This window comes from Eucalyptus grandis, chromosome 1 (assembly GCF_016545825.1).
Source record: "Eucalyptus grandis isolate ANBG69807.140 chromosome 1, ASM1654582v1, whole genome shotgun sequence".
In the NCBI taxonomy this organism is placed as follows: domain Eukaryota; kingdom Viridiplantae; phylum Streptophyta; class Magnoliopsida; order Myrtales; family Myrtaceae; genus Eucalyptus; species Eucalyptus grandis.
Window position 1 is genome coordinate 52,008,245 of NC_052612.1, and position 54,740 is coordinate 52,062,984.

At 40.4% G+C, this 54,740-nt stretch overlaps 6 protein-coding genes and 1 long non-coding RNA gene across 10 annotated transcripts; 5 read left to right on the plus strand and 2 right to left on the minus strand.

Moving 5' to 3' along the window:
* Positions 1-852: 852 nt before the first annotated feature.
* LOC104449703 (BAG family molecular chaperone regulator 7) lies at positions 853-4,965 on the minus strand. 2 transcript variants are annotated; one of them, XM_039301579.1, is made up of 4 exons: positions 4,054-4,965; positions 2,865-3,155; positions 1,427-1,685; positions 853-1,135 (listed from the first exon to the last, which is right to left on the minus strand). In XM_039301579.1, the coding sequence occupies exons 1-3, from the start codon at positions 4,822-4,824 to the stop codon at positions 1,464-1,466; spliced, it is 1,284 nt and encodes a 427-aa protein (XP_039157513.1). In that variant the 5' UTR covers positions 4,825-4,965; the 3' UTR covers positions 853-1,135; positions 1,427-1,463. The 2 variants fall into 2 exon arrangements, with proteins under 2 accessions (XP_039157513.1, XP_010062248.2); XM_010063946.3 differs by lacking the exon at positions 853-1,135 and having other exon boundaries at positions 1,168-1,685.
* A 3,365-nt stretch (positions 4,966-8,330) lies between these two features.
* LOC104449728 lies at positions 8,331-10,692 on the plus strand. The gene is made up of 2 exons (XR_726617.3): positions 8,331-8,746; positions 10,329-10,692. It is a non-coding gene; the product is annotated as an uncharacterized LOC104449728 (long non-coding RNA).
* A 423-nt stretch (positions 10,693-11,115) lies between these two features.
* LOC104449718 (putative glycerol-3-phosphate transporter 1) lies at positions 11,116-14,341 on the minus strand. Its single transcript, XM_010063963.3, has 3 exons — positions 13,937-14,341; positions 12,303-13,321; positions 11,116-12,059 (listed from the first exon to the last, which is right to left on the minus strand). Exons 2-3 carry the CDS (start codon positions 13,306-13,308, stop codon positions 11,512-11,514), a joined length of 1,554 nt encoding a protein of 517 aa, XP_010062265.1. The 5' UTR covers positions 13,309-13,321; positions 13,937-14,341; the 3' UTR covers positions 11,116-11,511.
* A 5,219-nt stretch (positions 14,342-19,560) lies between these two features.
* Positions 19,561-25,869, plus strand: LOC104449734 (conserved oligomeric Golgi complex subunit 7). 2 transcript variants are annotated; one of them, XM_010063982.3, is made up of 10 exons: positions 19,561-20,028; positions 20,540-20,629; positions 20,743-20,862; positions 21,004-21,105; positions 21,231-21,511; positions 22,079-22,224; positions 22,523-22,721; positions 23,610-24,291; positions 24,515-24,847; positions 25,331-25,869. In XM_010063982.3, the coding sequence occupies exons 1-10, from the start codon at positions 19,744-19,746 to the stop codon at positions 25,607-25,609; spliced, it is 2,517 nt and encodes an 838-aa protein (XP_010062284.2). In that variant the 5' UTR covers positions 19,561-19,743; the 3' UTR covers positions 25,610-25,869. The 2 variants fall into 2 exon arrangements, with proteins under 2 accessions (XP_010062284.2, XP_010062289.2); XM_010063987.3 differs by having other exon boundaries at positions 19,900-20,034.
* Positions 25,870-26,401: 532 nt separating this feature from the next.
* Positions 26,402-32,408, plus strand: LOC104449744 (putative nitric oxide synthase). Its single transcript, XM_010063999.3, has 13 exons — positions 26,402-26,935; positions 27,143-27,328; positions 27,507-27,593; positions 27,681-27,760; positions 27,922-28,003; positions 28,803-28,823; positions 29,700-29,745; positions 30,259-30,377; positions 30,486-30,599; positions 30,685-30,765; positions 30,869-30,958; positions 31,403-31,512; positions 31,735-32,408. Exons 1-13 carry the CDS (start codon positions 26,510-26,512, stop codon positions 31,982-31,984), a joined length of 1,692 nt encoding a protein of 563 aa, XP_010062301.2. The 5' UTR covers positions 26,402-26,509; the 3' UTR covers positions 31,985-32,408.
* Positions 32,409-34,664: 2,256 nt separating this feature from the next.
* LOC104449753 (structural maintenance of chromosomes protein 2-1) lies at positions 34,665-42,716 on the plus strand. Its single transcript, XM_010064012.3, has 20 exons — positions 34,665-35,215; positions 35,773-36,453; positions 36,578-36,721; positions 36,825-37,115; positions 37,212-37,397; positions 37,491-37,655; positions 37,758-37,817; positions 37,945-38,007; positions 38,615-38,706; positions 38,838-38,934; positions 39,328-39,444; positions 39,577-39,795; positions 40,046-40,186; positions 40,255-40,422; positions 40,504-40,688; positions 40,829-40,922; positions 41,001-41,089; positions 41,192-41,417; positions 41,502-41,576; positions 42,320-42,716. Exons 1-20 carry the CDS (start codon positions 34,898-34,900, stop codon positions 42,437-42,439), a joined length of 3,531 nt encoding a protein of 1,176 aa, XP_010062314.2. The 5' UTR covers positions 34,665-34,897; the 3' UTR covers positions 42,440-42,716.
* A 2,338-nt stretch (positions 42,717-45,054) lies between these two features.
* Positions 45,055-50,167, plus strand: LOC104449762 (beta-glucuronosyltransferase GlcAT14C). Of its 2 annotated transcripts, XM_010064023.3 has the most exons (4): positions 45,059-45,665; positions 48,619-48,694; positions 48,801-48,916; positions 49,575-50,167. In XM_010064023.3, exons 1-4 carry the CDS (start codon positions 45,149-45,151, stop codon positions 50,087-50,089), a joined length of 1,224 nt encoding a protein of 407 aa, XP_010062325.2. In that variant the 5' UTR covers positions 45,059-45,148; the 3' UTR covers positions 50,090-50,167. The 2 variants fall into 2 exon arrangements, with proteins under 2 accessions (XP_018716468.2, XP_010062325.2); XM_018860923.2 differs by lacking the exon at positions 48,619-48,694 and having other exon boundaries at positions 45,055-45,665; positions 48,794-48,916.
* The last annotated feature ends 4,573 nt before the right edge of the window (positions 50,168-54,740 follow it).

Here is a 54,740-nt window from a genome sequence, read left to right on the forward strand (position 1 = left end):
TTCTTTTTTTTTTTTTTTACTTTAGCTTATTTTTTAATTAATTTCAATAAAATTTGTATAAAAAATAAGATTTGGACTAAAAAACGAGCATTATGTTTCATATTTAGTCATGTCGTCACCACATAGAAGAGAGAATATTTAAAAAAACCACTCCGGCATTTTCTATAAACCAAGTTGAACAAAATTAATGGAATGACTTGATTACACTAATTTGACAAGATTTAAATGACACTATCACCTCGAAAGAAGTAAATAGATATGATGAAAGAACAAAGTATGATGAGAAACCATGCAGTAACCTCGATTCTCTTGTGTGCAAAACAATAGTCAAATGGGACAAAGTAATTTGCATACAGAAATTATAATGGTTTGGATTATTACAAACTTACGTTCAATCTTCCACACTGATAGCTAAAAAATGAACTAAATAATGAATAAGAGATTGTAGAGTTGAGTATTCTCTCCTCAATTATATGATCTTATCTCAGTTACTCTAACAATTTCCTCTCAAAGATTACAAATACAGCTCACAAAGACTAGTGTGCAATATTAAAGCTCTTTTTGAAGTTTTGAATTTCATATTCAAAATCTTGTCACTTGCTTCAGCACCACAACCTCCTTTTATGCTCCTCTAATTCTAAGGTTACCGTTGGACATTACTCTGAAGATTATTCATCCAAACAACCCTTTGGACACGAATGATGCAAGAAAATTAGATTGCTGTTTGAATTGCTAGTAAAAATCTCGCTTAGATTAAATTGCTCATATAATTAAATTTAAATTTAAAATCCTCAGAGACCCACATATAACCCACCTTTCAAAAAAAATTGTCATTTATGAGTTTAAGACCAATTTTAACAGGCGTTAATAAGATTGAAATGATGTCGCTAGCTTGCTAGTTTCCATGAGCCAAGAGCATCAAGGGCGAGGGGAAACAGAATCAACGATTGACTGGACCAAGTTATGACGCTGTTCTCTTTAACTTGGGCCATATATCGGATGGAACTAAGATGTCCAATTATGACAAACGGGCTTTCAAGTAGGACCGAATTAGAACCTGGAACTCGGCCATTCTCATTCTCCTACCACCTCTAATTGAATGGATCACTGCTTCAACATTATCATTATCTTCAACCTACAAAAGTAGAGTTTAACTGTGACGAGTGATTACAAAGAGGGCAACCCAAAACTCATATTTGAAGCAATAAGAAAGCACCATGGGGTAATTAAAAAAGACCTGGGAAGTTACAGTATATTCAGACGATACTAAGATTAAGATACACCAGAAGCAACCTTCAGCATCACGCGGATATCATGTTCCTCTCACCACAGGTCTCCGACCAAGCTTCAACAAACTCGAAACAATTGACTCACAGAAAGAAAACAAGCCTCTTCCGAATAAAACACGTAATCTAGGAGCAAATACCGCGGTCAAGGACACCCGAAGAGAGATCCGCAGACAATTAAGCCTCTGAAGTGGTGGTGCTGTTCTCCTCCTGGTCAAGCATTTTCACAATTTGTGCCACGCCATCTGCAATTTCCTTCTGGATGACCCCATCAGGCACATCAAAAGTCCTCCTCATGGAAAGTGATTTTCCCGGGGGCTGGGGATCCACCACATCCAGCATTGCTTCCAGCTCGTCTATCATTGATTTCTTTGCGGTCCGCACCATCACATCAGCTCCCTGACACATCAAAAGGGGAAAAATGAAACCGACTTCAGCTTTTGCATAATGTGATCACCTACCTAGAATTCAAGATAAGGAATAGAGCAATGCAAAAACAAGACAAACATTCCCCACTCACATCCCATCTGTGCCAGTGGGCTACGCATTTATCTAACAGGACAACACCCTAAGCATTCGCATTCCACGGATAAATCAACACTAATTTGGAGAAATCTGCTCAAGACTAAATAACAAACCGATGGAAAATAACAGTTAAATTAGATTAAAACAAATGAGTTTTTCTCCGGTTCAGTTCTAAAGTTGCCAATATGCTCAAGATTATATTACTGGTCAGTTTTGTCATTCGGAATTTAAAACCCAGAAACAAAGGGCCAAAATATCTATGTACATACGCAAGCACACTGCCTCCACTTTCTAAATGGGTATTCTCTGCCTGCACCATAACGTCAGCTGGCTGGCCCTTTTCTTCAACAAAGCCTCCACCACCAACTCTGTTTATATCCATTCTCATTTGATATTAAAAAAAAAAAAAAAGTATGCTGCTCCAAGAGATCAAAGGCTCTTCCCACTTCTTACCATACGCTGAGCGAAAGAAAGTCACTCATAGGTGCATCCGTGAAAAGAGAAGATTGATATTTGTTATTTTCTTTTGCAAGACAGAGATAAAAACTAAACTGATAACCCCTATATAAACTTAAAATTTTTTTCAGGACAAAGTATCCAAGCTAATCCATGCTTCAACTGAACCCATAAGCAACCCGGCAAACACAAAAACTTTCACCTCCCTTACCTTGCACCTCTTCTCTACCTCTTCCCTCTTTTCCCCCAGTCAAAGACACCCTAAGGGGGGATAGAGGAAGTTCCACTGGACAAAGGAAGAGGATCAAACATGAAATGTATCATTTGTTGCTTTCAGTAAGACAAGCCCATATCCTTCCACAATTGGAAAAACAGAGCAGAGGCATCCAAGTACTTGCCACAGGTTTATATGCACATATTTACAAGTTAAAATGCAGACTGCAACGTAATAAGAATCAACATGGGCAGAGTGGTGGAGTGGTAATGACACTAAATGCAGGATAAAGACATCTCTCTACAATTATCTGAAAAACTATCAGCATAAGCCGCATACTAGCTGTTGGCCTACAAGTATTGAAGTAATTGAAAATGTATTACCTCAATGGCATCAACGGTTAGGAGCAGAACAATGATCTTCTCAGCGAACCTTTGACGCTCCTCTGCATCATGAGCAACACGACGACGGTAGGAGAAATTATGGAAAAGCCCCCGAATTTCCTTTAACTTAGACTTGGCTACTGCCAGCTCTCTAAGGGCACGAAGAGCCTGGGATCTACGGATTAGATAAGCTCTGAAGCTCATCTGGATCATTACAGCTGCATCTAGAGGAGACAGCTCCTTCTTCTTTCCCCTCACCCTTCGGATAGTCTCAGTTCTCTTGGCAAAAGCCTTAACCACGATACATGCAAAAACACAGAAAACCCATCAATCACGGTGAAAGTGCAACCATAACCCTTGACAACCAGAACTTTTTTTTTTCCACAGAACAAAATTCAACCAGTGGGAGCAAGTCAAGAATACAGAACATAAGTATTAACCGACAAAGTATGACAGATATTTGTAGGTTCGTATGCTCCATGAGGAATAAAAATTCTCCCCTGCTCATGTAAGTATCATAAGGAAAAGTAGTTTCTAATCAACGAAAAATTCTACCTAACTCCCGGATATCACAGTCGGTGTTCTGTTCTTCAACTGCATTGTCCATCTCCATATGCACTATACTCACTCAATGATGCGTTTCTTCCAAAGAGAAAAGTATTTACAATGGAATGACCAGGAAAGAGGTACAGACCAATCAGTCTACAGAGCCTGACCATAGGAAATTCGTGTCAACGGATGGGCAGTCATTTACACCGATCTACTTTTTCTGTGATCTGATCATTAATTAGAGGGGACTGCAAGAAATCATTGAAGTTGATCGTACACACATAAGTCGTTTGAACTCGATGGATCCATTACCACATTCTGAAGAATGATCACAAAGTCAAACCTACTCTTCCAAATTCTAAAACCCCAGAAAGTAGCAGGGGAGATATGCTGGCAAATCGGAGCACAGCAGATAAAATGTGAAGCTCGATGCTTATGACAGCTGAAAATGACGCTCTACTTAAATCATGCGCATGTGCTCAAAAAGCGTTTCAAAATCGGTGAAGAAGTGTCACTATCTGCATCTTCAACATCAAGCCTCCATAAATAATAAGGAAACAAAACAAGATAAGCCACGAAGAAATGAATCTGTGTAATGTGAGCAGCCATAATGAAAGCTTGAAAAATCGACACGACTAACCTGTCTCAAAACAACAGCTCCATGACGGCGGCTGGGCTCTTCGACCTCCACCACACGCGTGGCGCACTTATCCTCCTTCTTCTTCTCCTTCTCCTTCTTCTTCTCCTTCTTGTCCCTGTGCGATTTGGCCTCGCCATCGTGGCCGCCACCTGTCGACGACTTCCACGTGTACGTCCGTGTATACCCCTCCTCGCCCTTCTCCTTGATCTCCGCAGTCCACTTGTAGCTCTTCGCTCCACCGCGGTGATGCGGAAGGTGATGATGAAGCTGATGGTGGTGATGCTTCTCCTTCTCCTTCTGTTTCTCCTTCTCCTTCTCCTTCTTCCCGGACTTGATCTCGGCCGTCCATTTGTACTTCCGGTCCGCCTCCTCCCCCTCGATCTCCGCCGTCCAGGTGTACTTCCGATCGGCGGAGGCCGCGGCGCTGACGAGGCGGTCGAACCTGGACTCGAGAGCCGAGACGCGGTCGCAGAGGGGCTGCAGGTAGTGCGGCTCGGGCCTGACCCGCTGGAGGACCCTCCGGTAGGAGGCGGAGCGCGGGGTCCGCTCGATCCGGACCAGGTCCTCGACGGTGTCGAGGAGGTCGAAGGGGGTAGGGGCAGGGGTAGGGTTAGGGCTCAGGAGGTCGAGCGCGAGGCAGATGTCCTCGGGATCCTCCAGGAACGGGGAGAATGCGAAGGCTCCCGGGGCGAACACGGCGGCCTCGGCGACGAAGGAGGAGGGCCGGCAGAAGAAAGGGTCCCTGACGTCGACTCGCCTGAGTAGACTCATTGCGCTCGACTCGGCGGGATGGAGTCGAGCTGGGCTACCGGAAAGGCGAGTTATAAAGGCGAATCTCGCGGCGATGACGATCGGGATTGAGAGAGAAGAAGACAAAGTCTTGCAGGGAACGAGGCGGAGCCGAAAGGCGAGCTCCGCGAGGGGTAGAAATGGGAATTCGAGCTGACCAAGCTAGACTGCAGATGGAAAATCGGGGGGTGTCGCCGCGTAAAGAAGGGGGCGAAAGGACGGGAATGCCCGGGCGGGGGAGGCGAAATTACCGGGGGACAGTGAGAATCTGTGTACTCAGCTGAGTGCGATCTGGGGTCAGCTGGACGGGAGATCGGGACCACGTGAAATTGTCTGACGCGGTGGGCCCCACCCCACCCCAATCCCCACGACCAAATCACCGTAAAATTGAGATCGCGATCGGTGTAGGTGTGGGGCTGGGCTGGGCTCTCCTGTGTGGAATCCGAGGGTGGGATCGTTGCGTCCTTTTCTTCGCACCGCATGATCACTCCCGTTTGAAAATTGCTCCAGGTATGATGATGATCGAGAGGTTTAAAATTATGCGCCGGTCTCCAAAAAAAAAAAAAAGTTATGGATCGAGACTAAGGAAAAGAGTATTTAGATATTGGCCAATAACGTGAAGATGGGATGCGAATGTCTTCCTCTTTGACAAAGCAAAACTTGTCTATGAAGGCATTGACTCGATTTAACTTAATGAGTATGATTTTTAAATTCAAATGCATCGTGCTTGCCATGGCTAAAGGAATGGTCCATGCCTCTTCCGTTGCTCATCCAGCCATACCTTCTATAAAGAAGCTCAGATCGCGTGCCGTGTGCAAATTTATTGATGAATTATAATGAGATAATCTATATAGTTATATTTGATTTGTGATTCCCGCAAGCTTTCTTATTCGATTTGTCAATCGGCACTTTGATATAGAACAACATGCAAATATCTTTATAGAAATATTGGAACATTATAAGAGCAGGCGGTCCCACAAAATAAAGAGAATTGCGTGATTTTCGATATCATAAATGAATTACAATATATGATTCATGTGTTTCTTTTTATTTCCGAGATGTCACAAATTTTACACACATTTTGTAGATTTTATAGTTATGTTTTGATAATTTTCCCTTTTATCAATATCTTTTATTTATTTTTTATTAAATTTCAGCTATTTTGTTATTTTTTAAATAGCGACTTCCTTATAAATAAGCGTCTAAGATATTGTAATATGCATTCGTTTATTCAAAATAAACATCATCTTTTGAAATCGTTTCCAAGCATAACTTCCTCAGCCTCGCACCTATATATTAACTCCTCTTAGAGGGATTAGAAAAAGGGCAAATGCTGAATGTCGCCAGCTAAAGCTGGCCTTTTTCCGACTTTGCTTTATAATTTAAAATGCGACGAGTGGTTTAACCCCCCAGAAAAGAAAAGTTGAGTTGACCGATACTTCGGTGATGTCCATGTGCGTGCACGTTCGTTAGAGGAAAAAAAAAGATAGATTTTTTACATGTTCTTTAACAGTGAAATAAAATTGATAAAAACTCGCAACGCCGGCACAAAAACCAGAGATTAAATATATATAAAATAAAATAAAAAAGTGGTAGCAGAAAATTTCTCAACATGTCTCGAGATCAATAGATTGCTTCTATGTGATCTAATTGTTAGTCTCTTTTTTTGTTTTTGACTCAAGATCTAAAGTAAATTTAGTATAATTGTGCGTTTTCTTGAAATCTTGCATTATGAATGAGCATTAATGATGAGGGCAATAAAAGTCTTGAAATATTTTAAAGAGCCTAGTTGAGCTACAAAGTCTTATGCCAATTGATTCTAACATGCGTAATTAAGTCCGCTCATTTACATAATAAAAAATACGGCAATCCACTATTAAGAAATTGTCATTGTAGCAATTAGAAATAATAATTGTTAGAATGTGATTGTCAACTATATATTTAGATACCACCGCATGCGGTGACCCAGTTGAATAAGTGCTCCAATGATTATTTGCTAGAGGAGAGGAGTTCGAATTTTGCTGGCCGCACGGAATCTTAAGTGCAACGTCAAGGTTACGGTGCGCGGGTTCCCTGGGTCGTAAAAAAAAAACTATATATTTAGATAAATTTTAACAAATTGATTGTGGATAAAAAGGTCCACTTCATTTTTAGCATGGTTTTAATGACACGGATTAATAACTCATAAATCAATTGCCTTCTTAAATATAGTTGAGAATTTGGGTGCAATGTTCTTGCTTTCTTTTACTCTTTTTTTCTCATGACCGTTTGGTTGGACTTTTCAAAAATTAAAAGTAATAGGTCATTGTATTGTCTCGAGCTATGAAAATATTAAAACATAAGTTTACATATCAAAATATTTATATTATAAGATATTAACGTGCTTAGCATTTAAAAAGTCAAAGAAATATACCCTTTTTTTTTTGTAAGGACAGAAATATACCCTTTATATCTCTAAAAATAAAAAGTAAGAAAAAAAAAGACAGCCCAGACAAATTAACCTTTTTGCTTTTCCACAAACTTTTATAATATGATATATATTTTAAAATGTATTAGAATATCATACCATAACTTATGTCTCAGTATATATGAATACGAAAATTATAGTTGATTATAATAAGAAAAAGATAAAAAAAAAAAAAAAAGAAAATATGACAACGCCGTTTACAACCAAGGGAACAGAGTTAACCTGTGGTTATAAACAGTGCTATAAGGCATGTTAGCTCTATTATGAACTTTTCATTCACTTCTATATATTCTAAGCGCGAGTGATTACTATACCAATCTATTCGACGTTAGTCAGAATGTACAAAAATACCTTGACATGGAGTCTACCCTCCCTACCGTAGCATTCCCCAATTCCCCGTCTAGAGAGGGACAGCACAGGTCTCTCGCTCTAGCACTAATCTCTCCATATTTTCTTTTTAAGTCTTTTAAGGACTTACTCATAGTAATAAGAGCCGAATAATAGATAAAAAGGAAATAGTTAATACCCTGAAAAACTCAAAATTAGTACACTTATGACAAATTTACCAAAAACTATTTTTTTTACCATGAAAAACCCCAAACTGGTATACCCATGACAAATTTACCCCGATTGATTATAAAAAACCATAAAACCAAGTACATTTATACAAATTTACCCCAAACTAATTTATTCGACTCGCAAAAAACTCCAAAATGGTAAATTTGTGACAAATATACCATTTGCTAAATTAGATTAATACCACAAAAAAAATCACAAAAATTGTAAATTGCTCCATAAATTTGTATATTGATCAACTGTCACGTGTCATTTAACTTAATAATTTGAGAATAAAATTTAATAAAAGCTAACATAGGGTAAAGTTGTCCAAAGTGTACCGATTTTGGGGTAAATTTGTCAAATGTATATTAGTTTAGGATTTTTTGTGGTCAAAAAAATAATTTGAAGTGCATTAATTTGGGTTTTTCATGGTATTAACCCAAAAGGAAAATAGATTAAGGCATAAATCCCACGAGAAGATTCTCGATTGTCGAAGTTAGCTGGATTTCTGCAAAATCCAGTATGACACCCCTCCCGAGATGAATCCGATCACTGTCGAAACCCTAGAGCTCGAATCCTGAATTGCTATGGGCATATTGAAGAGCAGCTTCTCGTTCCTGACCGGGATCGTCTGCGGGATATACGTCGCCCAGAACTACAACGTCCCCAACGTGAAGAAGCTCGCGAGCACCGCCATTTTCATGGCCAATCTCTACGAGGAGAAGTACCGCAAGCCCAAGAAGCCCGGCCACGACGATTGACGACGGGCGTCGGTTTTAGGGTATAAAGTCGACGCCTTTGCCGGATTTCTTTATCGGAGGCTCGACAATTGGAATGGCAGTCGATCTGATGGTTTGAGCCAGCATTGAACTGAGAAAGGTTCGCACTTTTGGCAGATTTTGGTCACTTCGTTCTGCATTGGATGGCTTTGTTTTGGATAATTCGTCATATCAAGGATGTTATAGCTTTCTTTTTCTATTTTCTTGAATTTCCTCTGCGAGGTAACCTTTCCGGTGGAATGATGAATTTAAATATCTAACTAGCGTTATCGCCCGTTGTAAGTAAGTGTGTAGAAGAAGTGGCATATTGATAAAGATCGTTTTTTTTTTCCCAAATCAAAAGAGGGACTGGGTTGAAGTGAAAAATAAAGGATTTCGAACCCATTTTTAACCTATAAGGAATATAAACTAATTCGATTGAAAAGGAGAGGATAGAGAGTCCGGTGGAGATTGCTAATTTCAATTTGTTGATTATTTGTGTGACCCTCTGATGATCGAGACATGTGGTGTCGATGATTGTATATCCTGCCAATCCGTGCTTTGAAAGGCCTTGTTTCTACAAATCTTGTCTGAATAGATCATCATGGACATCTCAATGATGCCATCTTGATTTGCTCTATATGATCAATGTTGTCCAGATGATGAAAGGTTTTTTTTATGCTATGTCCTCACGGTCTTGGAGATGGAGTGAATAGAGGATTCATACTTAAAAAATAGGAAATCATGTATGGCCTTTAGATTAATTACATAGATTGGCTCTTCAAAATAGTTCTTTGGTGGGTTTTTTTTATTAAATAGCTAGATGAACTGATCCTATCGTCATGTCCACTTTATCCTGATGCCAAATGCTAAAGAAGAGCGGTGACTTTTACTTTGAAGTGTTCCGATGCAGAGTGGGAGATGTTAGCATGGGAAGAGGTCATTGGTGATGTTAGGCATGGAAGATGTCTTGCCATGGAATGGTCATGGGACAGCTATTATCTGTTTTTTGAGGTCGTGTCTCTATTGGTATACAAAGAAAAAGCTGGGTTTACAGGGGATTGAATTCCATCATTTAACTAAAGAGATTGCAGGAGGAAGATGGAAATGGTGGGCATTGATCTTTGGAGGATTCAGGATGTTGGTCTCTTGATGACTTAATGAGAGGGCAAACCAGTCAGTGAATAAATGTCAATAATTATTCAAGAAATGTCCAGGGAGTTGATAAGGAGTTTTTCCGGTATTAGGATCTGTAAGTCAGGTACACACATTTGTTGGTCTTGACTTTATTCAGAAGGTGCTATATAGATTGTAGGATGTCATCTTTTTCTGCTTTTAAGTTGGAACAAGCAGTCAGCGTTTTGAGAAACACTTCACTTCTTGGCTAGCAGATTTAATGGGAACATTCTCTAGATTCTTCCCATGGAAAGAGGGATCCATTTTCTCTTTCTCGTTTTCTTGACATGAATGATGGTCATGAGGTTTTCCATTTTGCCAGTATAATCGATAGGTACATTTTTTGGTTTTAATTGCTCTCCTAGATAGATGATTACTTTCCTGTGGACCTTAAGTGGTGGAAACAAGAGTTCTACTTGTACTTAGGCTATTCTACATACTTAATCCTCTTTTCATTCACTCTCTTCGTCACTTTCAACATTTAAGCATGTATTGAAGTCTGACTTCTTACATCCCCTCCTATACAGTTGGATTTGGAAGAGGGACATCTACTTATATTAGGAGCTTGTGGGAGATTGCAGGTCATTGAATGCAAACCATGATGCCTCAATTGCTGCTAGATGATTTAACTGGTCGAGGATGAAAAAAGACGTGGAAAAGTGGTTCAGGATGGCAAAAGTGCAATTCCTTTTAGATTCAATCAAGCCCATTCTTAGCTGATTAGCCATGATACATGTTTGTTTTGTACTATAGGATTATCTTGGCCTCCATGGCATGATTCATGTTATATATGCTACTGTCAAGAAAATGGCTTGCCATGCTACTAGTAAGTGGCTATTCATATATCAATAGTCGCATTCACATCTATACAAGCACGGGGTATTGCTGAGATCCAAAAGCTCTGATGGAATGTCCCACTCTTCCTTCACGTGATGCACGAGTTGTGCTGACTGAACTATGTGTCAATCTTTGCCAGCGCAATTCCAACCTGTCCAATCGTCGGCCAAAAGGAAGAGCCTGTTCAACCGCACGGCTTTTAATGATGTCTTACTGACCATGCAAAAGAGGTTGTGTTCGTTATGGTCTTATATTCAGGCAACTCTAAATTACTCGACTAACTTTGCTCTTGCTTTTTGAGAGGAAACCTTTGAAAAACTCTTTAAACCGAGACCGTTATATGCTTCCTTCAATTCATGCCTCACAGTCTTAAGCTGCATGAGGCAGATTTTCCGTTTTTCAGGTGTATTCTGGATAATTTTAGTGTGATTTTGTGTTCCCAAGCATAAGAAATTCTTCCTTTTTAGAATCTAACAAGACACAAGGGCCACTTCCATCAATTTCTGCCATAAAAACATGAACTTGGAGACAAAGTGGTCCATCAAGCTTCATTGGAGATTTTCCTCCTTCCTATTCGTAGATAATACTGCTACATATGTTACATGCAAGCAAACAGAGCAACATCAACTGAGTTGTTCCATTTCTCGCCAGCTTCCAAATCTTGGAGAAGGCCTTGAAAGACCATCTTCTCGACTTTTCCAACTGCTTCTTTCTTCGGGGTTTCTCCGCCAAAGAGAGACAAGAGGAGCCTTCCCCCCCATCCCTCCTACTATTGTTGGATGAAGTAGGAGAGCACCGGACCAATTTGCAAGAATCAAACGCGGGATTAAAATTTCCCATCATATTCTTAATTACATCATGTTTTAAGTGCTTTCAAGCGAGATCTTCATGAACTCTCTCCTTGTGCCTCGACTGTTCGAACTTTGCAGCGACTTCAGCCACCACTAGTTTTGTGAGGAACAAACCCGCGACTAAAGCTGCAGACATCAGCATTGTGAAAACAGCACTCCAGCTCCTGGCGGATATATAACCTGTCAACAGAGGTCCAATTGCCGCTCCAACAGAGCCTGTCCCATCTATGATGGCGGTAACAGTGGCCAGCGCCCTTGAGTTCCCTTTTAAAGAGCTGTGGGTTCCCAAGTCGGCCGAGACTGCTGTTGTTATGAGAGCGTAGGGTCCGTTCACAAACATACCAGTGATGAAAAGCAGAGCCATGTTTATGGTCAATGAGAGGTGGCCGTAGCTTCTAAAGAAGAAGAGAGCGGGGATGGCACAGTACATGAAACTTGCAGCTGTTATTGCCCTGGCATTGAGGTGGTCAGAAATGTGGCCAGCTAGAATTCCGCCCAAAATCCCTCCGATGTCGAACAATGTAGACAGATTTCCAGCAGCCCCACTGGATAAATACTGGCCGTCTATAGCTGCATGGAGGAAGGATTGTGTAAGCAGCAAGCCCAGATAGCAATGAACTTATTGATAGATCTTTAACTAACCAAATAGGGGTAAAGAACATAACAATGCAGTCTCTCTACAGGCAAAATGTAGTGCTGTGTATTTGATGATGCTCATGGTAATTGAATTGACACGCAAGTATACACTAAATGATTGTTGCCGTAGTGGAAAAGACTGTAGAAACAGAGATAGCGAGGTATGAGTAAGTGTACCTGTATGGCTAATGTAGAAAGGAAGCCAATAAAGGAAAGTGTAAGCAACCAATTTGGCGAAGAAGAGGCAAAATGCAAAAGGCGCCACTCCTGGAATCCTCCATGCTTCCATGAACCCTACAGCCTTTTCCTCTTCATCTGACTCTGATTTCAGCAGAGGTTCCTTCACACTCTCGCCATTTTTCTTAGGCGAATCCAACTCGTCTATGTCTCTCTCAGCTCCAACAGATTCAGGACTGACCGGTAGAAACAAGAAAACGACCAAACCGATAAATGCAATTACAAAACCAGGCACAACAAATGACCAGCCCCATCCATAGCTCAACAAAGCAGAAGCGATCAGAGAACCCAAAATGTTGCCGAGAGAAGTGTGAGCATTCCATATGCCCATGATCAGCCCTCTCTTGCTCTTGCTACACCAGTTGCCAACCACAGCAACAACCGAAGGCCATCCTGTTGACTGGAACAGACCAGCAAGCACTTGAATGATAAAGAAAAAATAAATGCTATGAATATTAGCCCAGTATCCTGCACCGAATAGCGATGTGAACACACCGGTTCCGATCATTCCAACTGTTAGGAATATTCTCAAATTCATTCGATCGCCCAAGTGCCCTGAGAAGTACATTCCGATAGCATACACTGCGAGGAAAGCAACATCGAGCTCACCAAGCAATGTAGTGCCGTCCAACCCGTTAAACGGAGCCCAACCATTTCCTTGCATCGACGTTGATGTCGTGCTTACAGGTGGGTTAAAGAAGTAACTGGCCTTCCATGGGACAAATTTCAGTCCCACATCAGGCGACTGGGGATCGAGGGCGCTCTTCACAATACTGGTGGTTTTCCGAGCGGCATGGTAGCTCGCGTAGGCGAGAAACGTCACGACCAAGACGATGGCTTGGTGACTCCGATAGGAAAGACCACCCTTCTTTACGTGCTCGACAAAACGAATCCCAAGCGGCTTGGCACGATTGCAATCAGGGACGGGCTCTGGAAGTGATCCCATGTGGATTCACGCTCTGAGAAAGAGGAAGGGCAAGGTTTCAATGGACAAGAAAACAAGCACTACAAGATCAAAGCAATCCACCATATACAGCGGGATTCAAGCAAAAGTCGTTCGATTTTCTGCAAACATTCACCATCCGAACCATCAAGTTTTAATTTTATCGAGTTCATTCGATTTCATAATCCTCGTAGATCTTAGTTCAGGATAAAAATGATCGAATCTCAAAAGCTATCTTCGAATTCTAATTTTGTCAGCAAGAGTTGACCGAATGAGGAAAGTGCAAAACTCAACTAACCCAGATTTTTGCCAGGAAGGTAATAGCACGATCTAACAAAGAAATCGCGGCATTTATTACCGATAGAACAAATCATCCCCCCTCGATTCCAGGAATACACAGACCGGTCGTCAATTGAACATGCTCAAACGCCCCCACGACTCCAAACGTGAGCTTCGGACCGAATTCCTCGAACACAAGGTCGACAATACCACGCCCAGAAAAACACGCTAACGTGTCCAGACAGGAAATTGGAAGTAGAACGCGCAAAACACGGCCAAGAAGAAAACGCGAAGAGAAAGTAGAGAACGGCAGATTGACTGAAAAGTAGAGAATGGCAGATGGACTGGGTACCTGCTCTTCCTCGGCCGCGCGCAGTGGATCACCGTCCCTCGCACGAAGAAGCAATCGAATCCGCGCCGAGCCTTGGAGCTGCCTCGCGGTTGCTTGAACTGGACGGAAGGGGAGAGCTGAGAAAGCTTGAACCTTTGGAGGAGCAGCGGGAGCGAGTCCTTTTAAGCTGGTGCGCGAACGCCGGACGACAACGACGACGTCCCCTTTTTTTCTTCTTCCTCCTCCAATGGCGCCCCAGCGAACTTCCCGTTTTGTCCCTGGCTCAGCCTCTCTTCTCCTTCTTTTCCCTCTCGGCAGAAATCGGGTGAGATTACGGAGATGCCCTTCGTCGGAGAGGGCGATGTGGATTGGCGGTTCCGGCGGGAATTGCGTGCCTTTTGGATCGCTTCCTGAAGGGCACACGGAGGCGTGCACACCAAACAATGATCTGGTGATTCGGTCAGTTTTTCATAGGGTCTGAGAAAAGTACCATCCTTCATTAAGGTATATTCCCTATGTCTAAGAAATATTCCTTTCTCTTGACGGTGTTAGCATATTAAGATATTTACATAATTCTCCATATTGTTTTATTGTGCGTGTCCCCGGTTGATTGTTTATGTTATTGCCTTAATTTGTTAGCCAATAAAGTCTGTAGATAGACTTAATTTCTTTTCTATAAAGACACTGAATATACATAAATTTCCCTAATTTTGTTTTTCGCATCACTCGTCTAATTCAATCGCATCGAGAATCCAAAAATGAGCATGATTCCACTCATAGCTTGTCTTAGCATTCGACTCAATTTATTTTCAAATATACAAAGTATCTCAAACTTCATCTTATCGACCTATACAAAAAAAATAGAAATAGGATAAGTCGACGAAACAATGTCACATCGATTGAATATACAATTCTTAATCGAGAAATTTATATACTCTCTTGCATGAGCAACAAGGAATGTATTTCATAGTTACGATCGAGCGGAAGTGTCCATTGGGCACATGGCGCTCGATGGTAGACACAAATTATCGTTAATATTATTGATGATGCCAATTTTCCGCTCCTTTAGAAAAGGGTAATTTATGCAACATGATAAATACAATATTTATAGCAAACACACTTTAAAAAATCATAAATTATGGCCTTAAATTATCACATGATTTACTTTTCTCCAGTGAACTTAATTTATGAAAACTCGTCATAATCTATCGGCAACCACCAAATCATGAGGCGACTACACCATACGGTGCTCTATTTATTATTGCAGACCTTGGCTGCGAATTCTTAACAAATGCAAAAGATTGATTTTCCTTTTCCTAATTTTATTTTTTTCGGAAACAACGAAACACTATGTTCATCTCATCGGAATGTACGCATCTCATCGTAATCCACATCCACCTGCTACAAGGACAGACCTTGCCGTGAAGTGTGGGACTTCGTAGAAACCCAAAGCGAAATTTCTTTTTTAAACGGGATTCTTAAGATAACTTCTTCTTTTTTCCGTTTTAATAAGACGTTCGCGTGTATTCTAATATTTGGATGACGATGACTTCAAAATTCGAGGCCAGTTCGACTAAAAATGGAGCGGACAAGAGGGGCAATTTCGACCCAAAATCTCCCAAAACTTTGAGCAAGCAATAATGGACCTCCCGATTTCCGCAATACCTCATGGGCTCATGGGTAATTTCGCCGGGCCGGCCCCCACTCGGGAGATCCAGTATCAAAGCATATTCGAATATCCACTGAAAACGATTCCCATTCGCCCAAAGCCCGTGGGCCCCGCCGCCCGCCACCGTCCCGCCTCGGCGCCCGAGGATTCGATTCGAAGACCGCCAGTGGCGCACCGACGAACCGTCTCGCGACACGTGGAGACGCCCGTTCTTGGCTCCGTGCAACTTGCGGGTCGGCATCAGCGGTTCCACTGCGAATTATAACGGTTCCTTTTGGCTTTGCAGTCTTTAATGATTGACGGAGACCATCTATCGAGGAGAGAAGTTCGTGCATTGGGCGTCGAAATTTTATTTTTTTCTTCGTTTGGTCCAGATTTAAAGACACGTAATTGTACGGGGGTTCGGTCCTTTTTGGAGCGGAAAAGCCTTTTTGGGAAGGCAGATTTGCCCACTTGGAAACATCCACTTTTAGTACGTGCGGTGAAACTGTGCACGACAGCGAGCCTATCCATGCCGACATCTCGTGTCCCGAGAAGGTTAGACTTTTTACAAAGCAAGCGATTGATACGTGCGAACAAAGCGCGACCACAATTTTGTTAGGCAGATGTAAAGGATATGGGGAGAACCCAATAATATATTTTTGACTATGTATGAACGGAACTCCAGACCCTATACGGAATTGCTGAACGATGAGGATTAAGACTCGACAATGCGTGCGTATGTATTTAACTCTATTCTAATCTTCAGCGCTAGAATTATGCGGAGACTCGAGATTTCAATGGCGTAATTATGTTTCCATGCGATGGATTGGGCGCGTCCTTGTCAGCATTTATTACGATACGCACAAAAGGGGGAGTGGATTACATGTCAGCCAGCAAACCGGCGGCCACAAAAATTGCCACCTATGGGCTGTGCCAAGTGGTGAGATGAAGAATTTGACCTCTTTTTAATTCTTTGGGTTCATCAAATAAAGCCTTGGTTGAGCGGAGGCGAGGCCACTGCTTTTAGGGTAGATTAGGGTAGGTTAGATTTCGCCTTGAAACAGAAAACCGAAACAAACAAATCAATTAGTGAGGTTAGCCTTAATTCATTGGTATTCGCTTGAGAGGTAACCTTTCCTCTTACAAAGACCTCTTCCATTGGTCCGTTTAATTTATAGGGATCGCAAACTGATGGGATATACTCCTTATTTTAATATATTAGTACCTGCACATCTTGCACTCCTTGATTCCTTCCATATCTTTCTCTTTCCCTGTGTGTTCAACGTCTAGGGATGTGGATGAAACTTAGATGATGACAATTTAATGACTTGCCCAGGCCAAACACGATGTGATAAATATAATTGACTTCTTTTGTTTTGGTTCATCAAACAACACATTGGCTAAGTAGAGAGATGATTGCTTTTAGGGATGGTTAGTTTTCGCCTTGGAATAGAAAATCAAATCAAACAAGATTGACTCCTAATAAGTGAAATCATAAATCAACCTTGTCTACACTAGAACCAACATCATTAATTTTGTTCTTGAGTTTTTATCTTTCTCGGAAGTTCCTAAATATAGTGTTGGGATAAATTACTAATTACAAGGAAACTAATAGTAAAAAAAAAAGATTCCTACAAATAATCTGTGTACTTTTTGCTCTTAATAAAAAAAAATATACGTGAGCCAATTTTGCTGTTCGGTCTAGTCTGTAGGAACTAGACCAATTATTTTCAGTCCTAAAGATTTAAAACTAGGAATCAGACCAATTTTTTTGGTAACCACCTAAAAACAACCATTTCGGTTCGATCCGATCCAATCCCTGTATTGAGGCCGTTTGGTTCGGCATTTAGAAGGGGCTTTTGGCCTCTAAAGGGGTTTAGGCAAGCGGGTGGTGTTTGGTTGATATTTTGGGAACTTTGGGGAGATGCGGTGCATCTCCAAGAGGCTTGAAGGTGCTTTAGGGAATGGAGGGGGAGAGGTCCATTGGGAAGTTGCATTTCGGAATGCTGACTTCTATTGTTCATCTTCACCGAAGAGAAGCCGATCGGAGCGCCGACAAGCTGAGCCAAGGGTCCCAGGACCCGGCGGCAATCGGCATTGGACCTCGGGCGCGCGCTGGTCGCGCTTGAACCCAGCGAGCATGTCACTGAATCGCGCGACCGGGCGGCCGCGCGAGTCGCGCGACCCGGCGACGGCCGCCGGGGTCGGCGACCAGTCATCACCTGGGTTCGCGCGATCCAAGCGGCCGTCGCTGGGTTGCGCGACCCAGGCGGCGAGATCAAACCATCCGTGGTCCAGGTGGCGAACACAAAAAAAATAAGACAAATGTTTTTTGTTTTTTTAATTTAATAAAAGTCCTTTACAAATGCAAATTTTACCAAATGGTATTTTGGCCAAAGTTGTATCTGTCTGAAATTTTCCAAAGCGATATTTGCGTTTCGGGAAAACCCTCGTTCAAAAGGTATTTGCGTTTTAGCAAATGCGTTGAATTGGAACCACTGAGGACCCCTAGCCAAACGCAACACGATATCCAAGGGTAACCGAACCCCTCACTAACCCAAAATCATTTCCCTAACCAGGGTTTCACATATTTCCACGAAAACAAACCTGGTTGCACTTAGGACCACAATGTTAAGCTTCGCCAGATGGGCCTAATCCACCCAAAGGTTTCACGGGCCCAGCACGAACTGACTTAGTCCAACTCTACTTTGTTTTTGGTCGTTAGCCCAACTCTACTTGACATGCATGTCGAGCCAATTTCAGGCGGATTGTTGCAAGGTAAATCGCAATTGCATGTCGAGCGAATTTCTGGCGGAGCCCTTCGTCGGTCTCGCCGGCGTCCTATCGGTAAGTCTGCATCTGACCCAAAAAAAAAAAGAAAAATCGGTAAGTCTGCATTCACCATCATGACTAATGATAGTGCCTTAAAGTTGATGTAGAGTTTGTAACTTATGTTGTACGTCAATTCTATCTTGATTAGGGATTATTTAGGACGAGTCTATGGTCCCTCGTGGCTACCATGCTTTCATAGAATTACACCATTTGATTGAAAAGTTAAAAAGCATGACCGATCAAACTGAAATTGATTACATTAAAAATCAATCCAGATTAGAATTGAAATAACAGGATAAAGTTAAGTGTAAAATTATAAATATCTTAAAATCAATAATAAAATTGGGAAAAAAATAAGGACCTCAACTATCAATTCTATTGGCTTGCGTCATTTACCGAAAAATCAATAGTCGGCTTGTGATTTAGATTTGATCATATGTCTGACAACTCGTGTATCCATTTAAATCCGACGTGAGCTAGTAGGATCAAAGGCATTTTGCGATGGATAAGGATAAGGGCTTATACCTGGTCTCGGAAACAATTCCTAAAATAAATTTTTTTTTTTCTTTTAGTATCTTTTCTCTTCTTCTCTTCCCCTTTCTTCTTATTCCTTTTGATCGGTTGCCGGCCCTTGGTGAGACTTATCGGCTCGAGCCTCACCATGGCTAGGTGACACGAGGCTTGGCTTCGTGCCGCTCGAGCGAGGTCGAGTCTCACCCAAATCTAGCGAGGCAGAGGCTTGCCTTGGCCAGGTGAGCCTTCGACGAGCTCGTAGTACCTCACCTTGACTTAGCGAGACTTCGACGAACTCTCCAGACCTCGTTATCATGTCTAGTGACCGGCTACAAAAAAGGAGGAAGAAGAAGAGAAAAAAAAAAGAGAAAAATACAATAAAAATATTAAAAAATTAAAAGAAATAAAAAATTTAAAAATTCTACTAAACTTATTTATATTTAGGATATAAATTTTTTGATTCTTAAATGTATTCCTTTGCTCATAAATTGATCTCGATAATAGAAGAAAAAACTATTTATGATAAAAATGATTTTCGGGAATAAAAATCATTATCAAACGTACCATAATTTACATAATCTAATTTGCATAGAAATGTGTAAGGATGCAATTGTAAAAATTTCTCAACAGAGGACTAGATTGGTTGGACATGACCCCCAAAAATGTCAGTTCGCTTGCTGCGAGAACAACGAGCCTCTTCAATTACCAGCAATCCCGTTAAATCACAGAAGAAAATCCCTCAGATCAGGAGCTCCACTGTCGTCGTCCTCTTGATCCGAGCTCCAGAAATCGAAGCAGTCGCGCTCGCCGCTCGCATCGGCGCGCCGCCGAGATGATGCTGGATCTCGGCCCCTTCTCGGACGAGAAGTTCGATCCGAAGCGATGGATCAACTCGGCGTGCCAGGCGCGGCACCCGCAGGACTCGCTGGAGAAGCACCTGGTGGATCTGGAGATGAAGCTCCAGATGACGTTGGAGGAGATCGCGGCGTCGCTCGAGGAGCAGAGCGCCGCCGCCCTCCTCCGCGTCCCCCGTGCCACCCGCGACATCGTCCGCCTCCGCGACGACGCCGTCTCGCTCCGCCACTCCGTCTCCGGGATCCTCCAGAAGCTCAAGAAGGTATAGGTCAGCGTTTCTCCCTCCTCTTCCTTTATCCGTTCGAGTGCAATGCAGTTCCTTTGCTAGGCAGTTGAAAACTAATATCGATACAGCGAGTCAACTATATTCCATTTAGAATTCGAGAATTATCGGAAAGAAAGTAAGTGAATTTATGGATTCAAGGTTCTCCATGGTGCCTGTTTGCTATCTTCAGCGGGTAGTAATTACCCCATGAATTTGCTGTTCTCCTGATTTTTGTTGATATCCCCTTGCTTATCTGTCGTGTCATAATTTTCCTTGTTCTTTAGTTTGTTTTCCGATTTCACTTTTTATGAATCACGGAAATTGTTATGAATACAATCGCGTTATGTGGTGGCCAATGTTAGCAGGCTATGGCAATGACTCGTAGGATCTCAATTGCTATGATGAAACCGGAGTGCCTTTGCACATATTTGATATCTATAGTTGTTCATCAACACTTCCAACAGTATCTGAATTGGCTGAACACTTTTTCCATGCTTTTGGTCCATAGGCAGAAGGATCTTCAGCCGAATCCATTTCTGCACTTGCTAAAGTTGACACCGTCAAGCAGAGAATGGAAGCTGCATACGAAACATTGCAGGTAGAGACGTACGATGATTCTGAAATAGCAAGCTTTCTTGGGACGTTACTGTTTTTGTTACTCACTTTTTTTTTTTTTTTTTTTTTTTGTTCGTTTCATCCTTTTATTATCAGGATGCTGCTGGTTTAACTCAGTTGAGTTCTACAGTCGAGGATGTGTTTGCCAGTGGTGATTTACCTCGAGCTGCAGACACTCTGGCCAACATGAGACATTGCTTGTCTGCTGTTGGTGAGGTAGGATCATTTCCAACAATGTTAATTCTTTAGTTTTAGATTGAGAGAGATAGGACCATTTCTGACAATGCCAATAGATCTGAATCTAGAGGAAACTGAAACCGCGTTGATAGCATGCCTGGCTCCATTTGTTTTTTTCAGGTGGCTGAATTTGCTAATGTCAGGAAACAACTTGAGGTGTTAGAAGATAGGCTGGACAATATGGTGCAGCCTCGTCTGACAGACGCGTTGTCAAATCGCAAGGTCAGATTTCTCATGCACTAATCTTCTTTCAAGCTGTTTTAGATAACTTCAACTTCACGCAACTCTTTGGGTTTTAAATACACATAGGTACCTACCCTAAAGAGTTTGCTCACATTTATTAATAGGTCGAGGTTGCTCAAGATTTGCGAGGTATCCTCATTCGCATTGGGAGATTTAAGTCCTTAGAACTTCAATACACAAAAGTTCATATGAAGCCCATAAAGAAGCTTTGGGAAGACTTTGACTCCAAACAAAGGGCCAGTAAGATGGCAAATGATAAGAATGAGACAGAAAGGCTGTCCAGCAGTACCAACTTCCAACAAAATGTTCGAACAGTTTCGTTCTCCAGCTGGTTGCCAAGCTTTTATGATGAATTGCTTCTTTATCTCGAGCAAGAATGGAAGTGGTATGATTTATATCCAACATTTATACTTTACAATTACCTTGTTTAGGAACTGTTTGGGAGAACTGAAATGTTATCTATAAATTGTTCTGGTGGCACAACATTTACTCTATATCTTTTGCAAACATATCTGCTACACAATGAATTATCAAAGTAAAGCCGTTTCTTTTTCCTCCCAAGATACTTTATTTGTACAGGAGGCTACCCTGTAAGATTCTTCTCTCCTCTGCTCAAGAATGTGAGGCAAATTTTTGCTACTCGATTGAGTCTTACTTACAGTATCCGATATAGCTCTTTCTCCTGCTTTGGGGCTCAAACAGGATTACTTGTGGAGTACATGTTGTTCTAGTCGGTTGCTTATTTGTGTGGTTGGATTGTTCTTCATCTCGAATAATCTGGTTAATACTCCAAAGCGGCATGGATTGAAATAAAAAAGGAAAGATAAAACTCCAAGTGGCTCTACCAGTCACTAGTCAACTGGTGGTTTAGTCTTTTCTGTTTATTGCAACTGAAAAAATACTAATTTTCAATATTTGGATATTAAGCAACTAGTTTCGCTCTGATGTGCAGGTGTATGCTTGCTTTCCCTGGTGATTACAAGAGCCTCGTTCCCAAGCTGCTAATGGAAACAATGGCAGCCGTGGGGGCAACCTTCGTTTCTCGAATCAACTTTGCAACTGGAGATGTTGTCCCTGAGACAAAAGCTTTCTCCAAGGGTAACCTCTTTGTGCTTATTCACAGCAGAGCTATTCATGTCTATGTCTTCATTATGTGATAAAGATACGTCCAGTTTGAGACCAGACAAGAAAAGAAAAGTATGACTCTCCAAAAGACTTTTTTTATTAGTCTTGTACAAAACTTCGAGTGTTTGGGCCATTGGTTTGTTCTTTCAAACTTCCAGTCTGTCCCATGGATGGTCCCACCTACTCTCTACTGACAATTCTGATTCCTTTATTTCTGCCCCAGGTTCTTTTTCTACTCATTGTATTTAAAATATCCTTTTTCTGACCACAGGTTTGTTAGATATTTTGTCTGGAGATATGCCGAAGGCTATAAAGATTCAACCAAAGCATCTTGAGGCCCTGATTGAGTTACACAATATAACAGGGATTTTTGCCAGAAATATTCAGCACCTGTTTTCGGAGTCGGATCTCCGTGTACTGATGGATACATTGAAGGCAGTTTACCTTCCTTACGAGACATTTAAACAAAAGTAAGCAATCGAATTGAAGGCTGTTGTATTTTGTGAACTTTCTGAGAGTACATATCTGCAGTGTAGAAGCTTTAACCATGGGTTTTAGGAAATTCCCTTGTAGTATTGAATTTGACCAATACTAATATAATGGAATCACCAGAAGAAGTTGAGTTCAGCTCTAAAGTATGGTTTCTAGGCAGTCATTTCGTAAAACTCATGTTGAGGATCACTCATGTCAGTATTCTACTTGAGAATTTATTTTCGACTTTTCAAACTTAGAAACAGGGTTTTAAAAGGTACGGGGACAGTTTTTCACCATTTTTGAAGAATAACTTCCACATAACACTGTCCACGCCACGCCTTGACTTGTGCAAGGAATATGACAAGTGGCTTTAAGATTTTAAGGATCCTTTATCATCATCAGTGAACGAACAGCCCAATGCGACACCATCCACTCCAAGATGAGCTTCATCTCTGCATTTACCTGCATAGCTCAATAACTTCCTGTCTTTGTATTCCATGACTAACTTATGTTAAATCTTACTTTACCCCTCTAGTGACGGGAGTTGTGAAATGTATGGATCTAGTGATCATTCTACTTTTGGAGCCAGCTCTACATGGTCATATTTGGTAGTCTAATCTTGCTGTCAGAATTTTGTCCATGTTGTTTAGTGATGATTGTTTTAATTTAGGCTATCCAATATTTTGCATCTGGGGTCATTATTGTTCAAATCATGAGTCAATATGCAAGATGCATTAAAATCAATAACTGAAGAAAGAGAAGGATTCCAAGCCTCTTCATGTTTCGTCACATATGCCTCCTCTCTCAGATGAAGCTTTTCTTTCAGCGAATTGCTTATTGGTTAGGCTATATATATTTTTCACCTTGATGTTGTTGTATTTCAGATATGGACAGCTAGAACGTGCTATACTTACCAATGAGATATCTGGGGTGGATTTAAGAGGAGCTGTTACTCGTGGTGTGGGAGCCCAGGGAGTTGAACTCAGTGAGACAGTTAGGAGGATGGAGGAATCCATTCCCCAAGTTATTGTAGTTCTTGAAGCAGCTGTAGAAAGGTGCATCAGCTTTACTGGTGGTTCTGAGGCAGATGAGCTAATTCTTGCACTTGATGACATCATGTTACAATACATTTCTTCTCTGCAAGAGACACTGAAATCATTAAGAGCTGTCTGCGGTGTGGATCTTGCTGGTGAGGGTGGCTTAAAGAAAGAAACGGGGTTGGACAAAAAAGAGGCAACTCAAAGTGCAAGGAAGGTAGAAACAAGCTCTAATGAGGAGGAGTGGTCCATTGTCCAGGGAGCTTTGCAGATCCTTACTGTAGAAGATTGTTTGACAAGCAGATCTTCTGTATTTGAAGCTTCCTTGAGAGCTACTTTGGCTAGGCTGGGCACTAGCTTGTCTGTTGCGGTATTTGGTTCAAGTTTGGACCAAAACCAGTCACATTTGGTTAATGATGGGGGGAATGAGGAACGATCTTTGGTTGGTAGGGCTGCCTTTGATGTTGCAGCCATTCGACTCATTGATTTTCCTGAAAAAGCACGGAAACTTTTCAACCTTTTAGATCAGGTAAATAAGCCTAGTCTGTGGCTTAACATTTCTTTCCTTCACCCACTAAAATTTTCTATTTAACCTTTAGACCATCAATTAGCGTTTGCTTCCATAAACCTGTGCTCTCTTTTGCTTGTTTTTGGTGTAGCAACTTTTGATGTCTTTTATATTTTGGTTTCGCCTTATAAACTTGTGTCTCGCTCTAGAGGGTTTACTGATTTAATTATTTTCTTCATTTTAGTTGAAAGATCCTCGGTTCCATGCACTTCCACGTGCATCTCAGAGAGTTGCGGCATTTGCTGACACAGTCAATGAACTTGTCTATGACGTTCTTATATCTAAAGTGAGACAACGGCTCTATGATGTGTCTCGGCTGCCAGTATGGTCCTCAGTTGAAGAACCAAGTGCTTTTCATCTACCAACATTCAGTTCGTATCCACAGCCCTATGTGACAAGTATTGGCGAATATCTTCTTACTTTACCCCAACAGTTGGAGCCACTTGCAGAGGGCATCTCCAGTGGTGATGCAAGCAATGATGAAGCGCAGTTCTTCGCAACTGAATGGATGTTCAAGGTGATTCTTGCAAAGTCTTTTCAGTTTTATTCTGGATAGGAATAATCCTTGGCTAGTTAAATAAAACAAGGAAAAAAAAATAAAAATAAAACAAAGAGCTGGGTCTTGGACATTAACAAGGGATTGATACCTAAGTGCCTGTTGGGACATCAGATAGGCCATTTGATTGGTGACAAAATAAGGAAGTAGGAGATTTTTTATGCTTCCCTTTTTTTAGGTGATAAATCCTAGGCAACTTGAAGTGTGGTTCGGCATTTTACTATAACTTGGTCGTCACTTGGTTATAAAGCAAATGAAAAGTCTGTCCAGGCTTCTTTACTAGGAATCGAAAGGCCTGACTTAGGTAATTCTTATTGAGAACCCTGACTTGGACTCACTTTTCTCTCCAATACTCTCATTATTTGTCCCCTAGTAGAAATAACTAAGCCTAACAGTTAGCTATGAATCCACCCTTTCTGAACCCTTGTTGTTTGTTGTTGGAAGGTTGCTGAAGGCGCCACAGCCCTTTTCATGGAGCAATTGCGAGGAATACAGTATATGACAGATCGTGGAGCTCAACAGCTGTCAGTTGACATCGAGTACTTAAGTAATGTGCTTTCTGCCTTATCAATGCCAGTACCTGCCGTGCTCGCTACTTTCCAGACGTGTTTTTCAACCCCAAGAGATCAGTTGAAAGACCTTGTGAAATCGGATGCAGCAAACCAGCTAGATCTTCCAACAGCAAATCTTGTATGTAAAATGCGGCGCGTGAGTTTGGACTAGTTTGAAAATAAATTTTTGATACAGAAGTGCGGCATTTGTATAACAGGGTTACAGTCTGCAGCTAAGATTTCCGTCTTCCTTTTCAATTTTGTTTTTCATACGAAGACCTTGCTGTAAACCAAAACATTTCTTAGTAGATTTGCTTAATTACTGAGGACACATCGAGATTTGTATCTAGAATGCAGCTTATTCAGTCACAGGAAGTCCTAAACTCTACGATTAGCGGCCTGGAATTCTTAATTGGTACTCTTTAGTCTTTCCGTCTGAATTCTTTAGTTTTCCTTCTTAAAGCTATTTTCATTCGTTACCCGCGTTGTCTTCACTGTCCGCAGTCTTGGTTGGATGAATTGCGCTCTTAAGGGTTGTTTGACAGTTCTTGCTATTGTGCACCAAATTTCTAGCATTGCCGTGCCCACTAAAACGGGTTTGAATCCCTGAGCCAATTTGCCGGCAACAGCGGATTTTTATACGTACCGATTCGGAGAAGTGAGAAGCGTAATTGCCAAGCTCGACCCCATGGGCTAATATCATAAGCTGAACACAATGAAGGAAGAATTACCAAAATTTTGGGGCAACTTATCCAACCCTGATTTCCTTTCGCTTAATTAATGACACTTTCCCCTAATTAGGATAGCTACTGTAAGCAGTCAATGAAAATCCAATGAACACAACGTCCAAAGATTCCAAGAGTTTCCACGGTAGCATAGCATCCTTCCTTAAAGTTCGCAAAGTTTCCTCTATTGGTAAGATCTTGGTCGCTATGGTGTCCTTATTGGACACCCGTCCTAGAAGAGAAAGCTAAAAGCCTAAAACCCCTTCCTTTTTCTTTTTTAATTTCTGCCGATAAGCCCCCCTGACGCTTTGCGGAACCCAGAGAAACCTCCCGACTCTCGTCAATCAATGGCGCCCAAAATCCTCTCCGCATTCATCTCTCCTCTCCCTCTCCCTCTCCCTCACCATCTTACCAACCTCCATTCCAGAGCCTTCACCATTCACAGGTCGCCCCCTCGTCCTATCCTCTGCAAATCCACGCCGCCGCACAGGCCCCTCGTCTCCCCGCTCGAGCTCGCCGGACCCGAACCCGAAGGCACCGGGGCCGCATCCCCGACCCGCGGCGATACCTTCCTCCTCCGCCAGCGGTCCATCGAGGCCGCGAGGCTCGCGATGGAGGAGGTTAAGCCGAAGTACGCGGAGAAGAAGAAGGAGAAGAGGGAGAAGCTCCCGAAGGCTAGCTCCGCAGTCGCTTCCTGCTACGGCTGCGGAGCGCCGCTCCAGACCTCGGAAATGGATGCTCCGGGTTACGTCGACCCCGACACTTACCAATTGGTACGTGCTCCGAAATCGTACGGACGCAGCCGCTTTGTTTAATGCATGAGCGAATTCTCCGGTTCATTTCAGCTCGAGAAGTGAGAGTAGTATTTGAGCTTTTCGGAGCATAGGACGAGTTGTCCGGCTTGCCTTTAGTGTGCTCATACTTGGGCGCCGAGGTCTTTTGGTTTGGTTGGAATGAACTTCTTGTACATGATTATGCAGAAGAAGAAACACCACCAGCTTAGGACGGTGCTCTGCCGGAGGTGCCGGCTCCTGTCTCATGGCCACATGATAACCGCTGTTGGTGGAAATGGTGGTTATTCTGGCGGTAAGCAGTTTGTTACTGCTGAAGAGCTGAGAGACAAGTTATCTCACTTGCGTCGCGAGAAAGCTCTCATCATCAAATTGGTAAGTGCTGGCATTTTGCACAGAATTTAACCAAGAGCTCCACAAATATTCCTGGTTCCAATTGGGATTTTCCTGCTCGATTTGTTTGGTCAGTCTTGAGCCAATCAAGTGAGACAAAAGTATTGCTTATTGTTGGTGGGTGGGTAACTCCATTTTTTTCTTCTGATGATCGCCCCAGGTTGACATTGTTGATTTCAATGGCAGTTTTCTGTCTCGTGTACGTGATCTTGTTGGTGCAAATCCCATCATATTGGTTGTAACAAAGGTAATAAAACAATAATTTATCTCTTGCAATGTTATACATGATTAATCCAGTTAAGTTGCTCATGTCAACAGTTTTTGACCCTGCTAGGTGGATCTACTTCCTAAAGGGTCTGATCTTAACTGTATTGGCGATTGGGTTGTTGAAGCTACTACAAAGAAAAAGCTCAAGTAAGTTCTTAGCTACTCTTTAGTTTCCATGAAAGAGGATGTGCCAGTCCAATATGGAACCGAACTTTTTTGGTTGAGTTTCTGAGAATTTAAGTGCTGTTAATATGTATGCTGAAATCACTGTTGTGAATAGTTTTCTCATGAGTGTTTTTGCCTTGCAGCGTTCTCAGTGTCCATCTTACTAGTTCGAAGTCATTGACTGGCATTGCTGGAGTCATTTCAGAAATCCAGAGGGAGAAAAAGGTGCTTATCTATCTGATAACGAATTTTCCCTCAAGTAGGTTATGCATCCAGAGCATGACAGTATTGCTAAGGTTTGGACGTGGCATAGACTTGGCACCCAAATCTTACTAATTTACTGTGTCCCTGGAATTAAGTCCCTTATATATGTGGCCCATATGAGAAGAGTTTTCCCTCTAGGTTGGCTCGAGTACATAGATTCTTTCACATGATTGCATTATATGTTCAAGTTCCAAATCCACTGCAGTATCCTTAAGCTTACAAGAACAATATTTGTTGAAAATTGAATCGGCTTCTTGTTTACACCCTGCTGTCAGCCACCTAGTAATGCCAATTCTTTGCTCTCTCTCTCTCTCTCTCTCTCTCTAGAGCATAGGAAATTGGCTCAAAACTTGTATAGTGTTTAAGATAGGCTGTTGCATTTGATAGTCAAAGTTATATTATTAGCTAGATTTTAGAATAACAGGGTCAATGTTCTCTTTGCCTTTCGAAATATGCCGTTGACATTCAGATTCGAGCTGAACTTAAATGAACTCTAATGACTTGGTTAACTGAAATTCATTATTAACATTGGGGAAAAACAGCCAAGTCTTAATCTGTTCTTCTAATTTACCTCTACCAAGCACTTCTCTGGATGATGTAGTCATTGTTCTTATTGGAATTTTTATCCTTTGATACTAGATCTCTTGATATTATTTGTCAGGGACTACTATTTTAACCCAAATGTCCGAAGTGAAGCTTATGCAACACGGCATATCTGTATAATAGATTCTCACTCCTTTATGTTGATTCTCAATTGCAGGGACGGGACGTTTACATCCTGGTCAGTAAATTTCTGGATTCAAAGTTCATAGTAATGAAACCATTTTTCCAGATAACTATGTCTTTACTATTAGTAGGTACAGAAAATATACCATGTGTGTCAACAACATTTTCTCTAGTGACAGCAGCAATTCCCACGCAATGCCATTTCAATAAAATTCTATTGTGGGCTTCCAATGTAATTTGATTTCTCACTATATAGCTGTTGAGAATGTTACAAAGGAGTCTAAGAATGAACGCCAAGAAAGGTGAGACACCCTTTGTAATGGGTCAATTTCACTGGTTGTGGACCTTCCATTCCAGGTGGTAATATGGTGAAAAAAATAGTGCTTGAAGCTTAAGCTCTAGAAGCAACATCATGGTTACAGCAAGGATCACCTCTTTGTATCCGTTCATATAGGCTTTGATCACCATACCTATAAAACTCAAGAAAGAATTCTATGCTTCTATGAAAATAGGAGTTAAAGAAAAAGAGTCCTTATAAAAAGTTAATTATGCCATCTGCAGTCTGAAGAAAAAAAACCAAATGATGTAAGCAACTGCAAAGATATCAGATCTCGAGAGTCTAGACGAGAAAATTGTTATACCTGGCTTTAAGTGTGGCGAAAATAAATTTTACGGGAAACTTCAACATTTACACTCAACTTTATGATGCTTTAATTTTTTTCTTATTTTGGTGATTTGGTTCATGTTGTTGCTTGATTTTTGATATCCTACCCAACTCTCAAGTTCAATAAGAAAACTTGGGGGTGAAAAATCAATCCATCTAAATTGACATGTCATGAACATTTAGCCCATAGGTCTTTAATTTTCTTTAACAGGAGATCTAGTCTTTGGAGGTACTTATTTGGCAGTTTAATTTTTGTTGTTAATACAGGGTTCAGCCAACGTAGGTAAATCTGCATTTATCAGTGCTTTACTGAGTAAGTACTTTCTCTGCTGATCAGAATAGGTCTTCCAAATAATATATCATCTCCAAAGTAATTTAACTGTTAAAGATGATAATAATCTTTGGTGGCTTCGATGGCATTTTTCCGTTGCATTTACAATTGCTTTTGACATTTAGCAATTGTTAAAGATGATAATAATCTTTGGTGGCTTCGATGGCAATTTTCCGTTGCATTTACAATTGCTTTTGACATTTAGCAAATTGATATAGGATTTGATGTTGCAAAATGTGAGGTGTATTGCTGGTGCCTCTGATAATACACAAGGATTGTACTGCTAGATGGCTGTCCTTTTTTGTTGCTGGCATTTTCAGTCCTGTAAGGATCCTGATATGTCTTTCAATGATATGATACCCTTTTGCACATCATACTTTGTGCATGGACTTATAATTCAGTCCTTTTTCATGATATTTATGTTTGTTCTTTTTTCTTTTCATTTTTTGCTTTGTTCTTCTCTTACTGCCACCCGTTTATTCATGTTTACTTCAGGGCTGATGGCAGAGAAAGACCCTATTGCTGCAGCAGCTACGAGATATAAACCTCTGGAATCTGCTGTCCCTGGAACAACCTTAGGGCCAATTCAAATTGAGGCTTTCCCAGGGGGAGCGGTATGCAAGATTTGTTAGTGTGCTATCTATAGATTCTCTCTCTCTCTGCATGCATGGATGCATGTGTGGCTGTGTCTAAGACCCTGCTAAAAAATTTTCTTTCCACAGAAGCTGTATGACACACCTGGAGTACATCTCCACCATAGGCAAGCGGCAATTGTTCATGCTGAAGACCTACCTGCTCTTGCTCCTCAAAATCGGCTTAGAGGTCAAAAATTTCCGGTAAATGCTCTTTTTCCTTGTTGAATTTGTAATAGCAGACTATATCTGTTGTTATATGTCTGATTTGCTCCCCAACGTATCTCAGGTGACTAGCAGTGTTGAACCCAGTTGCTTAAATGGGTTCTCAGTATTTTGGGGAGGCCTCGTTAGGATTGACATTATAAAGGTTTTGACCATCTACTTTATTCTTATTTGATTTTACCCCAACCCCCATTGTTTCGATGCAATAATATCTGGATATAGCTCATATCTGGTCTTGTTCGGTTTAGGTTCTTCCAGAAACAAATCTAACATTTTATGGGCCCAGAGGTTTACAGATTCATATGGTACCCACTGCCAAAGCAGACAGTTTTTACCAGGTAATTCTTTGTGCGACTTTTCTTCTGGTTGTCCTTCTCTTTCTTCATTGAATTTATTATGGAGGTATTTTACTTATTTTAGTTGCTATTGTGTCTTCACTACAATTGTTTTTCTTCCTGACTGCAGAGGTAGTGCAGTCTGTCTGGGATGCTTTGTTGAATTAGTGCAGCATAACTGACTGTAAAAGTTCTGTAGTAAATGGTAGTCTGTGGTAGTGAATTATAGCAGTTCATTCAATTTTCTCATTGATGTTGCATACAAGCTGCAGAGTTTAGCTGTATGTTGAGATAAAATGACAATCTGTTTTTAGCAGTTGGAACTACTGTTTTGGTAGAGAAGTCCTGGATGATAGAATTCTTTTGTTCTCTGTCTTGGGCATTCATTTACCAATTTTCTCATATGTCGTGCAATCTCAACAAGGATGATTTTACTGATTACTGCAGGAAAATGTTGGAGTACTCTTGACTCCTCCAACTGGTAAAGACAGAGCACGCGACTGGAAAGGCCTCGAAATAGAGCGTCAGTTGCTAATTAAGTTCGAAGATATAGACAGGTGTGTGTTCTTTAGATTTAGTGGAGCTCAAGCAGGGACTAAATACCTGTGTAGGACTAAGAATGGTTATATCGAACATATGACTATTTTTTCTTTAGAATCTTTTTTGGCAAGTACGGGATACTATTATCGCGAGAGAGATCCCTCAGTGAGAAGTCACCGAAATTTTTTGCTTTTGTTTTTAAACTTAGGAATATTGAAATTTACCTTCTTGCTTGTCAGGCCTGCTTGTGATGTGGCTATATCAGGTCTTGGGTGGATACGTGTTGAACTGGTGAAAAAGTCACTTGCAAATGCTGAGTTAGCTTTGCAGGAAACACCCAAAGAACTACATCTTTTAGTCCATGTTCCCCGGCCAGTCGAGATATTTGTTAGACCTCCTATGCCAGTGGGCAAGGCTGGAGCAGAGTGGTATCAATACCAAGAACTGACGGAGAAGGAAGAGGAAGTGAGACCGAAATGGAACTTTTGATGCTTGAGTTTCTGTGACTACTTGTACATAATTGATGGTAGACACATTCCCAATGGAACGGGAACTTTTTACCTGAACACATTCTTGCAACGTGGATAGCTGACTCAGGTTACAGTAGGTATCTTGGAGTTTCTGGGCTGTGGTGCGGAGAAGCTGAGAGTTGATGTTACATTCAGTGATGGAGCTGGAGAATTTTCAGCATGGGTTCTCTCAATACCACACGGACAAAGGGGTGAACAAATCGGAAGGCCTTCCCCTAAGCTGAGCTCTTATGATACCTCCGGATATGGAAGTGCATCGTTTGTTTTGCAAGTTCATACCTCAATGTGTAAATTAGTAAATTGCGTCCTCTAATAAATGTCAGATGACATGTAATGCCAAATTTTGATTTTTGATTGAAATCAGTGTTTGATTCTTATCGACAGACACGCCTTCTTCGCGGACTTAGATTAGGAGCTTGGGCTTAAAAATAAGTTTTATTATGTCATGCGAAAGTGGTTTATATGATGGCTTTCTAATGCTGTTTCCAAATTGGAGTGTTCCAAATCTATAATAAGACTCACTTAAGAAAATGCAATCATCACTTGCACAAGAAAATGGCCAGGTAAATAAACCCTACTCTGGAAGCCAGTGGCAATAAGCATGCGTGGTGATTGCATATTTTCACTTGCATATCTTCTCTTGAGCTTCTAATGCCGGAAGAGCGAGCATTGTGGATTAGTTAATTTGTTTCACTGAGTCGTAGATAGCTGGAATGGTTTCGTATCTTCTTATTTCTTTTCATACAATACAAGAGAAACGAGGTAGAAGAAAAATAGGTTATTGCCAACAACAATGAAACTGTTTATTTTAATCCTGTTATTTAGCAACTGATAGTGTCTGATTAATTTCAATCACACTGTGGAGAGCATCAAGGGCTTTACATAGTAATTTATATAGGTTTGCTTTTAACATTGTGAATAAAATGTAGTGAATGGATAAAATTTGCATCAAATGCTTTTATGCTAGGTTACTCTTGTTGTCCTAAATAATTTGATAATTGCATGACCCCATTATGTATAGACCTCCCGAGATAATAATTGGAACTCATGAAATGACGATGTATTAGAAAATGCACTTTTATCATGCTAATTTACAAATTTCGATTCACATTTGTAGGTCAACCATATGGCGCATGAACTAAAATTGAGTTTGATAATTTAATCTTAACTAGCGTTGCTCAAATATCTGATAGAGCCACAAATGCAAATAATTAAATCAAAATATATTCCACCATATGTGTTTGGACCATGAAGTGATTAAATTGGGAAAAGTGCTAAACAAGTTCTAAACCTTTTGCATTTGTACCAATTTAGTTTTAAATTTTTTTTAGTGCTAATTTAGTTCTAAATTTTTTTACTTGGTGTCAATTCAATTATTTCGGTTAATTTTGGCTAGATTTTGTTGACTGGGCACCGGTTGATTGATGTAGCATGATTGGAGTTTTTCTTTTTTTGGTCGGCCCTACTATAATTTTATGCTAACTCTCACTCTCAGACTTTTGCCCTGCCTTTGGCGTGAGAGTCAAAATCCACTTTTGAAACTAATTTGTCTCCACCCCCAACCCTCCTAAGAAGGTGGGGGATTCGAACCCCCACCTCCCCTTCCATGTTGGAAGAAAGGCCACTGGGGCAAATCCTAGTGGTTGCACAATTAGAGTTGACGTTGGCAACTTTTAATAATATTTTAATATTTTAATATTTTAGATTTTTTTTTCTCTTTTTTTCTTCTCCTCTTCCTTCCTCCCGATGATCGGCTAGAGGTAATGGCTGACGAGGCTTGAGCCCTTACCAATGGGTGCGAGGGTGGCCTCACGTCAAGCTAGTGAGGGTCAAGCCTCGCTCGCCATGGGCAAGGCTAGTTGACCTTGTTAGCCATTGGTGAGGCTCGCCCTTGTTGGATCTTGGCGCAAGGCCAGTTAGAGGTAGCTTAGGTCGTGAGGGTGGCCTCACATTGGGCTATCGAGGCTCAACCTCGCGAGATCCAACAAGGGCAAGCCTTGCGGTAGAGCTTTGCTAGTGGCCGGCGAGGTCGACATTAATCTCATCGCTCGTTGCCTCTGGTCGATTGCCGAGGTTCGGTGACTGGTTGGAGGAAGAAGGAGGAGAAGGAAAAGGAAAAAGAAAAAAAAATTCAATAATATTGAAATATCATAAAAAAATATCTACGTCAGTGTCGATCATGCCACGTCAGTCGGCTGGCGTTTAGTCACCAAAATTTACCCAAAATTAGCTAAAAAGGACTGAATTGGTACAAAGTAAAAATATTTAGGATTAAATTAGTACAAATACAAAAGATTTATGACTTTTTTAACACTTTTCCCCGGTTAAATCAAAGGCATTGGATTCTAGTCCATATCTTCCCCGAACTTGAAAATATCTGTTCAACCGCAGCAAAAACACAAAAAAGAAAAAGGTTTGAAGTAGTAGCATTAGATTGGGCTATATTGAAAGCAACTTTAATTGATTCAGGGGTTAAATTAAGACAGACTTAAATTTAAGGCACAAATTCAGAAGTTCCGTCCATTCCGAGGGCGTATTGGCAATATTCCCGCCCCCAACGGAAAAAAAAATTAAATAAAATAGAAGAAGAAAGACACGTAGACAGCCCGCTCCGCCCCCTTTCAAAAAGACTCAAAACGCCAAAAGGGGTGGCAACTTCCCGCCCTTTTGCCGCTCCCCGTTCTCCTCTCGCAATCTCCCCGGAGTTCCTCCGATTCTCTCCGACCTCCTCAAATCCCGGTGGGAAAAATCCGATCAATCCTTCCGAAATCGCTCTTCCGTTGTCCCTCTCGTTCCGATCGTTCCCGGCCGTAAGGGCTTTCGTTCTGTTCCTTTCTTCCCCGTAGAATCGAATCGAATCAAATCGAGCGCGATGCACATCAAGGAGATCTGCCTGGAGGGCTTCAAATCCTACGCCACCCGGACCATCGTCCCGGGGTTCGACCCCTTCTTCAACGCCATCACCGGCCTCAACGGCTCCGGCAAGTCCAACATCCTCGACTCCATCTGCTTCGTGCTGGGCATCACCAACCTGCAGCAGGTCCGGGCCGCGAACCTGCAGGAGCTCGTCTACAAGCAAGGCCAGGCCGGGATTACGAAAGCCACCGTCTCCATCGTGTTCGATAATTCGGACCGGAGCCGGAGCCCGCTGGGATACGAGGACCACTCCGAGATGACTGTGACGAGGCAGGTGCGTGGTGGTCGTGGAAATTCGCTTTTTTGTTCAGAAAGCGCTTACTACTCCTTGCCTTAGGCGGATTGGCAGTGGCTTTCACATAATTATGCAGTGTATAAGACTGTTTGTAGATGAAATTCAGGAATGGGATGCCTTGTTACATTGAAACTGGGCTACCAGAGGTTTAGCTGAAGACTTGAGCCATTGTCTCAAAATGGAGGAAAACTAGACTGTGAGTTGCAGTGGGTAGTTTAGAGGTGAATTTGATGGTGTTAGGTCTTGTGTGGGTAGTTTAGAGCCGAATTTGATGGTGTTAAGTCTTGTGTGGGTAGCGAATTTGATGGTGTTAAGTCTTGTTTTCTCTATTATCTGGTTGTTCTTTCAATTTGGAGTGAGCTATTTTGATCAAGAAAACAAAATAAAAGCATCAGTCAATCACATCATGCTGACCCATGCTTTTATTGACAATCTTTCAGAAATTTGATATTGAAGTGTGCCCCATCCTCTACATATAATTAAGATGAGTGAGTATCTATAGGATGTTTGAGCGTATAAGTTATCCTGTTCTGCAGATTGTTGTCGGCGGAAGGAATAAGTATTTGATAAATGGAAAGCTTGCCCAACCTAGTCAGGTCCAGAACCTCTTTCACTCGGTACAGCTCAATGTCAACAACCCACACTTCCTCATCATGCAAGGGCGCATCACTAAGGTACTAAATATGAAGCCTCCTGAGATTTTGTCCATGCTTGAGGAGGCAGCAGGTACAAGAATGTATGAGACTAAGAAGGAGGCTGCATTAAAAACGCTGGAGAAGAAGCAGATCAAGGTTGATGAGATAAATAAGCTTCTTGACCAAGAAATTTTGCCTGCCTTGGAGAAGTTGAGGAAAGAACGTATGCAGTACATGCAATGGGCAAACGGGAATGCAGAGTTAGATCGACTTAAAAGGTTCTGCATCGCTTATGATTATGTTCAAGCTGAGAAGATAAAGGAAAATGCGGTCTCTGGTGTGGAACAGATACAGGCCAAAATCTCTGAGCTAGACGAAAATAAAGTGAAGACGCAAGCAGAAGCACAAGAATTGGAGAAGAAGATTTCTGATTTAACTGCACAGAAGGAAGCCAGTATGGGTGGGGAGGTAAAGACGTTGTCTGACAAAGTAGATGCTCTTGCTCGAGATCTCGTGAGGGAAGTGTCCATTCTTAATAACAAAAATGACAACCTTGAGACTGAGAAAAAGAATTCTGATAAGGTATATGGTTGCTGATGCATAGTCTTTGTTTTTTCTACTTGCAAAAATGAGCTTTTTCTCATATTATTGGCGGGTGGATTTTTTTCCTTTTGTGATCTTTACAATTTACTTCCTGATGTACTAGATTCTTAGCAACATAGAAGATCTAAAGCGTTCTGTGGAAGAGAGTGCCTCTGCTGTCAAAAGAGCTGAAGAAGGGACAGTAGGTCTTAGGAGCAAATACGAGGAACTCTTGAAGACTTTGAATGAGAAAGAAAGTGATTACCAGGTAATTAGTTGGTAATTTTTATATTTGGATGCCTACATGCATGTGGATGTCCACTCTCTGCAGTCATAAATTATGATTTACCAAGTGTAATTACCATGAATAGGGCATCCTTGCTGGAAAGAGCAGTGGAAATGAGGAAAAGTGCCTTGAGGACCAGCTAGGTGATGCTAAAATAGCAGTTGGAAGGGCTGATACAGAACTGAAGCAGTTGAAAACAAAGATAGCCCATTGGGAAAGAGAGCTGAAGGAGAAAAGGAAGCAACTGTTGTCAATGCATGAGGAAGCTGTTGCTGTAGAGAATGAACTTAATAGTAGAATAAGAGATGTTGAAAATGTTCAAAAAGCATTAGAATCTGTTCCTTTTAAGGAGGGGGAGATGGAAGCTCTTCAAAAGGTCTGTGAATTCTTCTTACTAGTTCTGTGTTTTCCTTCAACATCATCTTGAAATGTGTCTCCTCCATTTCTTCTTTTGACTGTCAATGACTTCCAGGATCGTGCGCTAGAGTTGGAGATGGTGCAAAAGTTGAAAGAAGACATACGGATTCTTTCAGCACAGTTAGCAAATGTTAATTTTACTTATCGCGATCCCAACAAGAATTTCGATCGATCAAAAGTGAAAGGTGTGGTTTCAAGACTATTCAAAGTGAAGGATAGCTCAACAATGACTGCCTTAGAGGTGGGAACTGTATAATAGTATAGTGGTGTCTTTTTCTGAAGTTCCCACATTTACATAACGTGCAAATAAATTCACATGTTGGAATGTTTGCAGGCCGCAGCTGGTGGAAAGTTGTATAATGTTGTCATTGATACGGAAAATACAGGAAAACAACTGCTACAAAATGGAAATCTTCAAAGAAGAGTAACTTTCATACCTTTAAATAAAATCCAGCCCAATGTGGTGTCTCCTAGTGTTCGGCATGCTGCTGCCAGAGTGGTCAGTCACTGTTTGAAGATAACTTATGCAGTACAAGCTTATCTGTCAAGGTATTTATGTATGTCTTTAGGTCATTAACAAAGATAAATTCTGCATTTTCAGGTTGGCAAGGAGAATGCAGAACTGGCACTTTCATTAGTTGATTATGACAAGGAATTGAAGGTGCTTATGCACATGCTTGTTATAGACTGTCAATTTCTTTAATGAGTTTGATCTGTCAATTGTTATCAAGAGGGTTTTATTTATGGCAATTCATCAGTTGCCTTAAGGTCGTTGATTTTTATTGCAGAGCGCAATGGAATATGTTTTTGGATCAAGTTTTGTATGCAAAACAATGGATGCTGCAAAAGAGGTATATTATGGCAACCCAATTTGTAAGGCACAATGAACTTGATTATTTTTTGAAGCCTCATTGAGTTGTCATTGTCCTTTTGTGTAAGTTTCTAGAACATAATGTGTGAAGGCAGGCATCATTCCTTTCAAATATGTTTTCTAGATGTATTCTGACCATGGTTCAAGTAGAAGAGATATAATTTAGGCGTTGTTAGTTTTTCTGTGGTTTCATAAAATGGACCCCCAATTTGTTCATCAAATATATGACTGCTAACTCTAATGAATATAGAAAGCTGGTGCCTTAAATTCATTTTTGACTTTTCCTTTATTGGGCTTTGCTTTAAGTGTAAGTGACTTGAGGTGCTCATTAGTCTGTGATACAGCATCACATATCCTACCTGAATAGGCATAAGTGAACTATGAGAATGTTGTCCTGGTAGAGTTTCCTCTTCTTTACTTGGTAGTCAGTAAACTGTACTTCCCTGCAAGAAACATTGGTTTAGGTTCTTAGCCTGATGTAATTCCTGAAACATTTTACGATGTGACAATTGTCATTGGTAATACTGTTAATGTTGTCTATTGTAGGATATTCAGAATATGATCTTTACATGTTGCGTGCTTCACAGGTCGCTTTCCATAGGGAGATTCATACTCCAAGTGTCACTCTTGAAGGTGATATATTTCAGCCAAGCGGTCTTTTAACCGGTGGAAGCCGCAAGTAACTTCCTCGTCTCCTTTTTTTCGTTATTTATTGTGCATGGATGCTGTTTCTGTTACAATGGTCAAACATGCGGTGTTATTCTTTTTGGAAGAGAGCTGCTGCATGCTAAATATCATTGCATGGTGCAGGGGTGGAGGTGACCTGTTGAGGCAACTTCGTGATTTGGCAGAGGCCGAGTCAAAACTTGCTATACATCAGAATAGACTATCGGCAATTGAAGCCAAGGTAGACATTGCATACCTCTTTTGCATTTCTACATAAAGATAGCAGACAATTACTATGTGTAACATTTTTAATTGTTAAGGGTTTGTAATGTTAGGGCAAAACTGATGTTTGAATAATTGGAAGAGATTATTTTTTGGGATTCTGAAACCTCATAATGGTCCAACTTGTCCTTGAACTGGGGAAATCCAGTAAAAATGTGAGAAATGTCATAAAATCTGCAGTAATAATGGAATTTCAATTAGATATCACTATTTTATGGGAGCAGATATTGTATTGATGATTCAATACGTACCATTCTGCTTTCTTCTTTCCATGGCTTTTAGCTGTGCTTATAACCCAATTATCTGATGGTTGCACATTTTAGCTTTTCTCATTATCTAACATTAACCACAGATTGCTGAGCTGTCGCCCCTTCAAAAGAAGTTCCTGGATCTCAAATCACAGTTAGAGCTGAAGTCCTATGACCTTTCTTTATTTAAGAGCAGGGCTGAGCAGAATCAGCATCATAAGGTTCTTTCCTCTGCTTTCCGTGGAAATAATATTGTTATTTGTAATACGAAACCTATATTTCCGATCAAAGCAAAGGAAGGATGAAACCTATATTTCTAATGTTGTAAACTGTGATTCTTATGAGCATTGTAGCTTGGTGAATTAGTGAAGAAGATTGAGCAGGACCTTGAAGAATCAAAGTCTGCAGCCAAAGAAAAGCAAATTTTGTATGAGGACTGTGTTGCTACAGTGTCATCGCTTGAGAAATCTATTAAAGAGCATTCAAATAATCGGGAAGGCAGACTCAAGGACTTGCAAAATAGTATCAAAGCAATAAAAACCCAGATGCAACTGGTGTCAAAGGATTTAAAGGTGGGCTAGATTCTTTTGACCCTCACACTATGGATTCATGAAATTCCAGGCATGAGCTTACCTGTGATGGCTCGGTATTCTATTATTGATTGTTTCTAGATTGCATAGGATTTTGTATGCAATTGCAGTGTTAATTGGATGAGATAATGCGACAATGAAGCTATCAACATTTTGATCAATAATATGGACTCTTCTTGTTCCTCCTAGTTTGGGGATTGAATGCTTCCTCTTTGACCATGCCTGTTAATAGGGGCATGAAAATGAAAAGGAGAGGCTCATCATGAAAATGGAAGCAGTCGTACAGGAAATTGCTTCTTTGGAAGGTGAACTAGCTTCTTTACAAAGTCAAATCAATGCTATAGCTTCTGATGTAGAGGAACAGAAATCCAAGGTAACAAAAGAATACTTTCTGGAAATTCTATAGCTGTTTAGAATGGCAACTTATATCTTCTTCTGCAGGTTGCTTCTATAAGGAAGACTCATGAACAGGCCCAGGCAGAGCTCAATCAAATCCGACAGAAGCTGAAGGAATGCGATACTCAGATAAGTTGCTTTGTTAAGGAGCAGCAAAAGCTTCAAGCTGCACTTAGTGAGACAAATCTTGAGAAGAAGAAGATGGAAAATGAGGTAAACTGCAAATGGCTTCTCTTGGACTAAAAATCAACCATTGTGGATACTAAAGAGTTTGTCTTTCACTCTCTTTATCAGGTAAAACGTATGGAAACAGAACAGAAAGATTGTTCTTTGAAGGTGGAAAAAATGATTGAGAAGCACGCCTGGATTGCTTCTGAGAGGCAGCTTTTTGGAAGAAGTGGAACTGATTATGATTTTGCTTCTCGTGATCCATACAAAGCAAGCGAGGAACTGGAAAAATTACAAGCTGAACAGTCTGGGTGAGTTATTCACTTTGTACTCTTAATCAAGCTTTTCTATTATTTGCAATTGTGTTTCTTTTCTTTATTAGAAACGTAAGTTTTTCTCATATGCTATGAGTTCAAAAATTGATTGCATATGCATCTTTCGGTTGCTGAAGGCTTGAGAAAAGAGTAAACAAGAAAGTTATGGCAATGTTTGAGAAAGCAGAAGATGAATATAATGGGTTGATGTCCAAGAAGAACATTATTGAGGTCAGTTGCTTTCTATCTGCCAGATTAGGCTTCTGTTTTGGACTTCTTACTCTAATATGTTGTAGCTGGCCTTGGCAGAATGATAAATCAAAGATAAAGAAGGTTATTGAAGAACTAGATGAGAAGAAGAAGGAAACACTAAAAGTTACTTGGGTTAAGGTTAACAAGTAAGTTCTTTCATGCTACTTGTGTGCTTTCCATAGTTTTTTGTTTCAGATATATCTAATTCTTTTAATGTTCCTGATTTTTTGTCAACATTTCCTTCTCAGTGACTTTGGATCAATATTTTCTACCCTGTTACCTGGCACATCAGCAAAACTTGAGCCTCCAGAAGGATGCAACTTCTTAGATGGGCTTGAGGTTCGTGTTGCATTTGGAGGTGTCTGGAAGCAGTCACTATCGGAACTGAGTGGAGGGCAGCGATCTTTACTCGCTCTTTCTCTAATCCTTGCACTGCTTCTCTTCAAACCAGCTCCGTTGTATATACTAGATGAGGTATGGTTTTTTGTTAGAAGATGCGATTCATATGCATTAGGTCTCTTTTTCTGTTGATGATCGGCAAATGATGATACCTGACAGGTTGATGCGGCACTTGATTTAAGTCACACGCAGAACATAGGAAGGATGATTAAAACTCACTTTCCTCATTCCCAGGTACATAAACTTCTTGGTGAAAGACATGCATACTGTGCATGAGAATCATGAGGATAACCTGAATGCTCATTATAGGTGGCTTAGATGATATGGGGAATTGCAGGTTCAGTCTGGTGTCTTGGTGAAAATCTGAAGAGAATCGCATTGACAAATTTTATCTGCATTTATTATACATGAAAATAGCCACAAGCGTTGATATTTATAGCATAACACCACAGGTTTCACTTACTATGCCATTACTCCTCTAAGTGAAACTTAAGTATTTGCTGGTAGATTCAGATTTTGTCGTAGGAAGGGGTGCGAGGCGTGCATATTAAATTTGTTTGTCAAGATCAATGATTGAACTCGGGCCACCTGTATTATTTTGATATGGTAAATAATTCAGAGGGAATAATGGAGATTACAGACAAAAAGTTTAGATTGCCAATAGGAACCGATTGTCAATAGGAACTGAGTTTTGGATCAAGCGTGAAAACAACAGAACACTTTGCAGAATTGTATGGCATTGTTAATAGTGTTTATATATAAAAATCAGGCCTCTTTCTCTCGAATCAGGTCCACTACATGGGCTCTGCAAAGAAGCCTTCTGTCCAGTAAGACAAATAAATAGAAAGAAAACTTGTTCACAGAGCATAATGTACTTTTGACAATTAATGCAGCTCCTATTGCAGCAGATTTCATTGCCATCGCTGTTTACTCTAATCTCTGCAACCTGTCTTGATTTTGGTGTTTCTATATTGCAGTTTATCGTTGTTTCTTTGAAGGAAGGGATGTTCAATAATGCTAACGTTCTTTTCCGTACAAAGTTTGTCGACGGTGTTTCCACTGTCCAGCGCACGGTTGCATCCAAGCAGAGCAAGTGATCTCAATTCTCACGGAAGTAGCAAGCCGCAGAATTGTATGTTGTCACGACACAAGTTAACAGTCAGTAAATTATAGCATTCGATCAACGGGATATTTCAACTTGAAAGTGTCCTTTTGTCTAACAGTAACACCCGGAATCATGAGCTGAGTCAATGTTTCTTTGACACAGATGACTTTAATGTAGTTTAAAACGTCCTTTTCCCCAACCCTCGGTGATCAAGAGTTAGTAAACCATATTGCCTTTATCTTCAACATCGGGGCGATATTTACAAAAAATTGTTATGTTCGCCTTGGAGTCTAGATCTTCTGGAATGGAGATGTCAGTCAAAGAAAGCTTACGTGAATCTATTTGAACTTGGTATTGAGTGGCTGAACTTAGGGCAGATGATCATCAGGATCAAAGGCACAGGAATTTTATGATCTGTACACATATTCGGGTGTACTTAGAAAAAAGAAAAAGAAAAAAGGAGGCGCATTGTACTGCCCTCCGCAAGCTTCCAATGGCAATTTCTGATTTAATAATGTGCTTAGTGATCGCTTGGTTATCTTGTTAATCTCGCTTCCATGATTTCCATCATGATCTTGATGATTCGCTAAGTGGATTGTGTGCGTTTCATTGTCAAAATGCTTTTCTGTTGATCTGTTTGATTTATCGTTTTGGATTTACCCATTTTGCCTTTTTTTTTTCTTCTTGTTCTAATCAAGCTACACCATCAACAAATCATGAAAAATTAGTCATTAAGTTTCAATTTGCTTCTATATCCAACATGAAAACGTGGGAAGCAACGTACATTTTGTTGTCTTTGGCTTTCTTTATTTGTAAGAAAATTTATAAACGAGAAAGTCTACTGAATGTGTTTTTTCTTTGGGTCAATGAAACAAAAGTTCTCTCATCTAAAGGTCGAATGGTTTCAATTCCTATCGATTTGTGTATTCATTTTAACATTTTTTTTTCTTAGTGAACATTGAGTTTTTCAATTCAATCGTTATTATTATGAGTAACTTGATCTAATAGAAGGGATTATAATTTAGAAGTAAATTTATCCATTATCCTCTCCCGAGATATTTGGTAGAGGTTATTTTCATAACAATAAACATTTCCTCCATCACTAAAATCTTCTTCGGTAGTAAACACTCACCTACTTTCCTCTTCTTCTCACTGCTTCTCTGAAATTGATCTAAATTTCGAGAAGTGTTCGATATAATGTTTGCGTGTGGAGGGACTCCCCTCTTTTGAGTTAGATTAAATCGTCGTACATCAGTAGAGGGCATGCTTTAGGAGTTTAATTATCCTTCGGAAGACAAATCCATCAAACGGCTAGTAAGGAGCTGTTTGTTTGTGTTCCCGGTGTCTGTTCATTAACACAATTTCTGTTATTTTGTTTCGGGGGAAAAAAAAAAAACGAGTTTATTTGAGTTTTTGTTCCAAATCTATTTTTTTGTTCATGGGAACAAATTTGGAATAGAAACAATAAATAAGAAAAACTTGTTTCTTATTGTTGGAACACTTCTGAAAAATAAACTTTTCTCTATCCTATTTTTTTTTTTCTTTCTTTCTTCTTTTTCTTTAGCTAGTTGCTGGCCTGGCCATGACCGGCGATCGGTTGTTGAGGGCCAGCGACCTCGCAGGAGTGTCGCCGGCCCCGGCGAGGCCGAGTGTTGCCACCCTCGTCGGCCGATCGCCGACCATGGCCGAGAGACCGGTGGCAAACCAAAAGGAAGAAAAAGAAAAAAAAAAGAAAAAAAGGAAAATAAAAATATTAAAAATATTAGAAAATTAAAATAAAAAGGAAAATAAATTAAAAATATTAAAAATAAAAGAAATAAAAAATTATACGTGTTTTAACTTTTTTAATTTTAAAAAATAAATTATACAAGAAAAAAGAAATTATATAAAAATATTAATAAATTAAAAAAATTAAAAAATTATACGAAATAATTTTTGAATAAAAAGTTAGGGCGCAAACGTTTGGTAATTGTGTAGTGTTCATTAATTGTTCCAAATCAATTTCTTTTAATTTTTAAATAATTTTTTTACTTTTTCCTTTTTTTCTTTTCTTTTTTATTTTCATTTTTTTCTTTTCATTTTCCTTTTTTTCTTTTCTTTTTCCTTTTTTTCTTTTCTTTTTCTCATCTTCTTCTTCTTCTTCGCCGGCGACCTAAATTATACGGGCCCTCGTTTACCAAAAAGCCGGATCTGGCGAGGCGAGGCCGAGCCCCAAATTATATAAGTTTACAAAAGCTCGTTGGGCTTGCCTCCGGCGAGCTCGCCGGGCCGTGGCCGGCGCGGCGGCGGCGGAGGTGCGGATGGTGGCCGGTGGGCGGGCGGTAAAAAATTATTTAGTCGAAGGGAAGAAGAAAATAAAATAATCAACTTTTTTTGATTTTTTTATTTCTATTTCTCGAAATAATTTTTGAATAAAAAGTTACTAAATACACTTAAATGACCGAAGGATTTGTCTGATGTAACCGGGCTTCAGCAGGCAATTTATGACTTTAATGCAGGTTCCTCGGCTGGTCCCGGCCTCTTCCTAATTCCAGCCTCCTGAGCGCACTTCGACAACGACACATCACCGCACGCCCGACGCACGTTCCCCACCAAACCGAAAAAGCTGAACACGACGACAATAACATAAAACCGCTCTTCAGTCGACAGTTTTCGAAGCGTCGAACCCTCATGTCCCAGCCCTGATCTCACTGAATCCGCCATGAAAAGGAGCCACATTCCTCCCTTGCTCGACCGCAAATGGCTCGCCCCGCTGCTCATCACCTCCTCTCTCTCCCTCCTCCTCTTCCTCTCCTTCTCCCTCATCAACGCCAAGTTCCCGCCGCCCGCCTCCGGCTTCTCCGGCGGGGGCTCGTCCTCGGAGCTCCCGCGGCTGCCGAGGCTCGCGTACTTGATAACCGGCACGAAGGACGACGGCGCCCGCGTGAAGCGCCTCCTGCAGGCGGTGTACCACCCGAGGAACTATTACCTGATCCACCTGGATCTCGAGGCGCCTGAGGGCGAGCGGCTCGAGCTCGCGAGGTATGTGAAGTCGGAGGGTGTGGTGAGGGAGTTCGGGAACGTGATGGTGATCGGGGATGCGGACTTGGTCACGGCGCAGGGCCCGACGATGATCGCTTCCACGCTGCACGCGATCGCGGTCCTGTTGAAGCGGGCCAAGGATTGGGACTGGTTCATCAATCTCAGCGCTTCGGATTATCCTCTCGTGCCGCAAGATGGTTGGTTTGTTATTTTCCCTTACGCGAGCCGATCCTTTACTGAGATTTCTCGTTCACGATGACTGCTTTGACGCAATCCTGTTTTATGTGGATTACATTCTGTTGCAGTATTCTTTTGTTGGTTGAACTTTTAAATCCAAGTGAAATTGAGCTCACTAAACATCTGTAGTAGTGAATTTTAATCCATCATTTCTGCAATGTGAAGACTTAAGGGGTGGAGTTTTTCAGTGTCTGTTATGTGTGCGGAGGAATGAGGAGAAGTAGAGACTGAAAACAGGTCTAATCCAATCCTAGTCTTGTTTTGAACTTCAAAAACATCAAATTTCACTATCGATTCAGCCACGGGAATGAAGTTTGAAGTGACTAGCTAATTGCAAGGTATGGACTTTATGGCATCGTTAGGTTTGTTTTACCAACCAATCTAAATAATTTTAAGGTGTGAGTTGTCAGCTTGCCATTATTATGAGGATTCATTTATATTATTCATGTCCTAGATTATGCATACAGCCAACATTTTATTTTCTTGGCCCGCTATGGAGTTAGATTGTCCAAGCAACCATTCTATGAAGGAGTGAAAATTGAAACCCGTGTACATTAGAGGCCTTACAAGGGCCATTGATGGTGGGAATGCAATGGCGTGGAAGACAGGGGAGGGGGTTGGGTTTTTTATTCCTTTTCTTTATTGGGGGAGTGGGGAAGAGATAATGGGGGAGTTGGAGCTATCAACTACCTAATATACACTCTTGAATTGCCTGCTTTAACATGTGAATTGTCTAAACAGTGTGTAAATTGAAAAATCAAAATAAAAGCTCAAAAGAAGTAGCTGGTGCTGGGCCTCTGCAAGTTGTTCAGCATATCTTCTATTTGTGCAAAGGATTGCCCGTTTGGTAATGCTTGATTTAGAGATGGCTGAATGGAGGTGTGCCTCTTGAATGTGGGTGCAAGTTGGAGTATTCATCATTAAGTTTTTATGGTAGATGTTGGAATAATTTCCAAACAGTCTTGACTCTTTTATTTGTCGTCACTTCTGTGTGTGGATCTCTATTTTTATGGGCATGGACTGGAGAAGGGGTGATAGAGATGAACCATTATATCTCTACTTAATCAGATGTATAGTGGCAACTTTTATCACTCACATGTGGAACCATTCTGTCTTCTATTGCATGAAGTGTGCTAGTTATCACGAGGTCGATTTTGACTGGCAGCCCTGTGATGCTGTCAAGCGCACCACGCCTTGGCCAGGCCACATCACAAACACAATCCCACAAGTCAGGCCACGCGTAGCATGATCCAATGCAAGCATACATGGTCACGGCTTCCCCTCTGTCATGTTCACAGCACCTGTGCCTGCAAACCAGGCCAGGATGTCCTGGTCACATTGCACACCTGATCAAGCTGGTGACCAAGTCACAAACACTTTCTCATGCTTGTGAAAACCTGGTCACTCCCAAGGGTTGTTCACGTTCCAAACACATAGAAACACTCATTGGACAAGTCAGAATTGAGCACAAGGTTCGGAATAGCCCAGATGCTCGCACACACTGAGGGATTGAAATGCACAATAGATGCTGAAACCTTCCAACAATCTTATTGATTCAAACTCACACAACACAACATGTCTGAGCCTCTCAGACTCATTACAAACTCACGGAAATTACAGTTTCTGATCTGGATACACCCAGACAGACTCAAGATATACACAAGGGACAAGTGGTTGCAACATGCTACTCGGATTATTACAAGTGTCCTTTGGTTACCAACTTTGCTTTAGACCAATCCCCCTGGATTTTCCAGGCCTTATCTGCAATTAACTGCCCCGGAACCTGTCCAGCAGACCTTTGCAACATTCAGCAACTGCCTTTGGCACTCATGGACACACATCTGACTGAGTTGCAACTTTGGGCACACTAGCACACTCAGGCACACTGCTTGTTCACTGGCTCACACACATGCTCATTGGTCATCTCCTAGATTGCCTCCTCATATAGCCTGATCACATGACCCACTGACTCGCACTTGCACCACATGTCTGGTCACATGACCAGTCCACCTGTTGGCATAACTCATGCATGAACACTAGACAGAGCATGAGCATGCAATCCATATAGTGTGTTGCCCATGTCAATCCTCCAAGTCGGTCCATCCATGCTCAAGACTTGATCATCATGAACCCCTAGCCAATGCAAGTCTATATAATGCTAATTCCTTTTGCCTATATTATGCACTAGCACTGTGCTTGTGCATTTTGATCCTGAACCGGTCCCCTTTGCATTTGGATCATCTAAGAACAGCAGCCTGTGCTTTGATGAAGCTCTGTGATTCCAATTTGCATGGATCAATCCCTCCGAAATGCCATTGATTTATTACTGATCATCCATTGCCCTGCCCAAGCACAGCCACCCCATGCTCATGATTGACACTCGGCATGAACTCAAGGCTGCAGCCCATGCCAAGCTTGATGCACCTATTCAAGGACCTCACACTAGTCATGGTGGCTAATTTGAATCTTGACTTCTAATAAGTTACCAGTGATGAGTATTACCTAACTTAGTCCTTTCTCAGTATGATTTATGTGGTATTAAATCATGCCCGTAATGTTCTATGAGATTAGTAAGTTACATGGAGATGGCACCAGATATCATAGAACTCTTAGTTCACTTTCCAGCAGATTTATGGTAACAAGAAGAGCTTGCTTTCTAGATCGAGTGTTTTTAAATCCATAGTCACATGGCCAAACCTTTTGTAAGGACACAAAATATCACTCTGCAAAAGCTTCAGTCCCATAATATTCTACAGTAGTCCTTATTATTATTAACTCTCTGCTAGGGTGCAGTCCGTGGTAATCATGATTTATCATTTGTCTAATATTGCTTCTGTACAAAATAGGGTTGGAGTAAGTATGAAATTTGGATGGAAGCTTGACTATTTTCTTTTTATATGTTTTTAATTCCAGATCTCTTGCACATTTTCTCATACTTGCCTAGGGATCTAAATTTCCTTGAGCACAGTGGTGACCTCGGCTATAAAGAGTGAGAAAGTCATGCCAGTAGTATTGTTCCTTTTTGTGTTGTACGTTTTTGAATTTGGACATCTTCAGTCACTTTTCCTGATGAAAATTCTTGTACAAGCTTGCAGGGTTGAACGAGCAAGACCTATCATTATAGATCCGGGCTTGTATCATTTGAAGAAATCTGGTGTATTCTATGCAAAAGAGAGAAGATCTTTACCAGCTTCTTTCAAACTATTTATGGGTAAAACACCAGTTTAATTTCAGAGTCTCATTGCACCAAATTGATCAGAAACTTTTCTGAAATATTTTTAGTACAACTGCTCACAATTATTTAGTATTTGAAAAAGAAGTTTTCCCTCTAATTGAATTTTCAAAGTTCTTTGGACGGGTGAAGTGCAACTTAGTCTTTTACTGGTTGGTAACTGTTATTAGGGATATCAATTATAAAAAAAATTGTTGTCAGGGACCTTTGACTTTTTATGTTACTCAAGCATTAAAAGTTGCAAAATTGCATGCATAGGTTGTTATCTAGGGCATATTTGATACGCTTAAAGTCTATTGGTTGTTGATGCCTATCTATATCAAAATCTTATTTTGACTGCGACTGTTGGGCTGAGTAGGGGAAATCCTATGTGTGCTACTGGCGCATATGTCTGTTTGCATGCATGCTGAATCTTTACTTCTCAGTGATATTGATTGTGCTGCATTTTGTGTTCTCTGCAATACTTGCAATATTTGTGCTAATAGAGGAGCAGCACCCTATTATTGGGGAAATGGTGCAAACCATTAAATGCTGTAATTCTGCAATAGAAAGTGTGACATTATTTTCTTACTCGAGTTCATCATAAATGTTTGGCCGATGTGCCCTTCTGTCTTTAATAATTCATCTCCATCACCAGGATCTGCATGGGTTGTCCTCACGAAGCCATTCCTGGAATTCTGTGTCTGGGGATGGGACAATCTCCCTCGCACACTTCTCATGTACTACACAAATTTCCTGTCGTCACCTGAGGGTTATTTTCACACAGTTGTCTGTAACCATAAGGATTACCAGAATACGACCATCAATCACGACTTGCGTTACAGTAGGTGGGATAATCCTCCTAAGCAGCATCCCATAACGTTGACGATGGAACATTTAGACGACATGGTCCGGAGTGGAGCTCCATTTGCTCGTAAGTTTGAGAAGGACGATCCTGTTCTTAATAGGATTGATAAGGAGCTTCTGATGAGGTTGGATGGCCGATTCACACCTGGTGCTTGGTGTATGGGAAGCAGCAGGGCAGGTAAGGATCCTTGTTTGGTTTCTGGGAGTCCTATTGTTGTTAAACCAACTTTGAGTTCAAGAAGGCTTGAAAAGCTAATTGCAAACCTCCTTGATCCTGAAACTTTTAGAGGTAAACAGTGCAAATAAATAACTACGTGATATTTCTTTCTTTTTCTGATTAATCCTACTGTGCTTCTATATTAAGAAAGCCGCTAAATCGCTCAATCTCTAAATTCTGTACATTTTATTGCTTGAACCGGCTAATCTGCTATGAATAGTAGTAAATGTTGCTTTTAGTCTCTACCACTTGGCGAGATGCTGTCGTATTCACAAAGCTCTCATTGTGCTGCTATTATGGTGACCATATGATCAAGATGCAAATTGTTTAGAGTATAACTCCACTTTTGGTGTCCTATTATAGTTTGGCTGAAAATGAAATATCTAGGATACTCATCGGGCTGCATTTCAACTGGGAAAATGGTTTCGTTTCATGGAATGTATACATTCGTCTCCATGTATGGAGGTTAATAAAGTAAGTAGACTTGATGTGGGTCTATCCCATTCTTGCGGATAAAGTGTATACATGGCATGGCTAGATTGAGAGGACGGGACTTAATATGCATCTGAGGATGGTAAGCACTAGAGTGTGGGGCCATGTCCATCCCAATACAACTAAATCCACCTTATTTTCACTAAAGAGACGAAATCTCTTTCGATAAAATCCCAATTTGCATAGCTTCCTTCTATTTATAAATTTTCCTATTATGGATTTCCTTCAGAGTTTATATGCTATAGAAATTCGTCAGAATTTAGTTTATGTATTGGTTTAGTTAAGTTTGATTTTGTATTAAACTTTCATAACAATGGTATTGACTTGTCTTTGGAAACAAATTATTATGGTTCCAGATTTTTTTTTTTCATTATAATTGAAATAACTACATTTATGTTGATGTTTATTATACCTTATTTTCATCTTCAAAATTTTATGATAATGATGTGAATATATGACATACCAAATTTGGTCATATTGGCTAACAACGAATAAATACATTAGTTAAAGAGATCTTATTGGGCAATATTGAAAGAGTTGATTTGCCTATTTGCTAGCATTACCTATTGGGAAAAACAACTTGAAAACAATTTGGGGGAAATAAAAATACAAGATTTGAGTTTCCTTTGCAATACCCATTCGGACACCTGTGATCTAATGAATGTAAGAGCAATACATTTGCATCACATTTATAGATGATTATACTTGATTTAGCTATGTCAATTTGATTTCTCATAAATCTAAGGCATTAAGTTGCTTTAGAAAATTCATGAGCTTGGTATTTGATCAAGTTCGAGAATATTTATGAAATAGAAAGACAATTGATTATTTTAGCAACTCATCAACAAAATGATATTACAGAGAGAAAAAATAGAACCATAATTGAAATGGTTAGATTTATGATGGTACAAACTAATTTCCCAAAATTTTAGAGTGATGTTTTGTTAACTGTTACTCATATATTTAATTATTTGCCTTCTAAATCAGTGATTTCCACTTGATATGAGTTATGGACAAGTTAAAAACTTGATTTAAGTTTTTGTAAACCTTGGGAATGGATTACTTATACTCATGAACTTTCTCACAAATATGAAAATTAGGTCTTAGAGGCAAAAGTTTCATAATATACTCAGCACTCAAAAGGGTGTATATATAATAAAAGTGTAATTGAATTTGAATCACGAGAAGTTACATTATTAGAAAATGAATTTTTGAAAAATAGCGAAATTGGTGAATATTATTATCTATTTGAAACTTTGGATTGTGATTATGAAAATGTTGGTTAACATACTATTATTTCATTAAAGTGGAAGATGCATCGCCACGGTCATCTCGTCTTTTTAGGTGGATATTGTAATTCTGATGCTCTCAGAATTTTAGTATATGAGTTCATCCTAAATAGCATGCTGGACTCCCATTTGCATAATGAGTATCAATCCCCTAATGATTAGAGATCTCTGTTGCGATAGGCATGCATAACATAGTATGCTTAGGCCAAGGCATGATAGGGCTATCAATACTTGTAATGACATTTGGGGAATTATAATCAATTGAATTTTAGGCTTTGAAATAACTAAGCATACCACGTTACTTATGCATGCCTATCATAATATAGATCAAGTCAGCCGATCATTTCCAAATGAGAGTCTAGCGTGTTGTTTAGGACAAAGTGTCAAAAATACAATATCCAACTAGAGAGACGAGGTGACTGTGGTGGATGCGGCTTTCACTCGAATGAAATGATGGTATGTTAACTCCAATATTTTCATAATCATGATCTAAAGTTTCAAACATAGAATAATATTCACCAATTTTGCTCTTTTTAGGGAATACATTATTTAAAAATGTGATATTTCGTGATTCAAATCTAATTACACTTTCACTAAAGATATCCTTTTGAGTGCTTTTAGTATATTAAGAAAATATTTTTTTTTTGCCTTTAAGCATTGTGTGATTCTTTCTTTTCCCATGTTGGTTAAACCTTGGTTTTTTTCCTTAAAAATTTGCTCCTTACCACTCCACTTTTTGAACCCATCATGATTCTTATGCTTGAGTCCAAAGCCCTTGAGAAAATATTGACTGCAATTCGGATTTCACTGTTATAATCCAAGTCCACTCATTGGGCGACACGTGTCGTTTGGGCCCCACCGCATTAGAACCTTGACACCCATACTCTATGGCCTTGTTTGGTTTAGCATTTCCGAAGGGCTTTCAGTCTCGAAAGCCCATTGAGAAAAAAAATTTGATGTTTGGTTCAGCATTTGGAGGTGTCATTGTCCAAATGCTGATCTTTGAAATGTTGAAAGCCCACCTGCTTTGGGCATTCAACATTTGTGGAATTTCAGTTTTCTTATTAATGAATTTTTTTTTCCAAACATATATGACCATATTTACTATCATGAAATGATTCTTTCTAGTCAAATTTGTATGAGAGGAACTTGGTTTTATTTTTTTTAATGAGGACCTCCCTTTTTATATGCGATGCTTACTCAAAAAAATTAACACCACAATTGGTCACTTCATCATCCAGCGAATAAGTTCACATTTTTTTTTTGTCATTTTTATCTTTTAACAATCAATAGCCTAACTTTTAATCAATATACTAAAATGATCATTAATTAATGAAAATGATTAATACTATAATAATTAAAAAAATATTCAAAGTTGAAAACAAATCTAAAAAAACCTTAAGCCAAAAGTTGAGCTTTGCATTTAATTTATAATCAAATTTTTTAAAATAATTTTTAAATAAATTTATTAATATATATTTTTACATTACTCTCAACATGAAAATGTAAAATGTTATATAGTCATTGTTTCTTTTTTGCAATTTTAAAAATACAAAAACTAAAAAACTTAATTTGATCACACTAAATGGCCTTTCAAATATATGTTTACCAAATAGTCTTACATTTTCTTAAAACACTTTTTAGTTATAATTTACCAAACAGTCTAGTATTTCGAAAAACCCATTTACCTCAAAGGTATTTATATTCTCCCAACGACATTTCCCCAAAGCCGAACCAAACGGATTTTATCTCCTCTCTCTCTCTTCTCTCTCTTCTTTTTCCTTTATTTCTTCTTCTTCCCTCTGGTCTTCCCTTTCCCTTCAATGGGGACAACAACAGAGTTTGTCCATCATGGTCTCCCTGATGTTGCCCTGTATTTGGAGCCCCTGGGGGCTGCACTTGGGCTCTCCATCGAATTAGAACATGAAGCGGGAGTTGGGCTTTGCCTTAACACTCAAGTGAAACCGCGGCGACGAAAGCCCCTTGGTCTCCTAGCTGACGTTAATCCACTTGCTGTGGAACACGTAGGTCTTAGACTCAACCTCCACGATGTCTAGGGGCATTGAGACCTTCATGAGCAACCTCTCGGAAGCTCACCTTGTTTGTCGCCCCATGCCAGCCTGTGTAGACAGAGACCTTCAAGTAGACCTTGCTGGAGAAGATGCACTTCTCAGTGAGCCTATTGAGGTTGGACTTGTTGAGGTGGAAGGTGATGTTGTCGCCTTCGTCTCATCCCTCGGGAAGGGAGGTGGCGCTGTTGCCCAGAGGGGGGGGTTGGCGTTGGCAGGAGGTAAGGGTGGTTTGGAGGGGGAAAACTTTTGAGCTTGATCTTGTAGAAACAAGGGGGAAGGAAGGGTGGATGGCGAAACGTGCAAGCTTGGCGGCAATGGGGATCTTGAGGGCATTTGTGAGTAGAGGGAAGAAGAAGAAATAAAGGAAAAAGAAAAAGGGAAAGAGAGGGAAGAGAGGCAAGAGGGTGTGGATCTCAGAGGGTTTAGGCACAGTAGGACCCAGGTAACACGTGTCGCTTGGTGAGTGGACTTGGATTATGATACGGTGGAATTTGAACTGCAGTCAATATTTTCTCCAAAGCCCCCCGTGAGCTAAAAAATGCAAAATAAATGTCGGTTTCCAGTTTAGCCACTAGAAGGCGGACTTCCTCTAGCTCGATATGGCGTATAGCATCCTCAAAAGTCTTTATATTTTCATTGTGGGTTTAATGGACTTTCATATGCTCCCAATTTCGAGAGAAGGAACGGGATACTACTTATACTTGTTGCACATAGTTAATATATGACTAGCATCTTTTGGTTCACTCGTCTTGTTTGACATTTGCCTCAAATGTTGTTTCATGGTTTGTTTGTGAGACATTTTATAAAAATCAGGCCTTATAATGAGGTATCTCAGTCTTGTAACAAATATTTGATTAAATATATGCATGATTTATTAATGCCTAACA

Bases quoted from the DNA above. Each gene is read 5' to 3' on its own strand.
- LOC104449703 (XM_039301579.1), bottom strand. From the start codon at position 4,824: ATGAGTCTACTCAGGCGAGTCGACGTCAGGGACCCTTTCTTCTGCCGG. The intron at 3,156-4,053 runs GTTAGTCGTGTC...ATCGTGGTTAAG, and splicing joins GAGCTGTTGTTTTGAGACAG to GCTTTTGCCAAGAGAACTGA. The intron at 1,686-2,864 runs GTAATACATTTT...TTGATGTGTCAG, and splicing joins TAACCGTTGATGCCATTGAG to GGAGCTGATGTGATGGTGCG.
- LOC104449718 (XM_010063963.3), bottom strand. From the start codon at position 13,308: ATGGGATCACTTCCAGAGCCCGTCCCTGATTGCAATCGTGCCAAGCCG. The intron at 12,060-12,302 runs GTACACTTACTC...TCCTCCATGCAG, and splicing joins TTTCTACATTAGCCATACAG to CTATAGACGGCCAGTATTTA.
- LOC104449734 (XM_010063982.3), top strand. From the start codon at position 19,744: ATGATGCTGGATCTCGGCCCCTTCTCGGACGAGAAGTTCGATCCGAAG. The intron at 24,292-24,514 runs GTAAATAAGCCT...TCTTCATTTTAG, and splicing joins TTTTCAACCTTTTAGATCAG to TTGAAAGATCCTCGGTTCCA. The intron at 24,848-25,330 runs GTGATTCTTGCA...TGTTGTTGGAAG, and splicing joins CAACTGAATGGATGTTCAAG to GTTGCTGAAGGCGCCACAGC.
- LOC104449744 (XM_010063999.3), top strand. From the start codon at position 26,510: ATGGCGCCCAAAATCCTCTCCGCATTCATCTCTCCTCTCCCTCTCCCT. The intron at 28,004-28,802 runs GTGCTTATCTAT...TCTCAATTGCAG, and splicing joins AAATCCAGAGGGAGAAAAAG to GGACGGGACGTTTACATCCT. The intron at 30,959-31,402 runs GTAATTCTTTGT...TGATTACTGCAG, and splicing joins AAGCAGACAGTTTTTACCAG to GAAAATGTTGGAGTACTCTT.
- LOC104449753 (XM_010064012.3), top strand. From the start codon at position 34,898: ATGCACATCAAGGAGATCTGCCTGGAGGGCTTCAAATCCTACGCCACC. The intron at 37,398-37,490 runs GTGGGAACTGTA...GAATGTTTGCAG, and splicing joins CAACAATGACTGCCTTAGAG to GCCGCAGCTGGTGGAAAGTT. The intron at 38,008-38,614 runs GTATATTATGGC...CGTGCTTCACAG, and splicing joins CAATGGATGCTGCAAAAGAG to GTCGCTTTCCATAGGGAGAT.
- LOC104449762 (XM_010064023.3), top strand. From the start codon at position 45,149: ATGAAAAGGAGCCACATTCCTCCCTTGCTCGACCGCAAATGGCTCGCC. The intron at 45,666-48,618 runs GTTGGTTTGTTA...TTTTAATTCCAG, and splicing joins TCCTCTCGTGCCGCAAGATG to ATCTCTTGCACATTTTCTCA. The intron at 48,695-48,800 runs GTGAGAAAGTCA...ACAAGCTTGCAG, and splicing joins GGTGACCTCGGCTATAAAGA to GGTTGAACGAGCAAGACCTA.